At 32.1% G+C, this 72,089-nt stretch overlaps 4 protein-coding genes across 4 annotated transcripts; all 4 read left to right on the forward strand.

The window, feature by feature from the left end:
- The first annotated feature begins 10,496 nt into the window (after positions 1–10,496).
- LOC126665204 (defensin-like protein 19) lies at positions 10,497–10,976 on the forward strand. Its single transcript, XM_050357926.2, has 2 exons — positions 10,497–10,606; positions 10,686–10,976. Exons 1-2 carry the CDS (start codon positions 10,540–10,542, stop codon positions 10,856–10,858), a joined length of 240 nt encoding a protein of 79 aa, XP_050213883.1. The 5' UTR covers positions 10,497–10,539; the 3' UTR covers positions 10,859–10,976.
- Positions 10,977–24,912: 13,936 nt separating this feature from the next.
- LOC126665205 (defensin-like protein 19) lies at positions 24,913–25,392 on the forward strand. The gene is made up of 2 exons (XM_050357927.2): positions 24,913–25,022; positions 25,102–25,392. The coding sequence occupies exons 1-2, from the start codon at positions 24,956–24,958 to the stop codon at positions 25,272–25,274; spliced, it is 240 nt and encodes a 79-aa protein (XP_050213884.1). The 5' UTR covers positions 24,913–24,955; the 3' UTR covers positions 25,275–25,392.
- Positions 25,393–39,307: 13,915 nt separating this feature from the next.
- On the forward strand, positions 39,308–39,865 carry LOC126665206 (defensin-like protein 19). The gene is made up of 2 exons (XM_050357928.2): positions 39,308–39,463; positions 39,543–39,865. The coding sequence occupies exons 1-2, from the start codon at positions 39,397–39,399 to the stop codon at positions 39,713–39,715; spliced, it is 240 nt and encodes a 79-aa protein (XP_050213885.1). The 5' UTR covers positions 39,308–39,396; the 3' UTR covers positions 39,716–39,865.
- Positions 39,866–43,524: 3,659 nt separating this feature from the next.
- On the forward strand, positions 43,525–47,332 carry LOC126671491 (uncharacterized). The gene is made up of 6 exons (XM_050365263.1): positions 43,525–43,768; positions 43,879–44,176; positions 44,260–44,962; positions 45,049–45,828; positions 45,925–46,053; positions 47,189–47,332. Exons 1-6 carry the CDS (start codon positions 43,525–43,527, stop codon positions 47,330–47,332), a joined length of 2,298 nt encoding a protein of 765 aa, XP_050221220.1.
- The last annotated feature ends 24,757 nt before the right edge of the window (positions 47,333–72,089 follow it).

Here is a 72,089-nt window from a genome sequence, read left to right on the forward strand (position 1 = left end):
GAATATTCCACAGCATGCCTTAAATATAATAATAAAGTATTCCAGAGTAAACATGTCAATAATAAATAGTCGATCAAATTCGACAATCCCAAAGTGCAACAATAAGTAATGTATAAACTAGTTCTACTGCGGCCTAAGAGTTCGAAAACAGAAACTAGTTTAATAACATAAAAACCTCCGAGGAATCAAAAGAATTGGAGTGGACCAGCTTTCAAATCATAAACCTGGAAAATTTGGGAAAACAACGGGGTCAGATATACTGAGATGAGTTCGCAATACTATTTACATTTATTAAGTTTAAAACCCTTAAATCATAACAGTTTATACTAATATAGTATGATTATGGAAAACAGTATTGAAATGATCCCAGCGTAAGTATGACATAGTATACCGATAAACCCAGAGTGGACGGGAACAAATCCTCGTCATATATTTATACCAGCATAAGCAAGACTTTAGTCTGCCGTTTCCCAGAGTACTTACCGGTGCACACAGTCTCGATACAAGCCTATTGAGTAGCTCGTTTCAATCCAGATCTATAATCCGTAAAAACAGTTCAAAAACATTTATAATACTAAAATAACTTGCGGTACTTAATAAAGCGGTAAATAGCACTACAAACTCACTGCCTGCTTATCCACGTGATCTTGGCAAACAGCTAACCCTGCGTAGACTCCGAAGCACGAGCAGTCGACAGGACTAAAATAATAAATAGGTTAATATTTGTACGACCACTAACTCTAAGATCACTAGACACCACGTAGGACTAGCACAATTAAATAACCAGATAAATCACAAAGAAACACAATTCTCAAATAAATTGTAATGCCGTAATTAATTCAAGACTATTGAGTTCGCACTTAAATCCAGTCCGAAATATTATTAAAATAATATTTAATTGATAAATAAAATCAATTCCTCATATAGTGGGTTAGCCGAGTTTTTCAAAACTACCAAGGTAAACCCACATGTCGGTGACCCAAGTCCAAACCGACCCAACTGATATTCCAGAATTATAAACCACAGTTTATAATTAATATTAAATAAAATATTAATTAATATCAAAATAGAACTCAATTGCTTGAAACCCAAGTAATTAAATATTACCGGCAATTATCTCAAATAATTAAATAACAAAATAAAGCAAAAATATAAATTTAATTCCAAAGGCATTCTAAGCCAAAAATATCAATTTAACAATTAAATAATAATAAATAATAATAATTAATTTAATTTAATTTTTAAATAACACTAATATTTTTTTTTAGGTCTTAAAATAATATAACTAATTTTAACAACATTAAAAATTAAATGAAATCCCCAAATTCTCATTTAATATAATCAATTATAAAATTATATATAATCCATAATAAATTTAATATTAATTTAAATTTAAAAATATTAAAGCTCAAAGTAATTTCAAATTATAAATAATATTATTATTTAAATCGCTAATTAATAAGTCAAAACCAATTTCGTAAATTAAAATTAAAATCAATACAAAATAGTTGCTAATTTAAGTTCAGGAATCAATATATTTAAACATAAAATTTCAGTTACCAAAGTCACCATTTAGTCAAAACAAATTTAAAATGGCCAAACACCTAATGACACATAGTCATCTTTTCCAATTTAAGCAACACAACAATCCCACATAACATTAACTTGCAGAAACCGAAATTCTTAACTACAACTCTCAAACTTCAACTTCATAATTCCTTAACCATCAACTAACCAAGATCACATACTCAATATCAACACTTCAAATAAGACACATGAATTCAAGCTAATGAAATCGAATGAAACCGAGAACCCATTCTCAAAAGCTTGAAAACCAAGAACAACGAAGAAACCATCTAAATCGAAATCTCAAACACAAAACAGAAATATAACACTTAACGAACCAATAACCCATAGATTAATACCATTAAGATCTCACAACAAAGTCCAAAGATGAAAAGTTGGATTCGGCAGTAGCTATTTTCAAAACAAACTCAGACATGAACAACTAAGTACGGTGAGACGGCGGCGATTAATACTAGTTCGTTTACGTACCGTTTGACAAACGAAAGGTGTAGAAACGTAGATGCGCGAGTCTACTTTCACGGGAAACAAACGGAATTGATTTTGACCTCCAAACGGCTGCCAAACGAACTGAAATCCCAAGAGGTCGATTTAATATCAAAACAGAATTTTCTTGAAAACGGCAAAACGGCGGCGATTGATACGAGAAATATAACGTACCGTTTTACAAAACGAAGATTGGGATTTGTAGATACGTGAGTCTTCTTCGACTGGGACGAATCGGAACTGAAAATAACGCCATAACGATGAGGAACAAATCGAATTACAGAGAGGTTGATTTTTACTCAAAACTGAAATATAAGTTGAAAAGTTTACCAATGAACACCCGATTTTGATTGCTGATTAGAAGAAGAGTTTTCAGCAAAATTGAATGAGGAAAGCGGCTAAGGTTTGTCTGATGTGTGGTGAAGAATTTAGGTTTAGGAAACGTGTTTAAATACTTGAAGAATCAAGAGAAATCCGGGGGCAAAACTGCCCCCCTCACTTAACATATAGCAGGTCTCGAACGAGACCTGCTAAAATGAACAGGTCTCGTACGAGACCTGTGGTTATCGAACGAGACCTGCATCAAAAACGCAGGTCTCGTACGAGACCCGCATTCTCGTACGAGACTAGGTCTCGGTTCAACGAGACTTGGTCCAACCAATTCTGGTTGGACCGAAACACAACCCGAAACTTTTTTTTATATATATTTTCGAAATCCGGACTTTAATTAACCCTTTTCGAAACCCGGACTAGAATTAACCCATTTTAGAATCCAATCACAAAACAAGTTTAAATTACGTAAACTACTAAAATGTTACCGGGACTCGCAACAAAAATTTGAAAATTTTCCGGGGTATTACAGTAGAGATCTTAGGGCTGATTTGATTATGCTTGACGTGTTATCTTTTGATGTCATCTTGGGGATGGATTGGCTTTCACGTCATTTTGCTTCTATCGACTGTCGAGGGAAGTCGGTTGTGTTTGGGATTCCTGGCGATATGCCTTTTTCTTTCCAAGGGGAGAAGGCGGAAGCACCTAAGAATCTAATTTCGGCGATCAAGGCCAAGCGTATGATGGGCAAGGGTTGCCAGGGTTTCTTAGCGGTGGTTCGTGATTTAGAGGCTGACAGTGGTGGTGTGCATAGTGTTTCGATAGTGAATGAGTTCACTGATGTGTTTCCAGAGGAGTTGCCTGGATTACCACCTGATCGTGACATTGAGTTCTGTATCGATGTTGCTCCTGGAACAGCTCCTATTTCGATACCACCGTATCGGATGGCTCCCGCATAGCTGAAAGAGTTGAAGGAACAGTTATAGGAATTGCTGGACAATGGTTTTATTAGACCGAGTACTTCTCCATAGGGTGCTCCTGTGTTGTTTGTCAAGAAGAAGGATGGGTCTTTTCGGCTGTGTATTGACTACAGACAACTGAACAAGGTTACTATCAAGAACATGTATCCTCTTCCTCGTATTGATGATTTGTTTGACCAGTTGGAGGGTGCTAAGTGCTTTTCGAAGATTGACTTGAGATCTGGGTATCATCAACTTCAGATTTGAGACGTCGATGTGCCTAAGACTGCTTTCAGAACACGTTATGGTCATTTTGAGTTTCTGGTCATGTCTTTTGGGTAAATTAACGCACCAGCAACGTTTATGGATATGATGAATCGGGTATTCAAGCCGTTTCTGGATCAGTTCGTTATTGTGTTTATTGATGACATACTGATTTACTCTCGGAGTGAGGAGGAGCATGCTTCCCACTTGAGAACGATACTGCAGACTTTGCGTGAGCATCAGCTGTATGCTAAGATCTCGAAGTGGGAATTCTGGCTGGATCAAGTTACTTTCTTAGGACACGTGGTGTCAAAGGATGGGATCAAGGTTGATCCGACGAAGATTGAGGCGGTTATGGATTGGCAGAGGCCGTGGTCAGTTACCGAGATCAGAAGTTTTCTGGGGTTAGCTGGCTATTATCGTCGGTTCGTGCAGGATTTCTCCAGAATATCAGCACCGTTGACTAAACTGACACAGAAGGGTGTTAAGTTTGAGTGGACTGACAAGTGCGAGGTGAGCTTTGAGAAGCTCAAAGAGATTTTGACTACAGCTCCTGTGTTAGCTAGCTTTGCCATCTGGCATTGAGGGATTCACTGTGTATTGTGATGCTTCTCGTATCGGTTTGGGTTGCGTTCTGATGCCACATGGTAAGGTGATTGCCTATGCTTCTCGTCAGCTGAAGAAGCATGAGGTGAATTATCCTACTTATGATCTGGAGTTAGCAGCTGTGGTTTTTGCTCTCAAGATTTGGAGGCACTATTTGTACGGTGCGACTTGCGAGATTTTCACTGATCATAAGAGTCTGAAGTACATTTTTGATCAGCGTGAGTTGAATCTGAGGCAGCGGAGATGTTTAGAGTTACTGAAAGACTATGATTGTTCTATTCAGTATCACCTGGGTAAGGGTAAAATGACAGCCGATGCGTTGAGTCGCAAGTCTTCGGGCAGTTTCGCCCATATTTCTGAGGTTGGGCGGAGACCCATGGTTCGTGAGTGGCATAGTTTGTTAGTTTCGGGATAAGGATCTCCAGTTTCGTAGAGAGGTTGTTTGTTAGCACAGTTGCAGGTGCAACCGGTTTTGATTGATAGGATCAAAGCTTCACAAGCTGAGGATCCACAATGGAAACAGATTATGGATGAGATCTATTTGGATGGGAATTCTGAGTTTGTTCTGGCGGATGGAGTTCTCAGGTACGGTTCTCGACTGTGTGTTCCGGATTCAGATGGTTTGAGAGACCAGATTGTGGAAGAAGCGCACAAGTCAGCTTACAGTGTTCATCCGGGTTCTACCAAGATGTATCATGATCTCAAGGGTACGTATTGGTGGAGCGGAATGAAAAAGGATGCTGCAGAGTTTGTGTTTAAGTGTTTGACTTGCCAGCAGGTAAAGTTAGAACATCAGAGACCGTTTGGATATCTGCAACTGCTACCTATTCCAGAGTGGAAATGGGAGCGAATAGCTATGGATTTTGTGGTTGGTTTGCCACGTACCCGACAGGGGTATGATTCGATTTGGGTGATAGTTGACCGTTTGACCAAGTCAGCTCACTTCTTACCGATCAAGGTTACTTTTCAGGCTTCGAAGTTGGCCCAATTGTACATCGATCAGATTGTGAGTCTCCATGGTGTACTTGTGTCGATAGTTTCGGACAGAGGTTCAGTCTTCACCTCTCGGTTTTGGAAGGCAATACATGAATCTTTGGGTTCGAGGTTGGATTTCAGTACTACTTTTCATCCTCATACTGACGGTCAATCTGAGAGGACTATTCAGACTTTGGAGAACATGCTCAGGATGTGTATTTTGGATTTTCAGGGTAGCTGGGATACTCATTTGCCTTTGATTGGTTTTCCTACAACAACAGTTACCATGCTAGTTTTGAGATGGCACCTTATGAGGCTTTGTACGGGCGCAAGTGTCGATCTCCTATCTGTTGGAAGGAGGTTGGCGAGCGTAAGCTCTCGGGAGCAGAGATTATTTAGATTACCTCAGAGAAGGTACCATTGATCAAGCAAAGATTGAAGACAACTATTAGTTGGCATAAGAGTTATGCTGATCCGAAGAGGAAATACATGGAATTTCGGGTTGGAGATTTCGTGTTCCTTCGGGTTTCGCCTATGAAAGGTGTTGTGCGTTTTGGAGTTAAGGGGAAGTTAGCACCGAGATATGTTGGTCCGTATGAGATCATAGAGCGTATTGGGACAGTGGCGTACAAGTTGGCGTTGCCACCAGATATGTCGTTGGTTCACCCAGTGTTTCACATTTCCATGTTGCGGAAGTGTATTTCTGATCCTTCTCACGTGATAGTACCGCAGAGTGTTGAAATTGACCATGAGTTATCTTACAAGGAGCAGCCTGTAGAGATTGTTGATACGCAGGTTCGTAAGTTACGGAGCAAGGAGATTTCGATGGTCAAGGTTCTTTGGCAGAACCATTCTTTTAAGTGCACTTGGGAGACCGAGTCGGATATGCGGAGTCGTTATCCTTTTCTATTTCCTTGAGGTACGAAAATTGATTGTTATTTGATTTTTATGAGTTTTACTTATGTTTTGTGTTATTTTTGGTGCTATGTGTTTATTGTGTTAAATTCGAGGATAAATTTTAAATAAGTTGGGGAGAATGTAATATCCCGTAAAAAAAATTTGAAATTTAATTTAGGAGCTTCGAAAATATTTTGAGTCGTTTACGTTTTTTTTTCTTTCATTTGGGTGTTCGGTTCAATATTACAATTTGATTTAGAATCGTGGTTCAACCAAATTTAAGTTGAACCACACGAGACCTTCATTGTTTAATGAAGGTTCTCGTTCGAGACCAGCGGTGAACCTCCCACGGACCCGTTTTCACCCACGATTTAACCTAACTAATCCCTATAAATACGTAACTTTTTAACCCTAAATCTTTTCACCACACTTCATACAAACCTTAGCCGTTTTTCTTTCTCAAAACCGCTGAGAATTATCGAGCTAATCATCAATCAAAGTCTAGTGATCATATATGTAGGTTTTTATTCCTTATTCTTAGGTTTTGCTGAAAATAACCCTTCCGTTACATCGTTATTTTCAGTTCCGATTCGTCCTGGTCGAAGTAGACTCACATATCTACAAATCCCAACTTTTGTTTCGTAAAACGGTACGTTATATTTCTCGCTTTGGCTGCCGCCGTCTTACCGTTTTTATGGAATTTTCTGTTTTGATACTAAAACGGCAGTTTGCTATTTCGATCTATTTCGCAGCCGTTTGGAGATCGAAATCAATTCCGTTTGTTTCCCGTGATAGTAGACTTGTTCCTCTATGTTTCTACGCTTTTCATTTTCCAAACAGTACGTAGATTATTTCGTTTTAATCGCTCCCGTTTCACCGTTTTAGATGGTTATAAATTGTGAATATTAATATGGTTACTGCCGATCCTATTCTTCGTTTTAAGCTATGATTTTTGATATTTGATTTCTTAACGAGTATAGTATCTGGGTTTATGGGTTGTTAATCGTTAAACCTTAACTCGTGATTGACGTCGTCGTTCTTGTTGTTTATATGTATTGTTTTTTATGGCTTTAAGTTATTATCAATCGTTTCTTTTGTTCGGTTTCTAGGTTTTTACGATGGCATTCTAGAGGTGATGATCTTAATGGTTTGATTATGTGTTCTTAGTTGTTAATTGTTCATTGGATTGATTACAGAAGATTTGAATTCATGTTGTTTGGTTTTAAGGTTTATGGGTTTAAGAATGAGTATGGCGGGTTACTGTTTTGAAATGAAGAGGATGGAAAAAGTATTAATGGGTCATAAGATTTGTTTATTTTTGAAAATGGATTCTTGTTGTTGTCTATTTACCAAATTGGTCCTTAAAGATAATTGTTAAGTTATTTAAGTGGTTGTTGTTTTAACTTGGGGTTTCTCAATTTCGAATTGAAAGTTTGACGATTTGCTAATATTATTATAAAAATCTAAAAAATAATATTTGAATTCGTTATAATTTAATTTCTTATTATTATCATTATTTTAAATGGAATTGGATATTTATAAATTATAACTTTATAAATTCTCGGGTGACACTTTTATCTTTGGCTTTATGTGCAATATGATAAAGTTTTAATTTAACTTTTAAATTATTTATGTGATTTTGTTATTAAAGGAAATTTGATATTTTATTTGATAATTATTATTAATTATTATTTAATTAATAATTTGAGATTTTGGCTTAGCAGATTAAAGTTATATTTTTAGCTTTAATTTGTCATTTTATTATTTGAGACAAACGAGATATTTTGCCGATAATTTTAATTAATTGGGTTTCAAGCTATTGAGTTCTATTTTGATATAGATTAATATTTTATAAAATTATAATTATAAACTGTGGTTTATAATTCTGGTATATCAGTTGCGTCAGTTTAGATTTGGGTCACCGACATGTGGGTTTAGCTTGGTAGTTTTAAGAAACTCGGTTAACCTACTATTTCACGAAAGGATTTTATTTATTTATTAATTAATTAATATTTTCGGATGGATTTTTAATATGAACTCAATAGGCTTGATTTATTTTCGGCATTATAATTTATTTGAAATTGTGTTTCTCTGTGATTCTATCTGGCTTATTAATTGTGCTAGTCCTACGTGTTGTCTAGTATTCTTAAAGTTAGGGGTTGGAGCAATTTTAACGTATGATTTATTTTTAGACTCTTCGACTATTCGCGCTCCGGAGTCGAACCAGGGTTAGCTGTTTGCCGAAGTTTCACGTGGATAAGCAAGTAGTGAGTTTGTAGTGCTATTTACCGCTTTATTAAGTACCACATCATATTTTAATATTATAAATGCTTTTGAACTGTATTTAGGATTATGGATCTGGATTGAAACGAGCTGCTCGATAGACTTGTACTGTGTGCACCGGTAAGTACTCTGGGATCGCAGACTAATGTCTTGCTTACGCCGGTATTTGACGAGGATATGTTCCCGTCCACTCTAGGTTTATCAGTATGCTATGTCATACTTACGCTGAGATCATTTCAATATTGTTTTTCATAATCATATTATATTAGTATAAAAGATTTTGATTTAAGGGTCTTGAACTTAATAAATGTAAATAGTATTGCGAACTCATCTCAGTATCTGACCCCATTGTTTTTCTAAATTTTTCGGGTTTATTATTTTGAGCGAGTCTGCTGATCTCCGAATCTTTATTCCTCGGAGGTTTATTTTCTTTTAATAAATTGTCAAATTACCTTTATTCTTAGACCGCAGTAGTAAACTAGAAGTCTATATTATTCTATTCTGTTAGTCAGATTTATCTGACTGGCTTTATTTTATGCTTTGGCATTATTATTGTTTAACCCTGCTTATTTTTATTTAATGGAAGTACTTATATTTAAATTGTTAGTTTAAGTTGGAGTCTCGATTGTCCCCGAGCATTGGATTTTCTGCAGGTTTATATGACTGGTGGTTTTCCGCAAGACTTGCTACGGGTTTTGTTACGACCATACTCATATTCTAGCGCCGATCGCGATCCATGAAATTGGGTCCTGACATATATTGAACGGCCTTTTGTTACATTGAAAAGGCAGCAAACCCACGAGTTTAATAATTTTTGACTACAATTGCTGTGGAATAATTGCAAATATACAATTTTTTATCTTTAAATAATTAAATTTCTTACTCTTGTCAATATATTATATCTTATCTTCTTTTTTATTATCAAAGCATGTACTATAAGTTATCAGTTCAATAAAATATTAATATATTATCATTCCTGCGCATTACTATATTAAAAATAGTCAGCAATTAAGAGATTGAAGCAACCTTTTAATAATGTATATGTTGCTTCAAATAGAGCCTCAGGTTATTTCATTCCTACATTCTCATTTAGTCTTGTCCATTTTTTTTAAAAATTCTTATACTTATATGACATATATATCTCAGAGAAAAGTCGAAAAGCTATTGAAAAATTTATTCATTTTTGAATAATAATAATTTTTCAAGTAATTCTAAAATAAAATTTATGATATTTACATGTTTATATACTTATTAAATATTTGTTTTGTTTGTGTAATGTTTAGTTCATAAAGAATTGAGGTAATTATCTTCAACCCTATGAGATTTAAGTTATTGTACTAGTTAGACCATAACATTCAAAGAAAGTTCTATTACGAATAATATATAAATAAAAAAAGTTAAATTTTAATTATAAAATATGTCAAATTTATATTTGTTATCTTGTTTATAAAAGTACACTAAGATAAATTAATGCATACTTATTACTATTTATATTTATATTAATTTTACAGTAAAAATAAATCAGAACAAGACATACTGATTATAAGAAAAAGGCCAAACCCATCTAGAGGCCCCTGTACTTTACACATTTTTTTCTGTAGGTCCTTATACTTCATTTTTGTATTATCTGATCCCTCTACTTACCTATTTTTATTTTTCAGGTCCTTTTTGAATTTTTTCCAGTCATTTTGTGTGACTGGAGGAAAAAAAGATTGTAAGTATAGGGATTAGAGGAAAAAACAATTGTAAGTAGAGGGACTGGAAAAAACTCAAAAAGGACCTGAAAATCGAAAATAGGTAAGTAGAAGGATCAGATAATACAAAAATGAAGTATAAGGACCAACGGAAAAAAAAGTGTAAAGTACAGGGACCTCTAGATGGGTTAAGCCTAAAAAAAAATTGAAAAATATTATTTCAATTTTTCTTATTTTTTATTTTATCAAATTGAAAGAATTAAACATCTTAAATAATCTAAATGGTGGTAAAGTGTGTAATATTGCAAAAATTTAAGCATAAATTTTAAATGTCGGAGTCTAACTGGTATAATATGTCAAATCTCAGGGGTTGAGTATATTGTATTCTAGAACTAAAAAATTATATATTTTCTTCTATAAATTCGATAGCTTGCGGCACCAAATACAACAAGGGAAAGGAAATGGCTAAGCTACAAAATTCCATCCTATTATACCTCTTTATCTTCTTGTTTCTGATTGTATCCACGGGTATGCATCATGTTGTTCTTGTTCGCATATGTGTTCAAATTTTATGATTTATTCTTATGGTGTGTTTATTAAACTGCAGAGATGCAAGGCACAAAAGCAGAAGTTTGCGAAAGGCGAAGCAAAACATGGACAGGGTTTTGTGGAAGCTCAAATAGCTGTAATCGTCAGTGCAAGAGTAGAGAGGGCGCTTTAAGCGGAGCTTGCCATGCACAATTCCCAGGATTTGCATGCTTCTGTTACTTCAAATGCTAGAGGAGCACTCACCAACCACCTTATGCTTTCAATATCCAAACTCTGTAATATCTACTAAATAAGCCGTCAATGGCATTTAACATGTTGGCATCATAATATCATAAATGTTTCACTTCTATGTTATCCGTGCAAGTATATTGTGCCTTATGCTCGTATATTTAGTATATATATATATATATATATATATATATATATATATATATATATATATATTTAGTGTATCTGAAACTTCTTAGGTCACTCAGTTTATCGTAAACTACAGAAAGAGTATCGAGTTCACTTTTGTTAAAAAAAGATGCAACATGCATGTATCATGAATTACAATAAGGGTATTCAATTATACCTTTTGCAAATAAAAGGATATTGAGTTATACCCCTTTTTGTGATTCTGGCAAGTCATATATGCGAAAACGTTGCGTACTTGGAAATTCTGACGACATATAATGACCCTCTTTGTGATACAATGTATAACTCACTATCCTTTTTTTAATGAACTTAAAATACATATTATTTCTATAATTCGCGATACATCCAGCGACTTAGAGAGTTTAATATTTGTATATGAGCAGATATACGTAGTTTTAACATATATATTACATAAATCACATTTTTATTTATAAAAGTTATTATATTAAAGATGCATCACATATTTTGTGACGATTTAAGTATCAATTTTTCCCGTAAATTTGATTAGTTAGTTTTAAAATTAACTTTATTATAAATGACCCCTACAAATTGTTATGTTTGATCAATTAGCCCCCTAAGCTTACATACAAAGTAACATACCAAGGAGGTTAATTATACAATGTTAATGTTGAATGTCGAAACAAATTAACAATGAGCTCCGAGGTGAAGAAAAAATCGATATTTAACTCGATATAATATCCTATGTCGGTTAACCTTAGTCCATAAACAGAGGCTAAATATACGTATAGGTTCCTCACGTTTGGTTCGGTTTTGAATTTGATCCGTAATGAAGTTTTTTTTTCGTTGGAGGTATTTAACGCGTTAAAAACAATTCACATCGCACCCTCTAAATATAAAATGCCACATGTCTGTTAGTGATTGGCCAATGTGAACCATCAAAACCTAATATGTCATCACTGAGTTGACCAGTCACCGACGAACATGTGACATTTTAGGTTTGGAGAGTCCGATGTGAATTTTTTTATAATGTTATTGAAAAAAAAGTTTATTAAGGTCCAAATTTAAAACCGAATCAAATGAGAGGATCTAATTTTTATATTTGGCCATAAAAAGATCTGCATATAACGATCAAATATATCTATCAAGTACACAAATTTCTATCATGGAAATGTTTCTGAAAATTCAAGTTGAATATAATAAATAGAGGTTAAGAAATCAAGTATGTAACATACATTTATAAGGAATTTGGTTATTGTAATTTTATTTCACATCTCCAACTATGACTTTTCAATCACTTTTAATAATTAATGTCAAACTATTTTTAGCAAATGATTTTGCAGTATCTATCTCCAAAGTCTAGAAATAGCCTATGCTTTATATCTATATCTATATTATATATAAAAGCATGAGTAGTGGTGGTGGTGGTGGTGGTGGTGGTGGTGGGGGAGGGGGGGAGGTGGAGTGGGGTAGACAGGCAAACATACCAAAATATCCTTTTAAATTTATTACTAATTGATAACTTTAATCAAAGGTTTTTTTATCATTACAAATTATAAATTTTTTTTAATTGTTAAATATTGAGTAGCATTAGAATTTGATTTGAATAAGGGATACATGTGTTAATCCGTAATCCGAATTATAATGATGGAAGATTATACAATTGAAATAAATAATGAGTTTGGTTTGAACAAGATATCAGAAAATTTAATCTATTAAACTAATTTTACATATACGACTATAGAGCTATATATAAATACTTATCAACATATTACATATATTTTTTTCCCTGATAATTAGGGAGGAGAAGGGTGAGACTCGAACACAAGACTTCTTACCAAAATATTTGTGGCTATTACCACTGTGCTACAAGAGCACTAGCAACAAATAACATATATGCATAGCCTATCAATTACCTATATAGCGTGTGTAAGTTAGTTTCTTGCGACTACCTTTTTCATGCTTAATGTCTTTTAGTGCTGTAGGACTTTAAAATTATTACTTGATACTAAATTTAATAAATTACTAATATATCTATAGTAATATATAAAATTACGGATGAATATGTTGATAAGTATCGCTAACATAGGGATAATTTCAATTCTAAATTGAATTTTAATTATTCTCTTGTGGTTATAACAAAAGAGAGGTGCATATTTACAAATGAAAATATAGTGTTGTCAAAAATTACGAAACGAATAACAACCACACAAAATAAATCCTAAAATATGACACTGTTTTAAGTAGAATTTTTATTTTTATTTTTCAAATGTCTCTTCCTTTTATTAACAAAATATTCTCTATTTGCCTTAAATTTCTTCTATTTTTTTTGACCACAACGCGTTTTTTCGATGTTTGGCATCCTGCAACTGCTATTCGACTGTTATTTTGCAGCAACTCGGGCTAGTAAAAAATTCATCAATTTTGGCCGAATTTAAAAATCAACAACTACACCTGTATGAAATTTTCTTATGACTTAGCTCCATAATCGGGTTTCAACTCTTTCGTTCCTTTCTAAAAGACGAATTGTGCATTTGGATCCAGGAGTGTGGTATTTAACTCGATATACTATCCTATGTCGGTTAACCTTAGCCCATAAAAAGAGGCTAAATATACATATTGGACCCTCACTTTTGTTTCGGTTTTGAATTTGATCCGTAATGAAGTTTTTTTCTTTGGAGGTATTTAATGCATTAAAAACAATTCACATCAGACCCTCCAAGTATAAAATGCCACATGTCTGTTAGTGATTAGCCAATATGAACCATCAAACCTAATATGTCAACACTGAGTTTACGAGTCACTAATGGACATGTGACAATTTAGGTTCGGAGAGTCCGATTTTAACTTTTTTATAACGTTAAGTAACTCTATCGAAAAAAAGTTCATTAAGGTCCAAATTTAAAACCGAACCAAATGAGATGGTCTAATCTGTATATTTGGCCATAAAAGACCAGCATATAACGATCAAATATGACACCGTTTTAAGTAGACTTTTTATTTTTAATTTTCAAACGTCTCTTCCTTTTATTAACAAAATATTCTCTATTTGCCTTTACATCCTTCTATTTTTTTGACCACAACGCGTTTTTTTATGTTTGGCATCCTAGGACTATTATTCGACTGGTTATTTTGCAACAAATCGGGCTAATATAAAATTCATCAATCTTGGCAGAATTTGGAAATCAACAACTACACCTTGTATGAAATTTTTCTTATGACTTAGCTCCATCATCGGGTATCAACTCTTTTGTTCCTTTCTAAAAGACGAATTGTTCATTTGGATTTGGGAGTGTGGTATCAGTGGTATGGTGGAAACGCAATTACACCTGCTTTTACATTGTGTTTATGCTAGTTTGGTTTGAAATTTAATTCTTTGGATTGTCCCAAATTGCTTTAATAATTTTTTTTCAACATTGGATTTATGTCATTTGAAAGGGTAAATTTTTTGGTTTTCTGCAGTTACTTATGATTGTTATTACTTGGGAGATTTGGAAAGCGCGTGATTAAAGATTTGTTCAGAAGATTTCATTCGGACGACGTTATCTACAAAATTTGCTTTAATGATTTCATTTTGAATGTACCTATGTTTTTAAAATGGTCCTAATAGTAAAAAAATACCTGAACTTTTGATTTTTTTTTCGTTTATAGCCCAAATTTTTAAAATCGACAAATTTTAACTCATTTCTCATTTTTCAGTTTCAATTGTAGCTAATTGCTCAAATTTGAGTTGAAACAAAATTCAATATACGTTTCATATTAATTCATGTTTGTAATTTTTGATGGTAAAATGATAAATTATAATATTATGAAGCAATATGAACGACAAATTTTAAAAAAAATCACTTTTATTTGAGAAATTAGCTGTACTTGAAACTGAAAACAAAAAAAAGGGCTGAAATTGAAGATTTTGAAAGTTTGGGTCATAAACGAATAAAATCGAAAAGATGGGATTTTTTTATTTTAGCTCATTTCTCATTTTTCAGTTTCAATTATAGTCAATTGTTCAAATTTGAGTTGAAACAAAATTCAATATGTGCTTCATATTACTTCATGTTTGGAATTTGTTATGGTAAAATGATAAATTATAATATTATGAAGCAATATGAACGACAAATTAAAAAAAATCACTTTTATTTTGAGATATTAGCTGTACTTGAAACTGAAAATAAAAAATGGGCTGAAATTAAAGATTTTGAAAGTTTGGGTCATAAACGAAAAAAATCAAAAAGATGAGATTTTTTTTAATTAAGCCTTTAAAATATCTTGCTTTATAAAGTTTGAAATTAAACTGATGAAGAATTTTTATTTATTTTTTTCATAAAAATGATCAATAAATTAGCTCACCACAAGCAGTGGAGGCAAACAAAACAAAATAATCAAGTTTGATTACAAATCAAATCCAAATTTCTAACAACATAGGCACAAGAAGAAAGAACAAAATCAATATCCAAAGTTCTTTGAATTTTCTATTGGCAAGAAAAGACCACTGCCAATAAAAATAAACGTAAGAAAACGGAATAACCCGAGGACAATTTCCATAGCTACTAACAACAATCATCAAAGACTAAACACCATAATTTTCTTAACCATGCCGAACACATAAGCTCAATTCGCCATCCAATGTACTCAATCAAAGTTCAATAATTTCAGAAAATTATTTACCCTTCATAAACGCCATTGCCGAAAGAGTTAGCATCCAATTTACCATCACAACATCTCCATTAGAGATCATGAATATCTTATACAAACAAGGAAACAAAACCCCCAAAGTATACTCAAACCCTAGAATTTTCAATCATTAATTATTCAATTTGATCCATGGAAACCTTAAATTTCTTACCTTAGCATTATTACCTTAGGTCTAGGATCAATTTGCATCAAGAATTAAGAGATTTGGAAAAGCAGCATGAGTTTTGCACCAAAAGAGTAAGGTTCGGCCGTGGCTTCTTAAGAATGAAGGAGAAGAAGTCTTTTGGCTATCTTAAGGAAAGGAATGACTTATTTCCTTATAATTCAAGCGGTTGGCAAAAGACTCACTTTAACTCAAAGTGGCTAATTTGCACTTTAACTCAAACTTTTGACTAACCGTCGTGCTAAACTTTTCAAATAATATCGGAATTCCTTTTCCGATTCATTCTTAATTATTTTCAATTATAATAATCTTTTCTTTGGATTATTATTGGCTAAAATTCCAATTTTAGCTCAAATGGCCAAATTGCACTTTAACCCTTATTCATACTTAATCGTCAAATTTACCTTTAAAATGATTTCGTTTATTTACGGAACTTTGGCGATCATTTATTAATAATATTTCACGGACGTTGGTGTGAGTATTATTAGTTTGGGCTTTCCAATTTATTTATTTTATTTCCTTTCTTTTTAATCCCCCTAAAATCCAATTCGTCAAATAATAACTTCTCGCTGAAATTATTATTTTACGATGAGTTCAATAGACCCTCTTTAGTCTAAGTCCGTACTGCCCAATCTTAATTCGATATTCTTGACCTTAGTCCATACGATTTAACCTCGTGGCACTTCTACGTAATACCTAAAATTCAGGTTATTACAATCGAATCTCAATATTTCACATTCAACTTCTTTAAAGACAAAGGCAGTCCCAAGGACGTAATCGGAAAGTCCTCTATTTTACAAGATAAAATCTCAGCAGCTAAACTCATAGAATAATCATCCAAGTTAATACCGATGATAGAAGACTTTTGAAAGTTTATTTGGAAGCCAGAAATCAATTCAAAACAAATCAAAATTCGACGCAAATCCTATGTTTTTCAAAATCATAAGGAATGAACACTAAAGTATCATCACCAAATTGAAATAGAGAAACCGGATTAACCTATCCATAAATATGAATCCCATCCAACAAATCTTTAGAGATAGCCTTATCAAAGATAGCACGCAAGCCTTCTACAATTAACACAAACATCAGAGGCGAAATTGGATCTCCTTAGCGGATGCCTTTTTCTTTAGAAAAGTTTTCACAGGTAAGCTGTTGTTAATCAACACAACTAACTGTGATGATTTAAAAAGTGAAGAAATTCAGTGAATCCAAGAACAATCGAAATTCATTCTTTTAAGCATAAAAATAATAAAGTTCCACGAAACTGAATCAAACGCTTTCTTAAAATACAGTTTAATCATAAGAACCCTCTATCTGCGAGAATGAACCAGGACCGACTGGGAAGTTACTTGAGTTATAAAATTTAGCAAACAAATCCGTAATGTCACCTTTTAATATCTTCCATGCTTTTTTACAGAAGAAAAAATTAGAACCATCTAGGCCAGGAGACCTGTTATCATCGAATTTAGACAAAGCATTGAAGATTTCAGTCTCCGAAAAAGGAACTGTGAGTAAATCAACCTAAACATCCAAACGGCTTTTGATGGGAAAATTTGAAAGAGAGAATGGCGGGAACTGCAGCTTCTCCTTAAAAAGATTCATATAATAAGAGTGAACCTGAGATATAATATCAGTCTGATCCGAGTAAAACATGTTATCCACCGATATCTTAGTAATGATATTAATTCGAGATCGATTACAGGAATCGAATGAAAATATTTGGTTTTCTTCTCGCCAAATTGATTCCAATTCAATCTCGATTTTTAAAGCCATAAAGAATCTAGTTGTTTAGAAACTGTTTCAAAGTCAGCCTGAAGAGAAGAAAGCTGATCAATTTTCGCTTCCTCAAGAGTACGAGAATCAGCTAAACAATCCAACTCGGATATAGACTGTTGAACATAAATCATCTTCAAATTCAGATCACCAAAATGCGATTTATTCCAAATTTTGATGACAGATCTGAGCTCCTTTAGCTTTGTAACTAAATTCCAAGAACCATCTTCAGAGACTATAGCCCAAGAAATATCAATAAGAAATAAGAAGTCTGAATGATTCCACCATGCATTGATAGACTTAAAAGGTTTAGGACCCCAATCCGCAATAACTTCAGAGCAAAATAAGAGTGGAACATGATCCGAGTATGATCTAGGTAACGCCTTAAAAGAATGCTTAGGCCAAAAGGAAAAAGAACTTGGGGAGATAAAGCATCTGTCTATTTTAGACCTCGATAATCTATTATACCAAGTAAAAATACCACCTTCTAAAGGCACTTCTAGCAAAGATGATGAATTAATAAACTCAAAGAAGTCCTTCATCGAATTATAGAAACCTGTACAGTTAAGCCTCTTAGTAGGATCCAAGATTTCATTGAAATCTCCTAGAAAAATACAAAGCTTATCTGTTGCCAATTCACTAAGAATATCTTGCCAAAAAATGGAACGATCCCTCGGGCAATTACACGCATATACCAAAATCAGTCTCATATTAGAAGAGGATCAGGAAAGATCCATACTAATAAACCTTGATTAGTAATCAGTTTAGAAGGAGAGGTCAAAAGTTTCTTCCATATTAAAACTAAACCCCCAAAAGCCCCTTGAGAAGAAGAAAATCCAAAGTCAAAATCTGTATTAGGCCATAACCTCCTGATACCAAATTCATCAATTTTTTTTTATCAAACCAAGAATAGAAATATGATTCTTTTGGACTAAAGAACGAACAAATCTTTGTTTTCTAGAGTAAGAAAGGCCTCCTCAACAGTACCACAAGATGATATTAAAACAACTCAACAAAACAATATTTAAAAAACTGGCAAATATCTGATTCAAACAGACTTCAAAAAGTCCTGCAGAATTCTATGCGACAACAAATCTATGATAGCAGCTTCATTTTCCTCTGAAAATAATCCAAGTCTTAGACCAGCAATCCACGTCTTTTGTGCTTCTGAAGCCTTGTTTGCAGCTGAAAAATTAATTTTGCTCTTATGCTAAATAGTGGCATTCGAAAAGGAAGATCCAGAGCTTTCTGGAAGAGTAAGAGCTGAGCAAAAATTCCCTTTCTTGTCAATACATTTATGTTTATATCTCTACTCAATAGACCCCATAAAACCTGCTAGAGTACACCCTGCTGACAGACATGAAACTTGCAGACCTTCCTCATTAGCCGAATAAGCTGACTGCTTCTCAGATTGATCATTTCCGAATGCATTTTGAACATACGCAAGAGAAGAAACCTTTGTAAGACCCCTAGTTTCCAAAAAATCCATTAATACTTTATCCATCGGTTTATCCTGATTTGAGAATGACCCTTGACTGGATGAATCATCAGAAGACTCAGAATCCAGACCATGCCATTCCTCCAGTACTATAGGCAAGTCTGATTTTGTTACACGAACATTAAATTCCTAATCTGTAAACAGTACTAGAATTGACTCTTGAATACCATCCTTAGTTGTACAAATCATTATCAAACCAGTGTCAAACATTTGAATATCATATAGTTATGCTCATGCATTTCATTCATTTTGACGATTAAGAGTAAGTGTCATTCATAAGCATTTATGTGAGCATTTAAACATATGATTTATATATAATTAAATGGAATAAGGGGGTTTGATTAACGCTATAACTATTCAAAATGAATAATAGGTAGTATAACAATAAACAAATATGTTCAAACTAAATTGGAAGAAAGTACGTCGGTTAACTAGGGTTATTTGGTTATTATGAAACAAAATAAACTAAATTTTCCAAGTTAGACTTTAATTAAATTTCAATGACTATAAGGAGATATTATCTTTGAAAAATGATTCCATGAGAACAATTCTATATTAGTAAGAAAAATCCGTACTAGAAGTTAAATATCACCTCTTAACTATCATTTCTTCATTTTACCAAAACAAAAAGAGAGAAACAAGAGTAAGAAAGTAATGAAACCCTAAACCTAACTTCAGAAACAAGATCAATTACACCTTAATTTAAGTTTGGATCAAGAAAAGAAGATATTTGGTAAGTAATTTAAGTGTTTGGGTTGATTAGGTTAGGATTCATCATCTTTTTGCAAGCAATCTGCTTATATCCTAAATTTGGTCTGTGTTGTTTATATCATAGGTCACGTTATACAGCTCCAAATTGGTTGATTCTTGAGTCTATGGAAACTATATCCAGTCTAATACAATTGGTATTCTTTGTGTATCATCATTTGATGTCGTTATGATAGCCTAATACTCCACGCCATTTTATTGCTCTGTCTGCCTATACAGTCTGATAGGGTGTCACCAAAATATGAATATCTCATTGTTTAGAGATCTAATTGAGTTTTTTCTTTTTGGTATCTTTTATAGACTCATATATATATAACTTCACCGAAGGGTTTTGTCAAATTGTGTTTATATTGATCTGTGGATCACTTTGAAGATAGGGTATATGTTCTGACTACTTGTAGAACTATGGCTGCAACATTAGCTACTTGTGAAATTGATAAAATGAGTTATACATGTCCGAATGATGCCATTTTTAATTCTATGGATTCTTTAGGATGTTAACTAAAACTTTTTAGTTTTTACAAAAGACTAATTCTGTCATTTGGATGGTGAATAATGAAGGAACATTTAATTGTACAATCTGTCTAGACAGTTTAACCTAATGGTATTGTAATATGCATAATCTGATTTATGCTAATCCAATTGATGTGCTTCCAATTGGAAATGAAACTAGACCCAAATGTACAGGACTCATATCAATATTTTATAGAAATGATGTTTGAGTTAGGAGTAGTACCTATTTGAAGTCATTGCACATAATCTGCCTAGAAAAAGGGGTTATGGTTACTAGTTTATTTCTTTATGTAAATTATCAAAATAGTTTTACTTTGTGAATTAATTGAGATCATATATGTGAATAGGTACTTATATACCAGAAGATAATATGACGGACAAGCCTGAAACTTCACGGGTTTGAGACTCGGTGAATTGAGTAAGTGAATAGATGGTGTTATACTTGGTATATACGTTTGTTTGCAATTGCAAGTGTGTATTGATTTGAGACGTATATGCGCTTGCGAATTATGGTTGAATTATTGGTGTGAGTTATGTTTTGGTTTTGAGAATCATGTCATGCTTATGTTTGGATATTCAATGAGAATTGAGAATAGTCGTTGGTTGCCTAAAATGGCGATTCGGGCCAACGATGTGAGATTAAGTTATTGGTTGCCTAAAAGGGCGATTTGCGCCAATAACGTATGTTGGTTGCCTATATGGCGATTTGAGCCAGCATGATAATTATGCGCATGATTGAATATCCTTCTGTAAGCTTGATGTTGATTGGAAATGTGAGAATATATTTGCTTTGAATTGAACATTGGACTACTACATTTGTTATGGTTATTGTTTATGTTGAATGGATCATTGCTCGAGTTATATATTAGTACTTGAAATGCTTATAAATGTGTATATTTAGTATGCATATATCTATTTGCTTATTGAGTTGCAGGCTCACCCCTCTGCGTTATTTTTTTTTCAGGATACAAAGAGTTGCATTGAGTCGACATTTGCATTTGATAGAGGTTTCAGGTGGGCCAATGGAGAGTTCATTGCACGTGCATATTTTGAAGTGTTTATGTGTATAAGATAGATAATAAAATTTTTGTACTAAGAGTTTTTATATAATCTTATGTATAAGTGTTTGATGTGAGATAGTTTGAATGTTACAGTTATGCGATAAGTTAAACCTTTTGTGTCAAAACATAACATATATTAAATGGATTTTGTGATGTTTGTTATAAATGTTTGAGTATATAAAATGTTTTAATTTGAGGGTGTCACATTAAGTGGTACCAGAGCGGGGATTAGATTCCCTAGGGCGTAGAGTTGTGATGCATATTGGCATAACATACATAACATGCATAACATGATATACATCTAATTGATGTAGTAGATATTCTGTAGGATGGATGAGCATGGAGATGATCCCATTGGCCCATAAATGTCTGTAGAGTCTGTGCATGGTCCTGGAAATGCATCTTTTAATGAACAGGAACAGTCTGAGGATAATGCTCCACCGCAAGATGAAAATCATTTGCTGCGACAGTTTATTGAAATGTTGCAAAGAATAGCAGCACCTCCCTACCATCGAGCACAGGAACCAGAAATTGACAAAAACTATGAGAGAGTTAGAAAACAAGGGGCAAAGACATTTGGAGGTACTACAGATCCTGCAGAAGCTGAAGAATGGTTGAGAAATACAGAGAGGGTTTTTGACATAATTAAATTCACTCCTCAGCAGAAGCTGAAATATGCAGTGTCATTGTTTGAGAAGGATGCTTTGGATTGGCGGGAAACAGTTCCAGGAAGCGGAAATAGGCCATTACTTTAACCTGGGAAACAGTTCCAGGAAGCGGAAATTTTTTACGCCATTTTTAAAATGGTTTTATTTTATAAGTCTCATCATCCTAACTTTTGGTATTCGAGATTAGATTTATTTCATTTATTTGAGACTTTTTTCATCCGCTGCTTTTTGGTTGTACTAATTGTCTACACATTTATAAGGAATTTTGTTTCACATCTCCAATTATGACTTTTCAATCAGCTCTAATCAATAATGTCAAGCTATTTTTAGCAAATGATTTTGCAATATCTTTCTCCAAAGTTTAGATATATAAACATAAAGATAATTTCAAATCTAAATCCAAATTTAGTTTTTCCTCACGTGCTTATAGCAAAAGAGAGGCATCATATTTTGAAATGGCTAAATAGTGATGTCAAAAGTAACGAAGCTTCTAATAAACACACCAAAAAAATCGTAAATACGACACCGTTTAAAGTGGTACTTTTATTGTTAATTTTCAAACAAACACTACAAGGAAACAGCTCAATAGCGAGCGGAAAACCGTTCCTTTAAAACAACAATTCGGTCTCTATTAATTTTTAGCGACTGAAATATTCCGGTCGCCAACGGACGCTATAAGCCTCGACCCTAATAGTAATTAGGGACCAGAATTGGTGTTGGTCGCAAAAACATTTTAGGGACAAGAACTTTTCCGGTCGTTAATAAATTTTTTTGCGACCAAAACTATTTATATTTGTGACCGACTTCCCTTCATTATTATTTATATATAACGTTAACTTTTACTAATAGCGAACGTTTTGTTTTAGTATTAGTGACCAAAATCTGGTCTCTATATTTAAAATTAATATCTTATTCAAATTAATTTCAACAGTATATTACACTATTTGTTACCGGAATACGGTCACAAAAAATAATTTAATATTTGAATTTCTAGTTATTGTGACTACAAATATGGTCGTAATAAACATGATAATTATTATGTAATATTTTAATTATACCATAAATTTGGAACCAAATATTATAACAAAAATTTTTTTCTATAATTATACTTACAATTGTAACAAAATGTTCAACAATTTTTAAATCATTCAAAAACGTTATACATCTAAAAACACAACTATTAGGAACTATAAAACACAAAATAGTTTTACCTTCAATAATCCAAAAAAATAGAATGCCTAAATTGGTGAATGGAAAGGAGATAAAAAATAACGGAAGTCCCGAAATAATATTTAGTCCCGAAATAATATCGTCAGCCAATTACTTTCAATATATAAATTTAAAATAGATGACTTTATTTAATTTTAAATTATAATAAAGTTTCAAAAAATGCAATAGCACTTTAGCAAATAAGAGTACATAATGTCATTTTATAACAAATCCGAATTTGAAACAGATGGACAATTCAATGTATTATTAATGTTAAAAAAAGAATTGAGGTAGGGCCCAGGCCCTTCCTGGCCCTACCTTAAATCCGTCCTTGATTATTCATTATGATCTATTAGGCGAGGCCTCGAGAGAATGTTGCTTAACCAAGTTATCGTCAGCCAATTACTTTCAATATTGAGTCCCGAAATAATATTTCTCAAACGAGTTACTAAAGGGATACAAATTTGCAAGAGACTATCAACAGAGTAACCTTGTTTCTTTAATCAAAGTCAAGCAATTAGAGAAGTCATTGTTTAATAGGTATATTGAACGGCCTTTTGTTACATTGAAAAGGCAGCAAATCCACGAATTTAATATTTTTTGACTACAATTGCTGTGGAATAATTGCAAATACACAATTTTTTATCTTTAAATAATTAAATTTCTTACTCTTGTCAATATATTATATCTTATCTTCTTCTTCTTTTATTTTTATCAAAGCATGTACTAAAAGTTATCAGTTGAATAAAATATTAATATATTATCATTCCTACACATTACTATATTAGAAATAGTCAGCAACTAAGAGATTGAAGCAACCTTTTAATAATGTATATGTTGCTTCAAATAAAGCCTCAGGTTACTCCATTCCTACATTCTCATTTAGTCATGTCCATTTTTTTTAAAAAAAGTTCTTATACTTATAAGACATATATATCTTAGAGAAAAGGTCGAAAAGCTATTGAAAAATTTATTCATTTTTGAATAATAATAATTTTTCAAGTAATTCTAAAATAAAATTTATGATATTTACATGTTTATATATTTATTAAATATTTGTTTTGTTAATGTAATGTTTAGTTCATAAAGAATTGAGGTAATTATCTTCAACCCTATGAGATTTGAGTTATTGTTCTAGTTAGACCATGACATTCAAAGAAAGTTCTATTACGAATAATATAAAAATAAAAAAAATTAAATTTTAATTATAAAATATGTCAAATTTATATTTGTTATCTTGTTTATTAAAGTACACTAAGATAAATTAATGAATACTTATTACTATTTATATTTATATTAATTTACAGTAAAAATAGATCAGAACAAGACATACTAATTATAAGAAAAATTTGAAAAATATTATTTCGATTTTTCTTATTTTTTATTTTATCAAATTGAAAGAATTAAACATCTTAAATAATCTAAATGGTGGTAAAGTGTGTAATATTGCAAAAATTTAAGCATAAATTTTAAATGTCGGAGTCTAACTGGTATAATATGTCAAATCTCAGGGGTTGAGTATATTGTATTCTAGAACTAAAAAATTATATATTTTCTTCTATAAATTCGATAGCTTGCGGCACCAAATACAACAAGGGAAAGGAAATGGCTAAGCTACAAAATTCCATCCTATTATACCTCTTTATCTTCTTGTTTCTGATTGTATCCACGGGTATGCATCATGTTGTTCTTGTTCGCATATGTGTTCAAATTTTATGATTTATTCTTATGGTGTGTTTATTAAACTGCAGAGATGCAAGGCACAAAAGCAGAAGTTTGCGAAAGGCGAAGCAAAACATGGACAGGGTTTTGTGGAAGCTCAAATAGCTGTAATCGTCAGTGCAAGAGTAGAGAGGGCGCTTTAAGCGGAGCTTGCCATGCACAATTCCCAGGATTTGCATGCTTCTGTTACTTCAAATGCTAGAGGAGCACTCACCAACCACCTTATGCTTTCAATATCCAAACTCTGTAATATCTACTAAATAAGCCGTCAATGGCATTTAACATGTTGGCATCATAATATCATAAATGTTTCACTTCTATGTTATCCGTGCAAGTATATTGTGCCTTATGCTCGTATATTTAGTATATATATATATATATATATATATATATATATATATATATATATATATATATATATATATATATATATATATATATATATATATATATATATATATATATATATATATATATATATATTTAGTGTATCTGAAACTTCTTAGGTCACTCAGTTTATCGTAAACTACAGAAAGAGTATCGAGTTCACTTTTGTTAAAAAAAGATGCAACATGCATGTATCATGAATTACAATAAGGGTATTCAATTATACCTTTTGCAAATAAAAGGATATTGAGTTATACCCCTTTTTGTGATTCTGGCAAGTCATATATGCGAAAACGTTGCGTACTTGGAAATTCTGACGACATATAATGACCCTCTTTGTGATACAATGTATAACTCACTATCCTTTTTTTAATGAACTTAAAATACATATTATTTCTATAATTCGCGATACATCCAGCGACTTAGAGAGTTTAATATTTGTATATGAGCAGATATACGTAGTTTTAACATATATATTACATAAATCACATTTTTATTTATAAAAGTTATTATATTAAAGATGCATCACATATTTTGTGACGATTTAAGTATCAATTTTTCCCGTAAATTTGATTAGTTAGTTTTAAAATTAACTTTATTATAAATGACCCCTACAAATTGTTATGTTTGATCAATTAGCCCCCTAAGCTTACATACAAAGTAACATACCAAGGAGGTTAATTATACAATGTTAATGTTGAATGTCGAAACAAATTAACAATGAGCTCCGAGGTGAAGAAAAAATCGATATTTAACTCGATATAATATCCTATGTCGGTTAACCTTAGTCCATAAACAGAGGCTAAATATACGTATAGGTTCCTCACGTTTGGTTCGGTTTTGAATTTGATCCGTAATGAAGTTTTTTTTTCGTTGGAGGTATTTAATGCGTTAAAAACAATTCACATCGCACCCTCTAAATATAAAATGCCACATGTCTGTTAGTGATTGGCCAATGTGAACCATCAAAACCTAATATGTCATCACTGAGTTGACCAGTCACCGACGAACATGTGACATTTTAGGTTTGGAGAGTCCGATGTGAATTTTTTTATAATGTTATTGAAAAAAAAGTTTATTAAGGTCCAAATTTAAAACCGAATCAAACGAGAGGATCTAATTTTTATATTTGGCCATAAAAAGATCTGCATATAACGATCAAATATATCTATCAAGTACACAAATTTCTATCATGGAAATGTTTCTGAAAATTCAAGTTGAATATAATAAATAGAGGTTAAGAAATCAAGTATGTAACATACATTTATAAGGAATTTGGTTATTGTAATTTTATTTCACATCTCCAACTATGACTTTTCAATCACTTTTAATAATTAATGTCAAACTATTTTTAGCAAATGATTTTGCAGTATCTATCTCCAAAGTCTAGAAATAGCCTATGCTTTATATCTATATCTATACTATATATAAAAGCATGAGTAGTGGTGGTGGTGGTGGTGGTGGTGGTGGTGGTGGGGGAGGGGGGAGGTGGAGTGGGGTAGACAGGCAAACATACCAAAATATCCTTTTAAATTTATTACTAATTGATAACTTTAATCAAAGGTTTTTTTATCATTACAAATTATAAATTTTTTTTAATTGTTAAATATTGAGTAGCATTAGAATTTGATTTGAATAAGGGATACATGTGTTAATCCGTAATCCGAATTATAATGATGGAAGATTATACAATTGAAATAAATAATGAGTTTGGTTTGAACAAGATATCAGAAAATTTAATCTATTAAACTAATTTTACATATACGACTATAGAGCTATATATAAATACTTATCAACATATTACATATATTTTTTTCCCTGATAATTAGGGAGGAGAAGGGTGAGACTCGAACACAAGACTTCTTACCAAAATATTTGTGGCTATTACCACTGTGCTACAAGAGCACTAGCAACAAATAACATATATGCATAGCCTATCAATTACCTATATAGCGTGTGTAAGTTAGTTTCTTGCGACTACCTTTTTCATGCTTAATGTCTTTTAGTGCTGTAGGACTTTAAAATTATTACTTGATACTAAATTTAATAAATTACTAATATATCTATAGTAATATATAAAATTACGGATGAATATGTTGATAAGTATCGCTAACATAGGGATAATTTCAATTCTAAATTGAATTTTAATTATTCTCTTGTGGTTATAACAAAAGAGAGGTGCATATTTACAAATGAAAATATAGTGTTGTCAAAAATTACGAAACGAATAACAACCACACAAAATAAATCCTAAAATATGACACTGTTTTAAGTAGAATTTTTATTTTTATTTTTCAAATGTCTCTTCCTTTTATTAACAAAATATTCTCTATTTGCCTTAAATTTCTTCTATTTTTTTTGACCACAACGCGTTTTTTCGATGTTTGGCATCCTGCAACTGCTATTCGACTGTTATTTTGCAGCAACTCGGGCTAGTAAAAAATTCATCAATTTTGGCCGAATTTAAAAATCAACAACTACACCTGTATGAAATTTTCTTATGACTTAGCTCCATAATCGGGTTTCAACTCTTTCGTTCCTTTCTAAAAGACGAATTGTGCATTTGGATCCAGGAGTGTGGTATTTAACTCGATATACTATCCTATGTCGGTTAACCTTAGCCCATAAAAAGAGGCTAAATATACATATTGGACCCTCACTTTTGTTTCGGTTTTGAATTTGATCCGTAATGAAGTTTTTTTCTTTGGAGGTATTTAATGCATTAAAAACAATTCACATCAGACCCTCCAAGTATAAAATGCCACATGTCTGTTAGTGATTAGCCAATATGAACCATCAAACCTAATATGTCAACACTGAGTTTACGAGTCACTAATGGACATGTGACAATTTAGGTTCGGAGAGTCCGATTTTAACTTTTTTATAACGTTAAGTAACTCTATCGAAAAAAAGTTCATTAAGGTCCAAATTTAAAACCGAACCAAATGAGATGGTCTAATCTGTATATTTGGCCATAAAAGACCAGCATATAACGATCAAATATGACACCGTTTTAAGTAGACTTTTTATTTTTAATTTTCAAACGTCTCTTCCTTTTATTAACAAAATATTCTCTATTTGCCTTTACATCCTTCTATTTTTTTGACCACAACGCGTTTTTTTATGTTTGGCATCCTAGGACTATTATTCGACTGGTTATTTTGCAACAAATCGGGCTAATATAAAATTCATCAATCTTGGCAGAATTTGGAAATCAACAACTACACCTTGTATGAAATTTTTCTTATGACTTAGCTCCATCATCGGGTATCAACTCTTTTGTTCCTTTCTAAAAGACGAATTGTTCATTTGGATTTGGGAGTGTGGTATCAGTGGTATGGTGGAAACGCAATTACACCTGCTTTTACATTGTGTTTATGCTAGTTTGGTTTGAAATTTAATTCTTTGGATTGTCCCAAATTGCTTTAATAATTTTTTTTCAACATTGGATTTATGTCATTTGAAAGGGTAAATTTTTTGGTTTTCTGCAGTTACTTATGATTGTTATTACTTGGGAGATTTGGAAAGCGCGTGATTAAAGATTTGTTCAGAAGATTTCATTCGGACGACGTTATCTACAAAATTTGCTTTAATGATTTCATTTTGAATGTACCTATGTTTTTAAAATGGTCCTAATAGTAAAAAAATACCTGAACTTTTGATTTTTTTTTCGTTTATAGCCCAAATTTTTAAAATCGACAAATTTTAACTCATTTCTCATTTTTCAGTTTCAATTGTAGCTAATTGCTCAAATTTGAGTTGAAACAAAATTCAATATACGTTTCATATTAATTCATGTTTGTAATTTTTGATGGTAAAATGATAAATTATAATATTATGAAGCAATATGAACGACAAATTTTTAAAAAAATCACTTTTATTTGAGAAATTAGCTGTACTTGAAACTGAAAACAAAAAAAAGGGCTGAAATTGAAGATTTTGAAAGTTTGGGTCATAAACGAATAAAATCGAAAAGATGGGATTTTTTTATTTTAGCTCATTTCTCATTTTTCAGTTTCAATTATAGTCAATTGTTCAAATTTGAGTTGAAACAAAATTCAATATGTGCTTCATATTACTTCATGTTTGGAATTTGTTATGGTAAAATGATAAATTATAATATTATGAAGCAATATGAACGACAAATTAAAAAAAATCACTTTTATTTTGAGATATTAGCTGTACTTGAAACTGAAATAAAAAATGGGCTGAAATTAAAGATTTTGAAAGTTTGGGTCATAAACGAAAAAAATCAAAAAGATGAGATTTTTTTTAATTAAGCCTTTAAAATATCTTGCTTTATAAAGTTTGAAATTAAACTGATGAAGAATTTTTATTTATTTTTTTCATAAAAATGATCAATAAATTAGCTCACCACAAGCAGTGGAGGCAAACAAAACAAAATAATCAAGTTTGATTACAAATCAAATCCAAATTTCTAACAACATAGGCACAAGAAGAAAGAACAAAATCAATATCCAAAGTTCTTTGAATTTTCTATTGGCAAGAAAAGACCACTGCCAATAAAAATAAACGTAAGAAAACGGAATAACCCGAGGACAATTTCCATAGCTACTAACAACAATCATCAAAGACTAAACACCATAATTTTCTTAACCATGCCGAACACATAAGCTCAATTCACCATCCAATGTACTCAATCAAAGTTCAATAATTTCAGAAAATTATTTACCCTTCATAAACGCCATTGCCGAAAGAGTTAGCATCCAATTTACCATCACAACATCTCCATTAGAGATCATGAATATCTTATACAAACAAGGAAACAAAACCCCCAAAGTATACTCAAACCCTAGAATTTTCAATCATTAATTATTCAATTTGATCCATGGAAACCTTAAATTTCTTACCTTAGCATTATTACCTTAGGTCTAGGATCAATTTGCATCAAGAATTAAGAGATTTGGAAAAGCAGCATGAGTTTTGCACCAAAAGAGTAAGGTTCGGCCGTGGCTTCTTAAGAATGAAGGAGAAGAAGTCTTTTGGCTATCTTAAGGAAAGGAATGACTTATTTCCTTATAATTCAAGCGGTTGGCAAAAGACTCACTTTAACTCAAAGTGGCTAATTTGCACTTTAACTCAAACTTTTGACTAACCGTCGTGCTAAACTTTTCAAATAATATCGGAATTCCTTTTCCGATTCATTCTTAATTATTTTCAATTATAATAATCTTTTCTTTGGATTATTATTGGCTAAAATTCCAATTTTAGCTCAAATGGCCAAATTGCACTTTAACCCTTATTCATACTTAATCGTCAAACTTACCTTTAAAATGATTTCGTTTATTTACGGAACTTTGGCGATCATTTATTAATAATATTTCACGGACGTTGGTGTGAATATTATTAGTTTGGGCTTTCCAATTTATTTATTTTATTTCCTTTCTTTTTAATCCCCCTAAAATCCAATTCGTCAAATAATAACTTCTCGCTGAAATTATTATTTTACGATGAGTTCAATAGACCCTCTTTAGTCTAAGTCCGTACTGCCCAATCTTAATTCGATATTCTTGACCTTAGTCCATACGATTTAACCTCGTGGCACTTCTACGTAATACCTAAAATTCAGGTTATTACAATCGAATCTCAATATTTCACATTCAACTTCTTTAAAGACAAAGGCAGTCCCAAGTACGTAATCGGAAAGTCCTCTATTTTACAAGATAAAATCTCAGCAGCTAAACTCATAGAATAATCATCCAAGTTAATACCGATGATAGAAGACTTTTGAAAGTTTATTTGGAAGCCAGAAATCAATTCAAAACAAATCAAAATTCGACGCAAATCCTATGTTTTTCAAAATCATAAGGAATGAACACTAAAGTATCATCACCAAATTGAAATAGAGAAACCGGATTAACCTATCCATAAATATGAATCCCATCCAACAAATCTTTAGAGATAGCCTTATCAAAGATAGCACGCAAGCCTTCTACAATTAACACAAACATCAGAGGCGAAATTGGATCTCCTTAGCGGATGCCTTTTTCTTTAGAAAAGTTTTCACAGGTAAGCTGTTGTTAATCAACACAACTAACTGTGATGATTTAAAAAGTGAAGAAATTCAGTGAATCCAAGAACAATCGAAATTCATTCTTTTAAGCATAAAAATAATAAAGTTCCACGAAACTGAATCAAACGCTTTCTTAAAATACAGTTTAATCATAAGAACCCTCTATCTGCGAGAATGAACCAGGACCGACTGGGAAGTTACTTGAGTTATAAAATTTAGCAAACAAATCCGTAATGTCACCTTTTAATATCTTCCATGCTTTTTTACAGAAGAAAAAATTAGAACCATCTAGGCCAGGAGACCTGTTATCATCGAATTTAGACAAAGCATTGAAGATTTCAGTCTCCGAAAAAGGAACTGTGAGTAAATCAACCTAAACATCCAAACGGCTTTTGATGGGAAAATTTGAAAGAGAGAATGGCGGGAACTGCAGCTTCTCCTTAAAAAGATTCATATAATAAGAGTGAACCTGAGATATAATATCAGTCTGATCCGAGTAAAACATGTTATCCACCGATATCTTAGTAATGATATTAATTCGAGATCGATTACAGGAATCGAATGAAAATATTTGGTTTTCTTCTCGCCAAATTGATTCCAATTCAATCTCGATTTTTAAAGCCATAAAGAATCTAGTTGTTTAGAAACTGTTTCAAAGTCAGCCTGAAGAGAAGAAAGCTGATCAATTTTCGCTTCCTCAAGAGTACGAGAATCAGCTAAACAATCCAACTCGGATATAGACTGTTGAACATAAATCATCTTCAAAATCAGATCACCAAAATGCGATTTATTCCAAATTTTGATGACAGATCTGAGCTCCTTTAGCTTTGTAACTAAATTCCAAGAACCATCTTCAGAGACTATAGCCCAAGAAATATCAATAAGAAATAAGAAGTCTGAATGATTCCACCATGCATTGATAGACTTAAAAGGTTTAGGACCCCAATCCGCAATAACTTCAGAGCAAAATAAGAGTGGAACATGATCCGAGTATGATCTAGGTAACGCCTTAAAAGAATGCTTAGGCCAAAAGGAAAAAGAACTTGGGGAGATAAAGCATCTGTCTATTTTAGACCTCGATAATCTATTATACCAAGTAAAAATACCACCTTCTAAAGGCACTTCTAGCAAAGATGATGAATTAATAAACTCAAAGAAGTCCTTCATCGAATTATAGAAACCTGTACAGTTAAGCCTCTTAGTAGGATCCAAGATTTCATTGAAATCTCCTAGAAAAATACAAAGCTTATCTGTTGCCAATTCACTAAGAATATCTTGCCAAAAAATGGAACGATCCCTCGGGCAATTACACGCATATACCAAAATCAGTCTCATATTAGAAGAGGATCAGGAAAGATCCATACTAATAAACCTTGATTAGTAATCAGTTTAGAAGGAGAGGTCAAAAGTTTCTTCCATATTAAAACTAAACCCCCAAAAGCCCCTTGAGAAGAAGAAAATCCAAAGTCAAAATCTGTATTAGGCCATAACCTCCTGATACCAAATTCATCAATTTTTTTTTATCAAACCAAGAATAGAAATATGATTCTTTTGGACTAAAGAACGAACAAATCTTTGTTTTCTAGAGTAAGAAAGGCCTCCTCAACAGTACCACAAGATGATATTAAAACAACTCAACAAAACAATATTTAAAAAACTGGCAAATATCTGATTCAAACAGACTTCAAAAAGTCCTGCAGAATTCTATGCGACAACAAATCTATGATAGCAGCTTCATTTTCCTCTGAAAATAATCCAAGTCTTAGACCAGCAATCCACGTCTTTTGTGCTTCTGAAGCCTTGTTTGCAGCTGAAAAATTAATTTTGCTCTTATGCTAAATAGTGGCATTCGAAAAGGAAGATCCAAAGCTTTCTGGAAGAGTAAGAGCTGAGCAAAAATTCCCTTTCTTGTCAATACATTTATGTTTATATCTCTACTCAATAGACCCCATAAAACCTGCTAGAGTACACCCTGCTGACAGACATGAAACATGCAGACCTTCCTCATTAGCCGAATAAGCTGACTGCTTCTCAGATTGATCATTTCCGAATGCATTTTGAACATACGCAAGAGAAGAAACCTTTGTAAGACCCCTAGTTTCCAAAAAATCCATTAATACTTTATCCATCGGTTTATCCTGATTTGAGAATGACCCTTGACTGGATGAATCATCAGAAGACTCAGAATCCAGACCATGCCATTCCTCCAGTACTATAGGCAAGTCTGATTTTGTTACACGAACATTAAATTCCTAATCTGTAAACAGTACTAGAATTGACTCTTGAATACCATCCTTAGTTGTACAAATCATTATCAAACCAGTGTCAAACATTTGAATATCATATAGTTATGCTCATGCATTTCATTCATTTTGACGATTAAGAGTAAGTGTCATTCATAAGCATTTATGTGAGCATTTAAACATATGATTTATATATAATTAAATGGAATAAGGGGGTTTGATTAACGCTATAACTATTCAAAATGAATAATAGGTAGTATAACAATAAACAAATATGTTCAAACTAAATTGGAAGAAAGTACGTCGGTTAACTAGGGTTATTTGGTTATTATGAAACAAAATAAACTAAATTTTCCAAGTTAGACTTTAATTAAATTTCAATGACTATAAGGAGATATTATCTTTGAAAAATGATTCCATGAGAACAATTCTATATTAGTAAGAAAAATCCGTACTAGAAGTTAAATATCACCTCTTAACTATCATTTCTTCATTTTACCAAAACAAAAAGAGAGAAACAAGAGTAAGAAAGTAATGAAACCCTAAACCTAACTTCAGAAACAAGATCAATTACACCTTAATTTAAGTTTGGATCAAGAAAAGAAGATATTTGGTAAGTAATTTAAGTGTTTGGGTTGATTAGGTTAGGATTCATCATCTTTTTGCAAGCAATCTGCTTATATCCTAAATTTGGTCTGTGTTGTTTATATCATAGGTCACGTTATACAGCTCCAAATTGGTTGATTCTTGAGTCTATGGAAACTATATCCAGTCTAATACAATTGGTATTCTTTGTGTATCATCATTTGATGTCGTTATGATAGCCTAATACTCCACGCCATTTTATTGCTCTGTCTGCCTATACAGTCTGATAGGGTGTCACCAAAATATGAATATCTCATTGTTTAGAGATCTAATTGAGTTTTTTCTTTTTGGTATCTTTTATAGACTCATATATATATAACTTCACCGAAGGGTTTTGTCAAATTGTGTTTATATTGATCTGTGGATCACTTTGAAGATAGGGTATATGTTCTGACTACTTGTAGAACTATGGCTGCAACATTAGCTACTTGTGAAATTGATAAAATGAGTTATACATGTCCGAATGATGCCATTTTTAATTCTATGGATTCTTTAGGATGTTAACTAAAACTTTTTAGTTTTGACAAAAGACTAATTCTGTCATTTGGATGGTGAATAATGAAGGAACATTTAATTGTACAATCTGTCTAGACAGTTTAACCTAATGGTATTGTAATATGCATAATCTGATTTATGCTAATCCAATTGATGTGCTTCCAATTGGAAATGAAACTAGACCCAAATGTACAGGACTCATATCAATATTTTATAGAAATGATGTTTGAGTTAGGAGTAGTACCTATTTGAAGTCATTGCACATAATCTGCCTAGAAAAAGGGGTTATGGTTACTAGTTTATTTCTTTATGTAAATTATCAAAATAGTTTTACTTTGTGAATTAATTGAGATCATATATGTGAATAGGTACTTATATACCAGAAGATAATATGACGGACAAGCCTGAAACTTCACGGGTTTGAGACTCGGTGAATTGAGTAAGTGAATAGATGGTGTTATACTTGGTATATACGTTTGTTTGCAATTGCAAGTGTGTATTGATTTGAGACGTATATGCGCTTGCGAATTATGGTTGAATTATTGGTGTGAGTTATGTTTTGGTTTTGAGAATCATGTCATGCTTATGTTTGTATATTCAATGAGAATTGAGAATAGTCGTTGGTTGCCTAAAATGGCGATTCGGGCCAACGATGTGAGATTAAGTTATTGGTTGCCTAAAAGGGCGATTTGCGCCAATAACGTATGTTGGTTGCCTATATGGCGATTTGAGCCAGCATGATAATTATGCGCATGATTGAATATCCTTCTGTAAGCTTGATGTTGATTGGAAATGTGAGAATATATTTGCTTTGAATTGAACATTGGACTACTACATTTGTTATGGTTATTGTTTATGTTGAATGGATCATTGCTCGAGTTATATATTAGTACTTGAAATGCTTATAAATGTGTATATTTAGTATGCATATATCTATTTGCTTATTGAGTTGCAGGCTCACCCCTCTGCGTTATTTTTTTTTCAGGATACAAAGAGTTGCATTGAGTCGACATTTGCATCTGATAGAGGTTTCAGGTGGGCCAATGGAGAGTTCATTGCACGTGCATATTTTGAAGTGTTTATGTGTATAAGATAGATAATAAAATTTTTGTACTAAGAGTTTTTATATAATCTTATGTATAAGTGTTTGATGTGAGATAGTTTGAATGTTACAGTTATGCGATAAGTTAAACCTTTTGTGTCAAAACATAACATATATTAAATGGATTTTGTGATGTTTGTTATAAATGTTTGAGTATATAAAATGTTTTAATTTGAGGGTGTCACATTAAGTGGTACCAGAGCGGGGATTAGATTCCCTAGGGCGTAGAGTTGTGATGCATATTGGCATAACATACATAACATGCATAACATGATATACATCTAATTGATGTAGTAGATATTCTGTAGGATGGATGAGCATGGAGATGATCCCATTGGCCCATAAATGTCTGTAGAGTCTGTGCATGGTCCTGGAAATGCATCTTTTAATGAACAGGAACAGTCTGAGGATAATGCTCCACCGCAAGATGAAAATCATTTGCTGCGACAGTTTATTGAAATGTTGCAAAGAATAGCAGCACCTCCCTACCATCGAGCACAGGAACCAGAAATTGACAAAAACTATGAGAGAGTTAGAAAACAAGGGGCAAAGACATTTGGAGGTACTACAGATCCTGCAGAAGCTGAAGAATGGTTGAGAAATACAGAGAGGGTTTTTGACATAATTAAATTCACTCCTCAGCAGAAGCTGAAATATGCAGTGTCATTGTTTGAGAAGGATGCTTTGGATTGGCGGGAAACAGTTCCAGGAAGCGGAAATTTTTTACGCCATTTTTAAAATGGTTTTATTTTATAAGTCTCATCATCCTAACTTTTGGTATTCGAGATTAGATTTATTTCATTTATTTGAGACTTTTTTCATCCGCTGCTTTTTGGTTGTACTAATTGTCTACACATTTATAAGGAATTTTGTTTCACATCTCCAATTATGACTTTTCAATCAGCTCTAATCAATAATGTCAAGCTATTTTTAGCAAATGATTTTGCAATATCTTTCTCCAAAGTTTAGATATATAAACATAAAGATAATTTCAAATCTAAATCCAAATTTAGTTTTTCCTCACGTGCTTATAGCAAAAGAGAGGCATCATATTTTGAAATGGCTAAATAGTGATGTCAAAAGTAACGAAGCTTCTAATAAACACACCAAAAAAATCGTAAATACGACACCGTTTAAAGTGGTACTTTTATTGTTAATTTTCAAACAAACACTACAAGGAAACAGCTCAATAGCGAGCGGAAAACCGTTCCTTTAAAACAACAATTCGGTCTCTATTAATTTTTAGCGACTGAAATATTCCGGTCGCCAACGGACGCTATAAGCCTCGACCCTAATAGTAATTAGGGACCAGAATTGGTGTTGGTCGCAAAAACATTTTAGGGACAAGAACTTTTCCGGTCGTTAATAAATTTTTTTGCGACCAAAACTATTTATATTTGTGACCGACTTCCCTTCATTATTATTTATATATAACGTTAACCTTTACTAATAGCGAACGTTTTGTTTTAGTATTAGTGACCAAAATCTGGTCTCTATATTTAAAATTAATATCTTATTCAAATTAATTTCAACAGTATATTACACTATTTGTTACCGGAATACGGTCACAAAAAATAATTTAATATTTGAATTTCTAGTTATTGTGACTACAAATATGGTCGTAATAAACATGATAATTATTATGTAATATTTTAATTATACCATAAATTTGGAACCAAATATTATAACAAAAATTTTTTTCTATAATTATACTTACAATTGTAACAAAATGTTCAACAATTTTTAAATCATTCAAAAACGTTATACATCTAAAAACACAACTATTAGGAACTATAAAACACAAAATAGTTTTACCTTCAATAATCCAAAAAAATAGAATGCCTAAATTGGTGAATGGAAAGGAGATAAAAAATAACGGAAGTCCCGAAATAATATTTAGTCCCGAAATAATATCGTCAGCCAATTACTTTCAATATATAAATTTAAAATAGATGACTTTATTTAATTTTAAATTATAATAAAGTTTCAAAAAATGCAATAGCACTTTAGCAAATAAGAGTACATAATGTCATTTTATAACAAATCCGAATTTGAAACAGATGGACAATTCAATGTATTATTAATGTTAAAAAAAGAATTGAGGTAGGGCCCAGGCCCTTCCTGGCCCTACCTTAAATCCGTCCTTGATTATTCATTATGATCTATTAGGCGAGGCCTCGAGAGAATGTTGCTTAACCAAGTTATCGTCAGCCAATTACTTTCAATATTGAGTCCCGAAATAATATTTCTCAAACGAGTTACTAAAGGGATACAAATTTGCAAGAGACTATCAACAGAGTAACCTTGTTTCTTTAATCAAAGTCAAGCAATTAGAGAAGTCATTGTTTAATAGGTATATTGAACGGCCTTTTGTTACATTGAAAAGGCAGCAAATCCACGAATTTAATATTTTTTGACTACAATTGCTGTGGAATAATTGCAAATACACAATTTTTTATCTTTAAATAATTAAATTTCTTACTCTTGTCAATATATTATATCTTATCTTCTTCTTCTTTTATTTTTATCAAAGCATGTACTAAAAGTTATCAGTTGAATAAAATATTAATATATTATCATTCCTACACATTACTATATTAGAAATAGTCAGCAACTAAGAGATTGAAGCAACCTTTTAATAATGTATATGTTGCTTCAAATAAAGCCTCAGGTTACTCCATTCCTACATTCTCATTTAGTCATGTCCATTTTTTTTAAAAAAAGTTCTTATACTTATAAGACATATATATCTTAGAGAAAAGGTCGAAAAGCTATTGAAAAATTTATTCATTTTTGAATAATAATAATTTTTCAAGTAATTCTAAAATAAAATTTATGATATTTACATGTTTATATATTTATTAAATATTTGTTTTGTTAATGTAATGTTTAGTTCATAAAGAATTGAGGTAATTATCTTCAACCCTATGAGATTTGAGTTATTGTTCTAGTTAGACCATGACATTCAAAGAAAGTTCTATTACGAATAATATAAAAATAAAAAAAATTAAATTTTAATTATAAAATATGTCAAATTTATATTTGTTATCTTGTTTATTAAAGTACACTAAGATAAATTAATGAATACTTATTACTATTTATATTTATATTAATTTACAGTAAAAATAGATCAGAACAAGACATACTAATTATAAGAAAAATTTGAAAAATATTATTTCGATTTTTCTTATTTTTTATTTTATCAAATTGAAAGAATTAAACATCTTAAATAATCTAAATGGTGGTAAAGTGTGTAATATTGCAAAAATTTAAGCATAAATTTTAAATGTCGGAGTCTAACTGGTATAATATGTCAAATCTCAGGGGTTGAGTATATTGTATTCTAGAACTAAAAAATTATATATTTTCTTCTATAAATTCGATAGCTTGCGGCACCAAATACAACAAGGGAAAGGAAATGGCTAAGCTACAAAATTCCATCCTATTATACCTCTTTATCTTCTTGTTTCTGATTGTATCCACGGGTATGCATCATGTTGTTCTTGTTCGCATATGTGTTCAAATTTTATGATTTATTCTTATGGTGTGTTTATTAAACTGCAGAGATGCAAGGCACAAATGCAGAAGTTTGCGAAAGGCGAAGCAAAACATGGACAGGGTTTTGTGGAAGCTCAAGTAGCTGTAATCGTCAGTGCAAGAGTAGGGAGGGCGCTTTAAGCGGAGCTTGCCATGCACAATTCCCAGGATTTGCATGCTTCTGTTACTTCAAATGCTAGAGGAGCACTCACCAACCACCTTATGCTTTCAATATCCAAACTCTGTAATATCTACTAAATAAGCCATCAATGGCATTTAACATGTTGGCATCATAATATCATAAATGTTTCACTTCTATGTTATCCGTGCAAATATATTACTATTCAAAATATTGTGCCTTATGCTCGTATATTTAGTATATATATATATATTTAGTGTATCTGAAACTTCCTAGGTCACTCAGTTTATCGTAAACTACAGAAAGAGTATCGAGTTCACTTTCGTTAAAAGAAGATGCAACGTGCATGTATCATGAATTACAATAAGGCTATTCAATTATACCTTTTGCGAATAAAAGGACATTGAGTTATACCCCTTTTTGTGATTCTGGCAAGTCATATATGCGAAAACGTTGCGTATTTGGAAATTCTGACGACATATAGTGATCCCCTTTGTGATACAATGTATAACTCACTATCCTTTTTTTAATGAACTTAAACTACATATTATTTCTATAATTCGCGATACATTCAGTGACTTAGAGAGTTTAATATTCGTATATGAGCATATATACGTAGTTTTAACATATATATTACATAAATCACATTTTTATTTATAAGAGTTATTATATTAAAGATGTGACGATTTAAGTATCAATTTGTCCCGTAAATTTGATTAGTTAGTTTTCAAATTAACTTTATTATAAATGACCCCTACAAATTGTTATGTTTGATCAATTAGCCCCCTAAGCTTACATTCAAAGTAACATACCAAGGAGGTTAATTATACAATGTTAATGTTGAATGTCGAAACAAATTAACAATGAGCTCCGAGGTGAAGAAAAAATCGATACTTAACTCGATATAATATCCTATGTCGGTTAACCTTAGTCCATAAACAGAGGCTAAATATACGTATAGGACCCTCACTTTTGGTTCGGTTTTGAATTTGATCCGTAATGATGTTTTTTTTCGTTAGAGGTATTTAACGCGTTAAAAACAATTCACATTGCACCCTCCAAATATAAAATGCCACATGTCTGTTAGTGATTGGCCAATGTGAACCATCAAACTTAATACGTCACCACTGAGTTGACCAGTCACTGACGAACATGTGACATTTTAGGTTTGGAGAGTCCGATTTGAATTTTTTATAACGTTAAATACCTCTATTGAAAAAACAAATTATAAGAGTCTAAATTTAAAACCGAATTAAATGAGAGGATCTAATTTTTATATTTGGCCATAAAAAGATCCGCATATAACGATCAAATATATCTATCGAGTAAAAAAAATTCTATCATACAAATGCTTCTGAAAATTTAAGTTGAATATAATAAATAGAGGTTAAATAAGGAATCAAGTATGCATACATTTATAAAGATTTTGGTTATTGTAATTTTATTTCACATCTCCAACTATGACTTTTCAATCACTTTTAATAAATAATGTCAAACTATCTTTAGCGAATGATTTTGCAGTATCTATGCCCAAAGTCTAGAAATCACCTACGCTTTATATCTACATTGACTTAAGTAGCAATTTGCCCCTTCAACTTGTAAACAATGGTTATTTAACGAATAAAGGATCAATTCACCCCCTCAATTTGGCACGAAATATCAAATGAGTCATTTTGGACGTTTTTGGGTCAAACAGACCCGCAACTTGCGTTTTTCGCTCAAATCAGCCCCTCTGACACAAAAACACCCTAAAAAGAGAGTGAGATTGCTAATTAAGCTAATTAATTCTAATTAATCACAATTATAACCTTAATTAAACACAATTAAATTCCTAATTAAACCTAATTAGTCTAATTATTTTATTTAACCACCTAAATCTAAACCACCGGAAAAAGCCGCCGGAAACCACCCGACCCACTCCGTCACAGCCCGTCCCCCTCCGTCGCAAACCAACCTCTTCCATCAAAAACCGCTCCTCAGGCGAGGAGCCGCTGCTCCTCGCCTGAGAAGCAGCAGATCTGCTGCTCTAAAACGAGGAGCAGCAGCTCCTCGTTGGAGGATGCTGCTCCTCGTTTTTGAGGAGCAGCGAGGAGCAGAGCTCCTCGCCTGAGACGAACGCTCATCTCAGGCGAGGAGCTCTACTCCTCGCATAAACGCAGATCTGCTCGTAAGAGCAGATCTGCTGCTCCTCAGGCGAGGAGCAGCAGCTCCTCGCCTGAGGAGATGGTCGGGACTGAGTTGGTGGGGGACGGAAGTAGTGGGGCACGGAGGCGACGGCGGCGGATGGTGGTGGTCGGAATAAAGAGAAAGAAGAAGAAGGAAAGAAGAAGAAGAAAGGGGAGAGAAGAAGAAGAAGAAGGGAAAAAATACAAAAAGATTCTTTATTTTTGATTAAAAAATAAATTAGTTGTTGAACTTTTAAATATTAAAAGTTGTAATTGAAAATTAAAATTATTAAGTATTAATTTAAGAGATAAATAAAATATTGAGGATTTTTTTAAACTTTTTCCATTTTTTTCGGAGAGTGTAACACACTTGCTTAGCTGAGAGTGGGGGAGGGGTTTTTTGACCGAAAAACGCAAGTTGCGGGTTTGTTTGATCCAAAAACGTCCAAAATGACTTTTTTGATATTTCGTGCCAAATTGAGGGGGTGAATTGATCCTTTATTCGTTATTTAACACATAAATTAACTTTGTTGGCAAAACAGTATACGAACTTAATGATTATTAACAATTAGCCCATTTTAGCAAATTAACTTACACGTTAAGGGGGCAAATTGTCTATATAAGAGTCAATTAACTTATAAGTTGAAGGGGCAAATTGCAAAAATGGGGTAAATTGCCCATAATTACCAAGTTCGTGTACTGATTTGCCCATAAAGTTAATTTATGTGTTAATTGCCCATTGCTGACAAGTTGAGGGGGCATATTGACACTTATGTCTATCTACATCTATATCAATACTATATATAAAAGCACCGATGGAGGGGGGATAGGTAAACTTACCAAAATATCCTTTTAAATTTATTACTAATTGATAATTTTAATTAAAGGTTTTTTTGTCATTACCAATTATAAATTTTTTATGTGGGATTCAAACAAGACCAGAGCTATTTTTGTTTATGCTCCTACTTGTCCTGCCGATAGAGTTATTTTATGGGTTGATTTGTTGACGGTTATTAGCTCAGATTTTCTTTGTTTCCTTTTAGGTGACTTTAATGAAATTCTTCAGCCTATTGAGCGCACTAACTGCACTGGTTTTTCAAATTCAATGATTGAATTTTCGGATTTTATCCACAACTCAGGTCTCTATGATATTCCTTTGCATGATAGATATTATACTTGGCATAATTCGATTACAAGATCAAAGATTGATCGATGCTTTATTTCCCCGAGTGCTACAATCCTTTGGCCTAGTCTTATTTTGAAAGGGCTTCCTCGTTGGTTTTCAGACCATGTACCTATTCTCTTTTGTTCGCAGGAGAAATTAAACTGGGGTCCGAAGCCTTTTAAATCGTTAAATGTTTGGTGGGAAGTGGATTCATTTAAGGATTTTGCTGCAAAAGCTTGGCAGTCCTCTCATACAGATTTTATAGTGGAAAAGCTTCATATTTTCAGAACAAAAATCAAGATATGGAACAACTCTTCATTTGGAAATTTGAACTCCAATTTGGCTTCGACGCGACAGGATATTGCAGCTCTGGAATTCCTAAATCACCAGCGAACTCTTGATATTTCTGAGAAGGATCAGTTGTCTTCTCTTTACGGGAAAGCTTTAACTATTTCCAAACAACTTGAATAAGTTTGGTGGCAAAAAACAAGAGTTAAGTGGCATCTTTTGGGTGACAATAACTCAAAATGTTTTCACACAATGGCCTCTATTCATCATAGGCACAACTATATCTCGGGGGTCTATGTTGAGGGCTGTTCTTACAACTCAGTTGATGATATTAGAGAGCATGTATATCTGTTCTACAAGAAGCTTTTCAGTCGTCAATTTCACTTGCAATTTATTTTATCTGATCTCCCTTTGCAAGTCCTTGCCAGTGCCCAATCAGATAGTCTCATTAAGGGATTTACGGAAGAGGAAGTTTTTGAGGGGCTTTGTAGTTGCGGTGAGAATAAAGCCCCGGGTCCGGATGGTTTTAACCATTTCTTCTACAGACGCGCTTGTCAGTTTATGAAGGAGGATATTCTCAATATTTTCAAAAATCTTTAAACACAGGTTTGGTTCCTTTTGGCTTGAATACGGCTTTCTTAGTTCTTGTGCCTAAATTTAAAGGTGCGTGTGATGTTAAAGACTTTCGGCCAATAAGTTTGATTCATGGGCTCTTTAAATTGGTTTCGAAAGTTCTAGCTGTTAGACTTGCCGCTGTTTTGCCGAACATCATTTCGAAAAATCAATTTGCTTTCATGAAGGGTCGTAATATTGGTGATTGTTTTATGATTGCATCTCAAATTCTTCATCTAGCTAAGAAGCGAAAGGAAGAGATCATTCTACTGAAACTAGACTTTCAAAAGGCGTTCGATAGTATTTCTTGGGATTATATTCTCAAAATTCTCCATAAATTAAATTTTCCCTCAAAATGGATTAACTGGATTTCAGGCTTCTTCAATTCAGCTCAGCTCTCGGTTTTAATAAACGGCAGCCCTTCAAAGAATTTTGGATGGAAAGAGGTGTTAGGCAAGGGGATCCGTTGTCTCCGATGTTGTTTGTGATTGCGGTGGAAGGTTTAAAGGCGCTTTTTGAATCGGCAAAGTCGAAAGGTCTCCTGGAGGGTGTCAAGTTAGAAGGTTATAGTGAATCCATATCGCTACTTCAATTTGCGGATGATACGCTATTATTCATTCCAAACAACGAAGTCATGCTTCGTAATACTTTACGTATCCTTCGTTGTTTTGAGTTAATCTCAGGACTGAAAATAAACTTCCACAAGAGTTCTATGGTGGGTGTAAACGTTTCGAACTCTTCCCTTCAGAATGCTTCTATGCTATTTAACTACAAGTTAGAATCTCTTCCTATGACTTACTTGGGGTTACCTCTTTCTATCAAGCCTATTAAAGCTGCTCACTGGAATGAGAATGTTAATGCTTTTAAATACAAATTTTCTCTCTGGAAAGGTCATCTCTTATCTCCAGCGGGTCGTTTGGTTTTAGTTAAATCGGTTCTTTCGAGCTTGCCGGTCTATTTTTTGAGTTCTTTGGTAATGCCTGCGGCAATTGTTGTTCTGTTAGAGGGTTATATGCGCAGCTTCTTATGGCATGGTTCTTTTCAAAAAACAGGTATGTGCAAGATAGCTTGGAGTAAGGTATGTGTTCCGTTCAGTTCCGGAGGTCTTAATGTTACTCCGCTCACCCTCAAGAGTCGTAGTCTCTTATTAAATGGATTTGGAAGATTATTACGGACAACCCTTCATCTTTATGGCGCACGGTCATTGCGAATGGTTCAAATATTTCATCTTGGGCTGATTTGAATTCAGTAAATAGGAATGTAAATTCTGTTTCGCATATTTGGAGGGGAATCTTAAAGACCTGCATTCTTGATTTGAGTATTTGGGAGTTTTATAAATCTCAAACTTCTATTTCTATTGGAGATGGGTTTTCAGTCAGGTTTTGGTATGATGCTTGGACTGGTTCTGAGCCTTTCACCACCTCATTTCCCGATTTATTCAGGTTATCTATGAATCAAAATGAAAAAGTAGGTGATGTCTTCGATTTGGAGTTGCTGTCCTGGTCTCGTTTCAACTGGCGAAGACACCTAAGACTTGGGGAACAAGAACATCTTCTGCAACTGCAGAATTCTGCTGCTGCTGTAATTTGTTCAAGACGGCAGGACAGATTTATCTGGCAAGGAAATAATGCAGGTTACACTCCAAAAACTTTTATCTCTGCTTATGTGAGGTTTAAACAGCATAATACGTGGAATTTCTCTTTTATTCGGAGTGTTTGTGTTCCCCCTCGAGTTAGATTTTTTGCGTGGTTGTTAATGCATAATAGAGTATCTTCGACTACTTTTTTATTTCGGCGTGGCATTATTAATATCGAGAGTTTGAATTGTTCGTTTTGTTCGAGAATAGAGGATACAAATCACATCTTTATCCATTGTGAATTTGCTTGGAATTATTGGAATACCATTTTTAATGGTTGTGGTTTGTTATGGGTGTCTCCGAGTTCGGTTAATGATTTCTTACTTTTATGGAAAGGTGTTGGTAGAGGTCGATATAAGGATCTTTGGTTCTGTATTTCGCTTTATTCTTGTTGGGAAATATAGAAGGCTCGAAATAGAAGAATTTTTAAGAAGGAGAGTACAGACATTCCATGGTTGGTAAATTCAAGCATTTCTAAGGCGGTGAATTTCTACAAGAGTGTTCATAGACAATTTCCTTATTCGTGTCATGATGTAATCAATAATCTAGATTTCTAGTTTAACCACTAGTTTTTAGTGGTTCTAGATTGTATTTGGTTTTTTTTTCTTTTGGCCACTTCTCGTGGCATTTATAAAATCTCGATTCATCAAAAAAAAATTATAAATTTTTGCAATTTTTAAATATTTAGTACAATTAGAATTTGATTTGAATAAGGGATTCATGTGTTAATTCGTAATCCAAATTCTAATTATGGAAGATTATACAATTGAAATAAGGGAAGGTTTGAATAAGATATCTATTAAACTAATTTTACATATACGACTATACAGCGATATATAAATACTTACCAACATATTACATATCTGCATAGCCTATCAATTACCTATATAGCGTGTGTAAGTTAGTTACTTGTGACTGCCTTTTTCATGCTTAATGTCTTTTAGTGCTGTAGGACTTTAAAATTATTACTTGGTGCTAATTTTAATAAATTACTAATATATCTATATTAATATATAAAATTACGGATGAAAAAAATATACACATTTATAATAATATTTATAATAATAAATTAATAATTATTTTAGTGTTTTTTATTATTTTATGGTATATGGTTAAAATAGTATATGCGTTATATTTCCTATTGCAATATATAAAAAGTGTTACTAATTTAATTTAACATTGATAATAATTTTATATATTTCAGTTTAATTATAACGAATTCTTTTATATAACATTACACTTACTACTATTTAAATTATTAGTATAGTTAATAGTCTTAATCAAACTCATAAAAATACTTTACAATTGAACAAACTTAATATTAATAATATATGAAATACATTAAAAATAGTAATAAATTAAATAAAAATTTAATTATAAATAAATGTTATTTTAAAAATCAATAAATTGAAGTATTATATTTATCTACAATAAAAATTATAACTGCTTTGATATAAATTTTAAATAAAATCTATTAGTATAATTATGATGAAGTTATTTAATATTTAAATTGACAAGTCATATTACGAGCCACGTGCGTAAAACGTAATGCGAAACTAGTATCTCTAGTTATTTTGCAAAAACTCGGGCTAATATAAAATTCATCAATTTTGGCAGAATTTGGAAATCAACAACTACACCTTGTATGAAATTTTTCTTATGCCTTAGCTCCATAATCGGGTTTCAACTCTTTTGTTCCTTTCTAAAAGACGAATTGTTCATTTGGATCCAGGAGTGGTATTTGTGGTATGGGGGAAACTCAATTACACCTGTTTTTGCAATGTGTTTATTCTAATTTGGTTTGAAATTTAGTTATTTGGATTGTCCCAAATTGCTTTAATGATTTTTTTTTCAACATTGGATTTATGTCATTCGGAAGGGTAAATTTTTTGGTTTTCTGCAATTACTTATAATTTTTATAACTTGGGAGATTTGGAAGGCGCGCAACTAAAAATTTGTTCAGAATAAGATTTTATTTGGAGGGCGTAATCTACAAAATTTGCTGTAATGACGTACCTATATTTTTAAAATAGTCCTAATAGTCAAAAAATACCCGAACTTTTTGATTTTTTTCGTTTATTGCCCAAACTTTTAAAATCTACTAATTTTAGCTCATTTCTCATTTTTCAGTTTCAATTATAGCCAATTTCTCAAATTTGAGTGGAAACAAAATTCAATATACGCTTCATATTACTTCATATGTGAAATTTTTTATGGTAAAATGATAAATTATAATATTATGAAGCGATATGAACGACAAATTTAAAAAAAAAATCACTTTAATTTGAGAAATTGGTTGTAATTGAAATTGAAAATAAAAAATGGGCTGAAATTGAAGATTTTGAAAGTTTGGGTCATAAACGAAAATCGAAAAGATAGGATTTTATTTTTATGATTAAGCCTTTAAAATATCTTGCTTCATAAAGTTTGAAATTAAACTGATGAAGAGTTATTATTTTTTTTATATAAAAAGAATCAATAGATTAGCTCACCACAAGCAGTGGAGGCAAACAAAACAAAATAATCAAGTTTGATTACAAATCAAATCCAAATTTCTAACAACATCAGCACAAGGAGAAGGAAATCATGAATGTCAAGATCTATAAAAAGAACCGATTTGCTGATAATCATTAACGATAGCTTCTCCGGAGAAATTAATTCATTGTTGAAGTTTCTATGATTTCTAGCCTTCCATGATTCCTAAATCACAAAAAACGAAATCAACATCGAAAGTTTTTTGAATTTTCTATTGGCAAGAAAAGACCACTGCCAATAAAAAATAACGAAAGAAAACGGAATAACCCAAGGACAATTACTCCTAGCTAAGATGTTTGTCCAAGTATTGCAAGCATATAAGCAATGACAAACTATATGAATAGATGACTCCGCCTCTAAACAAAAAGAGCATAGTCTATCATCATACAGAATCAATCCTCTCATTACAAGAGACATCTGCGAAAAGATCATATCCCTTGCTAATAACCAAGCAAAAAATTGAAGAGGAGGAGGTAACTTCTATTTCCAAGTAATTCGAAAGAAACTAATATCTGCAAAACAAACCTGATCAGTGCGTAGATTATTCCAATACAGACCAGCCATAAACTTCGACGTATATCCATCCTTCTTTATCCAAATGAACTGATCCTGCTGCGAATAATTCAAAGAGAGATAATCAGCCATTAACTGAAGATGATTCAGAGCTTCATCTTCTCCCGAACGAAGCCACCTACACCATTTTAGAGAAGACCGAGAGAGCTGCCCAGTTACCATTACCTGCTACACCATGATATTAGACTATTTAGAGATTTTAAAAAGACTAGCAAATGAAGAAGAAAGCTCAGTTTCCCCAAGCCAGTCTTGCCAAAATCAAAATTTGTTGCCATTCCCCACAAAAATCGTAACATTTGCATCGAAGATATCCCAAGACTCCTTGTGAGACATAAAACAAGAGATAATTTCTTTCCATAAATTGGATAGTTTATGAGTAACTCCCGGATCGAGATCAAACCAATACGTAATATCACAACTATTGGAAACAACTGAGTACCACAAAGAATCATAACTGACATTCATCAATTTCCATAACCACTTGAATAACAAACATTTATTCTTTAATCGAAGAGGAACAATATTCAGACCGTCGTCAAGAAAAGGAGAAAAGACATCTTTCCATGCCACCTTACTAAAGTATTTTCCCTCGACAGCTCCATTCTATATGAAGTTACACATATACTTCGCAAGACAATTAATCACAGAAGTAGGAGCATAAAAAGAGCACATGAAGTAGACCTGTAAGTTGCTTAGAACCGACTTAATAAGAGTTAATCGAACTGCAGGAGACAAAAGACTACCACGCCAAGTGAAAAGTTGTGAAGAACAATTTTGTATATGAGCAGTTATACATAGTTTTAACATATATATTACATAAATCACATTTTTATTTATAAAAGTTATTATATTAAAGATGCATCACATATTTTGTGACGATTTAAGTATCAATTTGTCCCGTAAATTTGATTAGTTAGTTTTAAATTAACTTTATTATAAATGACCCTTAAAAATCATTATGTTTGATCAATTAGCCCCCTAAGCTTACATACAAAGTAACATACCAAGGAGGTTAATTATACAATGTTAATGTTGAATGTCGAAACAAATTAACAATGACACCGAGGTGAAGAAAAAATTGATACTTAACTCGATATACTATCCTATGACGGTTAACCTTAGTCCATAAACAGAGGCTAAATATACGTATAGGACCCTCATTTTTCGTTCGGTTTTGAATTTGATCCGTAATGAAGTTTTTTTTCGTTGGAGGTATTTAACGCGTTAAAAACAATTCACATCGCACCCTCCAAATATAAAATTCCACATGTCTGTTAGTGATTGGCTAATGTGAACCATCAAACCTAATACGTCACCACTAAGTTGACCATTCACTGACGAACATGTGACATTTTAAGTTTGGAGAGTCCGATGTGAAATTTTTTTATAACGTTAAGTACCTCTATTGAAAAACAAAAGTTTATTAGGGTTCAAATTTAAAGCCGAATTAAACGAGAGGATCTAATTTTTATATTTGGCCCTAAAAAGATCTGCATATAACGATCAAATATTATCTATCAAGTACAAAAATTTCTATCATGGAAATGCTTCTGAAAATTCAAGTTGAATATAATAAATAGAGGTTGAATAAGGAATCAAATATGTAACATACATTTATAAGGAATTTGGTTATTGTAATTTTATTTCACATCTCCAACCATGACTTTTCAATCACTTTTAATAAATAATGTCAAACTATTTTTAGCAAATGATTTTGCAGTATCTATCTCCAAAGTTTAGAAATCGCCTATGCTTTATATCTATATCTATACTATATATAAAAGTACGGGTGGTGGTGGTGGAGGGGAAGGGGAAGGGGGGAGGGGGAGTGGGGCAGACAGGCAAACATACCAAAATATCCTTTTAAATTTATTATTAATTGATAACTTTTAACTAAAGGTTTTTTTGTCATTACAAATTATATATTTTTTGTAATTGTTAAATATTGAATAGAATTAGAATTTGATTTGAATAAGGGATTCATGTGTTAATTCTCAATCCGAATTCTAATTATGGAAGATTATACAATTGAAATATAAAAATAATGAGTTTAGTTTAAACAAGATATCATAAATCTAACAAGATTACCATTGTACTACAAGAGCACTGGCAACATATTACATATATGCATAGGCTATCAATTACCTATATAGCGTGTGTAAGTTTCTTGCGACTACCGTTTTCATGCTTAATGTCTTTTAGTGCTGTAGGAATTTAAAATTATTATTTGATACTAAATTTAATAAATTACTAATATATCTATACTAATATATAAAATTACGAATGAAACAATATACACATATAATAATAAATTGATAATCATTTTAGTGTTTTTTATTATTTTATGGTCTATGGTTAAAATAGTAAATGCTTTCATAAGATATTTCCTATTGCAACAAAAACTCTTAATAATTTAATTTAACATTGATAATAATTTTTATATATTTCAGTTTAATTATAACAAATTCAATTATATAACATTACATTTACTACTATTTAAATTATTAGTATATATTAAAAATTTATAATAAATTAAATAAAAATTTAATTATAAATAGATATTATTTACATCAATTAATTTTAAAAAACAATAAATTGAAGTATTATATTTATCTACAATAAAAATTCTAACTGATTTAATATTAATTTTAAATAAAATATATTGGTATAATTATGATGAAGTTATTTAATATTTAAATTGACAAGTCATATTACGAGCCACGTGCGTAGCACGTAATGCAAAACTAGTATCTCTAAACGTAGGGATAATTTCAATTTCAATTTTAAATTGAAATTAAATTATTCTCTTGTGCTTATAACAAAAGAGAGACGCATAATTACAAATGGAGAAATAGTGTTGTCAAAAGTCACGAAACGAATAATCAACACACAAAATAAATCCTAAAATATGACATCGTTTTAAGTAGACTTTTTATTTTTAATTTTCAAATAAAATATTCTCTATTTGCCTTTACATCCTTCTATTTTTAACCATAACGCGTTTTTTTTATGTTTAGCATCCTGTGACTGCTATTCTACTGGTTATTTTGCGACAACTCAGAATTTGGAAATCAACAACTACACCTTGTATGAAATTTTTCTTATGACTTAGCTCCATAATCGGGTTTCAACTCTTTCGTTCCTTTCTAAAAGACGAATTGTTCATTTGGATCCGGGAGTGTGGTATTTGTGATATGGTGGAAACTCAATTACACTTGTTTTTGCATTATGTTGATGCTAGTTTGGTTTGAAATTTAATTCTTTGGATTGTCCCAAATTGCATTAATGACTTATTTTTTTCAACATTGGATTTATGCCATTCGAAGGGTAAATTTTTTGTTTTTATGCAATTACTTATGATTGTTATTACTCGGGAGATTTGGAAGGCGCGCAATTAAAGATTTGTTTAGAATAAGATTTCATTCGGAAGGCGTAATCTATAAAATTTTCTTTAATGATTTACCTATGTTTTTAAAATAGTCCTAATAGTCAAAAAAAGACCCGAACTTTTTGATTTTTTTTGTTTATTCCCCAAACTTTTAAAATCAACAAATTTTAGGTCATTTTTTATTTTTCAGTTTCAATTATAGCCAATTTCTCAAATTTGAGTTGAAACAAAATTCAATATACGCTTCATATAACCTCATGTTTGGAATTTTTTATGTTAAAATGATAAATTATAATATTATGAAGCAATATGGACGACAAATTTATAAAAAAAATCACTTTAATTTTAGAAATTGGCTGTAATTGAAATTGAAAATAAAAAATGGACTGAAATTGAAGATTTTGAAAGTTTGGGTCATAAACGAAAAAAAATCGAGAAGATGGGATTTTTTTTATGATTAAGCCTTTAAAATAGCTTACTTCATAAAGTTTGAAATTAAACTGATGAAGATTTTTTTTTTAATAAAAATGATCAATAGATTAGCTCACCACAAGCAGTGGAGGCAAACAAAACAAAATAATCAAGTTTGATTACAAATCAAATCCAAATTTCCAACAACATCGGCACAAGAAAAAGGAAAACATGGATGTCAAGATCTATAAAAAAGAACTGATTTGCTAATGATCATAAACGATAGCTTCTACGGAGAAATAAATTCATTGTTGAAGTTTCTCTGATTTCTAGCCTTCCATGATTCCCAAGTCGCAAAGAACGAATCAACATCCAAAGTTCTTTGAATTTTCTATTGGCAAGAAAAGACCACTGCCAATAAAAATTAACGAAAGAAAACAGAATAACCCAAGGACAATTACTCCTAGTTAAGATGTTTGTCTAAATATTGCAAGCATATAAGCAATGACAAACTATATGAATAGATGACTCCTCCTCTAAACAAAAAGAGCATAGTATGTCATCATACGAAATCAATCCTCTAATTACAAGAGACATATGCGAAGAGATCCTATCTCTTGCCAATAACCAAGAAAGGAATTGAAGAGGAGGAGGTAACTTCTATTTCTAAATAATTCGAAATAAACTAATATCTGTAATACCAACCTTATCAGTGCGCAGATTATTCCAATACAGACCAGCCATAGACTTCGACGTATATCCATCCTTCTTTATCTAAATGAACCGATCCTGCTGCAAATAATTCAAAGAGACATTATCAGCAATTAATTGAAGACGACTCAGAGCTTCATTTTCTCTCAAACGAAGCAACCTACACCATTTTAGAGCAGACCGAGAGAGTTGCCCACTTCCCATTACCAGTTGCACCATGATATTAGAAGATTTAAAGATTTTTAAAAGACTAGCAAATAAAGATGAAGGCTCAGTTTTCCCAAGCCAAATGTCTTGCCAAAAACGAAGTTTGTAGCCATTCCTCACAAAAATCGTAACATTTGAATTGAAGATATCCCAAGACTCCTTGTGAGACATACAACAAGAGATAATTCCTTTCCATAAATGGGATAGTTTATGAGAAATTCCCGGATGGAGATCAAACCAATACGTAATATCACCACTATTGGAAACAACGGAATACCACAAAGATTCATCAATTTCCATAACCACTTGAATAACAAACATTTATTCTTTAATCGAAGAGGAACAATATTCAGACTGTCGTCAAGAAAAGGAGAGAAGACATCTTTCCATGCCACCTTATTGAAGTATTTTCCCTCGACAGCTCCATTCCATAAGAAGTTACGCATATACTTTGCAAGACAATTTATCACAGAAGTAGGAGCATAAAAAGAGCACATGAAGTAGACCGAAAAGCTACTTAGAACCGACTTATTAATAGTTAACCGACCTGCAGGAGACAAAAGACTACCACGCCGAATGGAAAGTTGCGAAGAACAATTTTGGACAACCGGTGTCACGGCCCAAAATCTTGAGCCACGGCCGGCGCTAGGGAATGGGAGTAGTAGCTCCAAAACCCGTAGGAAGCCTTGAAACTTGTACAAATATTTCACGAAACCAAATGTTTTCTATATCATACACAATATAAAAATACATACGACCCCTGTTTGAAACATACATCAGAGTTAAAGCAGTTTACAAAATAGAGTCAGACTATTCTAAACTACTGCGGACTTGCTAGAATGAGAATCTTGTCTTATGAGTAGTACTACTTCCGAGAATTAAAACTTTGGAAGTTTCGTTCTCCAAATCGTACCTTACTCAACTTGTAAAAATTGAAGGGACAACGGGGTCAATATAAAACTAAGTGAGTGCACCAAATCACAAGCAATATTACATAAAGGGGAAAAGGTTTGAAACCCGCTTTATGAAGAAAATACCTTTAAAAACATATTTCGTGTACTTATGCTTACTTTAATATGTCATGTACGTCTCATAAACTAAGCGTTTATGTTATAGACTCACTTGATCACACCTTTTCCTCCTTTATATGTTACGTACGTTTCATAAACTATACGTTTATGTTACTTACGTACTTAACATCTTTTAGGTTTTGTTTTAGTTTGATGTCTTTCTTTTCTTGTTTCGAGTTCCTTTCAAATCCTACAAAACAGCTGTCAATCATATTCCAAGTTTAGTTATTGGTCCCAAATCTTGAGTTTAACCGAGTTACATGGGGAGATACAGGTTCCGAGATAATTCTACTGAGTTACTCTTGTATCTCGATTAATGCAGTCCCGAGATAGTTCACCGAGCCCCTTGCTCGAGATAGTTCACCGAGGTACTTGCATTAATCATATCTGGTGAATCCCGAAATAATTCAACCGATATCACTTCCACCAGTCTTTATCTTATGGCTTGTATATTATGTTTGTCGAGTTTGTTATTTCCGTGTTTCGTATATGTTTTGTTTTCTTGATCCTTTATGGACCATGACATGCACAATACAATCTAACTATACATACACAACACATGAGCAAATAGGGTATTTCTTATGATCAATAGTACATATGGGGATGTACTATGCTTCCTTATTCAAATCTTGTCGAAAATCGTATGTTATTCGACATTTGATTTCATATCACAATGCTTTACCCTTCTCCGGTTCTTTAAACATTTGAATCTTTCATATTTAATTATGTTATTATCAAAATAATATAATATTCTAAAAAATCATTTTTCAAAACATATATTCGTATACTTTTCAAATCATACATATCATATACATTTCAAACATATATATATATTCATATAGTCGTCCGTATATAAAATACGCGACTTTATGAATATTAGCGAGTAATTAAAGTGTACTCACCACTTGCTATCCATATACTTCACTTAAGCACATTGATATCCCTATCCATAAATCTCCAAGCCTCGTCGGTAGTTGTCTCGTCGGGTGTACGTAAATTTGATAACAATAAGAATTAATAATAATTCTAATTGTTATTTTCCATATGAAAGCTGTTTTTGCAGCTTGTTACGACTATCAAAATGTCTATCTAAACTAGTCTGACCCATAAGACAATTGACATTCCTATTGTTTGAAACGTCTCCTCCGAATTCCGTTTAGGTCTCAGACTAAAACTAGCACCCGAAAGTATCGGAATCTTGCCCGGAAGTTAAGACCTTGGACTGTCATAAAACTGCAGCAGTTTACACAATATAATGTTCTGCCTCATATGAACATGTTAGAAGTAGATTCATGGAAAACTCAAAGCAATACATATATAGAGGACACATTCAGGTTTATGTACCAACAAACAGAACCTAATTTGAGTTATACAAATCCAGATATTGCCCTTGGAATATCACTGTTCTGTAGAACAGTTTTCTGGAAATTATCAAACAATGTTCATCAATCAAACTTAATCAGTACACATCTCTAACAACTTAATTTCCAGCCTACTATCATCAATTAAGATTCATATCCTTATCGTAGGTTCATGGCCGAAACCTTTGCCATTTTCTATTCAGAATTTCATTCAATTATCAATACAATTTCCATAGCTACGAACAACAATCATCAAACACTAAACACCACAATTTTCTTAACCATGTCGAACACGTAAGCTCAATTTATCATCCAATTGACTCAATCAAGGTTCAATGATTTCAGAAAATTCCTTACCCTTCATAAACTCCATTGCCGAAAGAGTTAGCATCCAATTCACCATCACAACATCTCCATTAGAGCTCATGAACATCCTATACAAACAAAGAAACAAAACCCCCAAATTATACCTCAAACCCTAGAATTTCCAATCATTAATTCTTCAATTTGATCCATGAAAACCATAAATTTCTTACCTTAGCATGATTACCTTAGGTCAAGGATCAGTTTGCACCAAGAATTAAGAGCTTTGGAGAAGCATCATGAGTTTTGCACCAAAAGAGTAAGGTTCGGCCATGGCTTCTTAAGAATGAAGGAGAAGAAGTCTTTTGGATATCATAAGGAAATGAATGACTTATTTCCTTATAAGTCATTTGGTTGGCAAAATTCCCACTTTGACTTAAAGTAGCTAATTTGCACTTTAACTCAAACTTTTGACTAACCGCCGTGCTAAACTTTTTAAATGGTATCAGAATTCCTTTTCCGATTCATTTTTAATTATTTTCAATTATAATAATCTTTTCTTTATATTATATTTGGCTAAAATTCCATTTTTAGCTTAAAGGGCCAAATTGCACTTTAACCTTTATTCCTACTTAATCGTCAAACTTACCTTTAAAATGATTTCGTATATTTACGAAACTTTGATGATCATTTATTAATAATATTTCACGGACCTTGGTGAGAATATTTATTAGCTCGGGATTTCCGATTTATTTATTTTATTTCCTTTCTTTTTAATCCCGCTCAAATCCAATTCATCGAATATTATTTTACGATGATTTCAATTGACCGTCTTTGGTCTAAGTCCTTATTGTTCAATCTTAATCCGATATTCTTGACCTTAATGTTGGGATTAAATCGCAATAAAAGTAAAACGTCTGGATTTGTTTTTCAATACCCCTTAAAAGTATATAAAATGGATGTGAAAACAACCTTTTTTAATGGATATTTATAGGAATAAATCTACATATAACAACTTAAGGGTTTTTTCTCCTAGATCGGTGAAGTGTAATATCCTAAAATTTTAAGAAATTACGTATAATGCCACAAAGTAAAGTCATGAAGATTAAAATTGAAAATGTCGAATCAAACTTAAATATTAAGGATTTAGACCGAAGTGGGTTCTATCAGCATTATCGTAAAATAATAATTTAAATGAGAAATTATTATTCGATAAATTGAAATTGATCGGGATTAAAAAGAAAGGAAAATAAAATAAATTAAATTGGTAAACCCCGAGTTAATAATTTTCACACCAAGACCCGTGAAATATTATTAATAAATTACCGTTAAAGTTTCATAAATTCACGAAATCGTTTTAAAATCAAGCACGACGGTTTATTAAAAAGTCGGGTTAAAATGCAGTTTAGTCCTTAATTTGAACCTAAATGGACCTTTAGCCAATTAATGACCTCATTAACTTCCTTGAGAAGGAGCTGATATTTTCTCCATCACTTGATCAAGATGACAAAAAATGCTCCAAACCCTTCCTTTCCCTTCTCTATGGCAGAAATACCCTCCCATCATGCTAGACTCGCCATTTTTTTATGGAACTTGATGATTTTTGAGGAAACCGCGTCGTCGTGATAAAATGTCTCACGTGCAATTTGAAATCAACCAAATCTTAAGTAAAAAATAAAAAAAATAGTGAAAGTATATAAATACGAATTAAATTTCGTAGTTCAATAAATAAAGATACGATAAATGGAGAGATTAAATTAAAGAGATTAATAATATGAAGTTTGATTTAGTGCAGAGAATTTAGGACAATAATATTGATTACAAATTAAATTCGATTAAAAAAATAAAAATTTAAAAATCTATAAAATTAGTATCTCATTGCTACTCGGAATCTAAATAAATAGTTGGCGAGCAAAACTAATACAAAATATGAATAAAGAGAGTTTTAGAGTAAACGAGTTATGATTGTATTGTTAGATAAATAATTAAGGCTAATCCCCTGAAAAAACCCTCCACCTTTTAGCCCCTTTTCGTTTGCACCCTGACGTTGTAAAATCTCCAATTTTACCCAAATTCACACCTTTCGTTTTCAATTCCACCCTTAAGCATTAAATTAACCCTTTTTCACTAAAAAAAGGTACAAATCAATACTTATATTTAAGCATGGAATAGGGTTTAATATTATATTTAAACAAAAAAAATTATTTTCACAAATTAAAAAAGCTTAATAATTAATTTTTATTGAATACAATAGATATTATTATTTTGTACAAATTCAAATCCAATTTGTATTCGCCTTTATTCGACATCTCCATGTTGACTCCGCAAAATTAGTTCCATAATTTTAAATATATATTATTATTTTATAATTAATTGTAATTATAAATAATTTTAAATTTTATTAAAAAATTTAAACAATCCAAATCGCGGAATCCAGTGCCTCCATTCCAGCCGCCTCCCACAACTCCGGCAGTGGCCGGAGTGTCCAAGTTTGTCTGAGGACGAACCTCATCTGGGTTCGTCTTCAGACGAACTCAGATCTGAGGACGAACCATCTATGTTCGTCCTCAGATGAAAGGACGAACCCAGACGAACCCATAAGGGGTTCGTCTTCTCAAACGAACTGAGGACGAACCCAGATGGGGTTCGTCTTCAGACAAATTGAGGACGAACCCAGATGGGTTCGTCTTCAGATCTGGGTTCGTCTGAGGACGAACCCAGATGAGGTTCGTTTGAGAAGACGAACCCAGATAGGTTCGTCTTCTCAGACGAACTGGTGAAGAGGGGCTGCGATGATTCCGTTAAATTTTTTAGTAAAATTTTAAATTAATTATGTATATATATACATACATTAATCAAAAATTTATATATAATTAAGATTTGTTAAAAAATATTAATAATTGTAAATCTAAAATTTTGAAATTGATTTTTTTTTTGTACAAATATAAATTTTTGAGATAAATATTAATTAAATTTATTTTTTTATTAATAAATATAACGGATTTTTTGAAATTTTAAAGAAGATGAGTTTTTTTTTTGATTTATAACATTGGGGACTGATTATAATATTTATTAAAATATGAAGTATTGATTAAGAGGTCAATTTGATGTTTGAGGGTGCGATTGAAACCAAAAGATGTGAATTTTGATATTTGAGGATGGAATTGAAAACGAAAGGTGTGAATTTGGGTAAAATTGGCGATTTTACAACGTGAGGGTGCAAACGAAAAGGGGCTAAAAGGTGGAGGTTTTTTCAAGGGATTAGCCAATAATTAACCGGCAAAAGTTTAGATTTAAATAAAGTTTAAACACAAACAGAACTTAAAATTTCTGCTCTAGGAGAAAAATTAAATATTAACGGGAATTGAACCATATAATAGGAAAGGTATTAAGTATATAGTTAAATATATAGATATGGGTAAATCATTTGATAAATTGAGGAGCCTATTTAGACAATTAGCCATTTTAATTTAAATATATATATATAAATGTATATCAAAAAGGAAATAAGCTGGTTATGTAAATAGAGGACTCGACAATTTCAAAAAAAAAAACCTAGAAACCCAATTAATTAAGAGAAGAAGAAGAAGGAGATATTGACGCTAAAACGATGAACGGCAAGTACAAGGGCTGATTCGTCTCAATAAGCTCAGTGTTGACTATGGAGTTAAGATTATTTCTAAGAGACCACAGGTGCCTAGATATTGGAATAAGTCAAGTGTGCAGTTAAATACATGGATGGTGGTATCTTTTTTGGTTTGATGTGAAAATTATAATTTAGAAAAGTTAAAAGGGATTAATAAATGATAAATTCTTAGAAACTTTTCATTATACATATTAGTTTTAAGGGCTTTTTTCATAAACAACCAACATTTGCTAAATTATTACTTTTATATAGAAAAGAGTTTTCAATATGAAAACTACTGTACGCGCTGAAAAATATTACTTTTATACGGATCTATATATAAAATATTTCAAGTCAAACCCTCATAAATGAATAATTTTCTTTCTCATCACAATTAATTTTTCTCTCCTCTCTCTCTCAACTAATCTCTCTCAGCTCGTGTTTGCTCCATCGTTTTCCGCCGCGACGTCCTCTGTTCCTCCACTCCTCTATCATCATTTTCATCATCGTCTCCGTCATCGTCTCCGCCAACCCCATCATCTTCTATGGTCGTCGTCATCATCAATTTTTATTTCAGATCTACAATTTATTCATTGTTCTTCTTCTTCTTTTTCTTTTTTATTTTCAGATCTACAAGTTTTATACTGTTTTTTCACCATTGAACATGTATGAGGATTATATTTAGAGAATATAATTTTAATTACATGTTATGTAAAATAAATTTGTGGTTTAATGAAATAATTTTTTGTTATTTCTGCATTTTTTTGTGTTTGTTTGTATTTCTGTGTTTTTTATTCTGCAACATAATTTGTTGATGATGGTTGATTACTGAATAATTATAATGTTACAGTGTTGTTGATTTTATGTTGATTTTGTGTTGATAATCAGTTGGTATTTGTTTGATTTTAACATTGAAAAATTTTATTCTAAAAAAATATTGGTAAATTAGATAATTTTGACCGTGAAATAAATTAAAAAAAATAAAATTTAACTGAGATTAGATAATGATATGTTAGCATTATCATGTTGACATGTTGATTTCTTGTTGATATTTTATTAATCGTCACCGATTTTTAAAAATATATATTTTATTTTATTTTTTATGTTGATTCGTTGTTGATTTATTGTTGACATTATGTTGATAAGTATTTCAACTCTTTTTCATACTAAATTTTATGTTGACTTGTTGTTGATTCGTTGTTGATTTATTATTAACATTATGTTGATAAGTATTTCAACTCTTTTTCATATTCAATTTTATGTTGACATGTTGTTGACATAATGTGGATAACGTGTTGATTTTTCAATCATTGAAAGAAAAATAAAATTAGTCTTAATTTGCTGTGTTGATGAGCTGTTGAAATGATTTTGATAATATGTTGATTGTTTATGACTTAAATCAATCAATATTCTCATTTTACAAACATCTTGACTAAATTAGCATTAATTGTTGATATCATGTTGACAATATGTTGATAACTTGTTAATATGATAGTAGTAATTCTACTAAAAAACAATAAAAATATAAAAAATCAAAATAAATGAATCAGATAAAGAAATTATCAAACTAAGTACTCAAAACAATATGAAAAAACAAGAATAATAAGTCAAATAAAAAATTAAAATCATCCTTATATAAAAATAAAAAAAAATATTAAACATACAACAACACAATAGTTCACCAATTAAAAAATCTATTTAAAAATATTTTTCTCTCAATTTTACTCGCAGCTGCACAGTTCCTTCAACATCACTTGTATAATTGTTTTCCGTCTTTCACCTCGCATACTTAACCAAATTTTGACAAAGCCGGTCATGATACAATTCTATTTCATCCAGCGAATATGACGAATGAATAGGCTTGCAATCAATCAAATGCTTGACGAATAAACGTCATGTCAACAACAAAACCTTTTCAGATTCATAGATTGCAGTGGAAGATTTCTTATTTGAAGAACCAGAAGATGACCTATTCTTAAGTGACTGCTACAATCAAAAACAAATCAACATTATATCAACATATGTCAACATGTATATTAATTTTTATTTATTTCAATTTCTAACTTAAAGAAGTGAAGTTAAATTATCATTTCACAAAATCACAAAGATTGAATACCTTAATTAAAGCATCATCCAAAACCTTTTTAGGTTCACTGGAAGGTTTCTTTTTCATAACTGATAAATCATGATATCAATCAACAAAATTACGGTCAATGGAATTAAAAAGAATAATTTAAAAAGAAATTAAGTAAAAATTCAAATAGATTACACAAAAATCAAAAGAACGGTTATATTAAATTACGTAATAATTTAAAAATCAATCAAATTGATAAAAAGGAATTAAAGAACAATCATTGATATTTAAAAAATAAAAGTAAAACATAAGTCATGATTTCAATCAATAAACAACAATAAATGAGATTAAACAAACTAATTTCAAAATATATTAATCAAAAAATTAAACAGATTATACAAAAATTAACAACAAAACCCTATAAATTAGACTGATCTAATTCAAAAAAACAAGAACAACAGATCAACTAAAAACACAATACAAACAATATAAACAATATAAACCAAATGCAAGTACTGAAAACTCAACAAAACCTAAAAATTAAAAAAAACAAAGAACAAAAACTTACAGGATTTATATGCACCAAAATGAGAGAGGAATCGTGGAGGAGAGGTTCGTGGATAAAATGAGTTCAAAATGGAGATGCGATACCGAAGATTATGGTGACAGAGTCGAACTGGAGAAGAAGAATGAAAAACCCCCTAATTGAGAGAGAAAATAGAAAAAGCGTATAAAAGATATAATTTTATAAAAGAAATCAATTTTGTAATATTAGAAGGTGATGAAAGTAAAGTTTGAACTTGGGCTGTATAAAAGTAAATGGGTTGCAAAAATCCGTATTTCATATAAAAAGCCCTAGTTTTAAAGCCACCGTGGGCCTAATTTGAATGGTTAAGACATCTCTAATTTCATCAAGAGGTTGTTGGTTCGAACCGCACCTCCATAACTAACAAACTAACAATTGAGATTCTAAAATAGTCGATTACCATCTTTAACAAAAAAAAAATTAGTTTTAAAAATCGTTATAAAAGTTAAAATTTTAATATTTTAAAAATTTTACAATGTTTTATTAAACGAATACTAAGTCGAAAAGTGTAGTACCTCGACTAGCGAATTTTAAAAATAAAAAAAATGGAAAATATTATATGTTTTAAAAAGTGAAAAATTCAAGACGGACCTAGAATCTACGATTTAGATCGATGAGATTATAAAATGAATTAATAAAATGTTATTAAACAATATTTTTACAAATTGATTATATAAATGCTATTATGTGTTGTGTTTGTCGTTTTTGTCTAGAATCAATTCCAGAGTTAGGAATTCAGTATTTAAATTGTACTTTGACGTTGTAATTTTAAATTAGACCTGACGAGTTCCAGAGCCGCTAGATTAGAGCATCAGAGCGTCTGGCGGGCTTAGCAGAACTATATATTTTGGGATAACAGTTTCAGTGAGTTTGCAATTTAGTTTTGGATAGTAATGCAACATTGTTTAAATTTCTGAATATTTATTTTAAATCACATTGCACATATTAGTAAAAACCGATATAGATCTGATGCAACGTGCTTTCCTATTGCGATAGTCCTATGTGCACGGCTCAGACCCCGATACAGATCTAAAGCGACGGTCCCATGTGCACGGCCCATATACTGTAAAATAAGTGAAAGTTTGTGGCGATGGTGCCATGTGCACGGTCTAGACTTCTTGGATAATATATTGTGGATTATTGCATGTTCTGGTATATGATTCGAGGTTTAGGATTTCATTCGAATCAAGTATCTGGCTGCATTATATAAATTTCTTTACATGCGATTTTATTTTATTTAATATTCATTAGTAACAATATAAACTCACTCAGTTTTCACAGACCCGTTATTTTTCCCACATTTCAGTTATATAGTATTTTGCGTGATCGAACTTCCACTTCTTGTTTCGGAATTCGATGTATTTGAAATGTTAATGAAAATAATTATTTTAATATTAGAGTCGTAGTAGAGGTAGTAGTATATTTTAGTATTAAAATGTAGACTTGGTTTACAAGTCTTATACTGGGATTATGAAATTGTATTACAACTATTATGGATTTTGAAACACTGCGTGTTGGTTTGAAGAAGAATATTGTATTTTGAACAAGGTGGTTGATGTTTTTAACAGGTTGCATTTGTACTATATTCAAACATTATATTGCTGATTTTTCAAAAACAGTTGTTAAGTTTTATAAAGTTTTGAAATGCGAAAAATTTATATTGAATTTTCAAACTTGCTACGGGTTTTGGAGCTACCACTCCCATTCTCTAGCGCCGGGCTCGGCTCGAAATTTTGAGTCGTGATACAAAATGACCATGGGATTAAGGGTAAGCAAGGTAAGTAATTAATTTGTGTTTTCCATGGTTAGTTTTGGTGGAATTTTGATGAGAAAGAGTTAGGTTTTTGAGCTATGATCATGACTTGGTATATTTGATGTTTTGTAAGGTGTAACTATAATTTTGGAGCCATAATTTTGGAGAATTGATCATGATTCTTGGAGGAATTGAGTTCGGCTAAGATGCAAGGATATCAAGCTAAGGTAGACAAACATAATTATGAACTTTGGTGATGAATCGGATGGATTTTGTTAAGGTTTAAGTTGAGTTTGTAAACTGTTCTTGATGTGGTGAGGAGTGATATTTGAAAGATGATTTGAATGTATTAGGATCCGTTTTCATGGCAGAAAATAGGTCGGATTGGTAGTTTGTATGTCGGACTACACCAAGGAGGTGGTGGTTCTGCTCCGGTGAGCAGAACATGGGTGCTCACATGAGCATAACATGGGTGCTCACATGAGCATAAACTGCTCTGTTGGGCAAAGCATTCTGCCCAGCAACAGAGTAGCCCCATAGAGGTTGTTTCTGCAGCTCCCAGCCGGCCGTAGGTACATAGGAATTTGTTCGATCCTTGACAAAAGTTATAGTCGGGATATTTGAATATAAGAATGCGTAATTTGTTTGGCATTGGAAGTTTTTAAGTATGTCGTTTATTAGCTCAGTGTTGACTAGCTAGTCACTTTGAAAAGTATTAAATTTTAAGGAAAAAGGGCCAATAAAATAAATTGGATATTCGGAAGTGTAAAGTATTAATTATCGAAGTTAAAAAAGATATAAACTTCGTAAAAGACGGATTAAAAATGGATTTGATGTATTTTAAGTTAATAAAATATTTTTTTAAAAGTTGTGTTCGAGCTAAGTTTGTGGGCGGTTTCGGAAGTCGTCGAGGGCATTTTCCATGTCAGGAATTGTGCATATAGCGTAAGTGCGTGTTGGATTAAACCTCGACCAACTCGGTTCTGCATCACGAGGAAGAATATGCCCTAGACAACAAGCCAAAATTGGCTTCCTTGTTTGTATTAGGGGCTGTCAGTAGTCCCCATAACTGCTCTGGATTAGCAGTTCGAGTACGTTTTCCGATCCCCTACGCGTATCAGATTGAGTTTGAACCTCAACGAAAATTGTAGACGGCATTGCATAGATTAAATATGGCCAATTTAATCATAGCTTAGATGCTTCAAGATAAGTGATTTTGAAGTTTAAAAATGGTTGAAAAACATGAATTAAAAGAGATAAAGTTAGAAGCTAATTTTGAGAACAGTTTTGGAGTCTATAGATATGTCGAACAGAGTTTGAGTCTAAATGAAAGTTATAGACAATGTTATGAACTTTGAAACTGCCAAATTCGTTTAGCAAGCGGACTATTTTAATTGAGCGGTTTCGATAACTGAAGTTGGCTAGAAACCCAGTTTTTGAATAAGTTAATGATAGCTAGAATTTTGAACAAAGGATCAATTCACCCCCTCAACTTGGCACGAAATATAAAAAAAGTCATTTTCAAAGCTTTTGATCAAACAGACCCGCAACTATGCACTTTAGCATCAAAAAGACCCTCCCCCACTCTCACCAACCTGTGTGTTTTACATTCTCCATTATAAAATGGAAAAAGTTTAAAAAAAATTCATTTTTATTTCATTTTTCAAACAGACACTTAACAATTTTAAAAGATCAATTTAGTCATTAGATTTTTATAATTTAAAAAACCATATCAATTTTTTAATAAAAGAACAGGGACCATTTTTAACTTAATCATTAAAATCTCAAAACAATTAAAACCCTAAAACCATTAACAAATCCATCGACAATTCTTCATCCACCACATTAAGAGAGATTCTTAGGCAGACTCAGTCCACCACGTCATCCGTGGACTAAGTCTATCATATAATGACACGTCATTAAAATGATGGCAATCTTGTAAATTCGTTTATTACTTATTTATACTTTTGAATAGTAATATTACAAGATTGCCATCATTTTAATGACGTGTCATTACGTGATAGGCTTAGTCTACGGATGACGTGGTAGACTGAGTCTACCTAAGATTTAATCCCACATTTAATCTTCATCCACCGCATCAACCCATCTACGCTTCCATCACATCACCATTGCAGGTCTTCCATTTCAATTCAACTTCGTCGTTTTGTTCTGTGCTCTTTCCATCTTCCATCGCCGCTGATTCATTCTATCGCCACGAACAGTTGAACTGTCGTCTTCGAAGAACTGCATTGGAGCAAGTAGCCTTTAGCAATCAGATCTAGAAGACCATAATGGCAAGATTGTTCCCCCGGAAAAACACCTCGTTTCCTCTACCAACACTCCTTGTTTTTCTTTAGAAACGACGGCGGTGATGGTGGTTAACAGTAGGGAACGATGGCTGGTTCGGCTTTTTTGTTTTGTACTTTTAAATTTGTTAATTTTGTTGCTGCTAGTTTGTTGTTCTCAATTTTTTTTGCTTTTGATTTTTGCTGTTGCTGGGCTTCATGGTGAGGGAGGTGCGGTGGTTGCTGCTAAAATTGACGGTGCACGAAGGAGTTACTGGTTGGTAGAATTGAAAAATAGGGATTCGTGGTGGTGACGAGATGGAAACGGTGGTTGGTGTTGGTGTGATGGCGGCGGTAAACTGATGGAGAAGAAGAAGAAATTAAACTGATTTTATTAGGTTTATTTATATTCAATTAAGATAATTTAAGGTTAATTGAAATTTTAATTAAAAATTTAAATAGGCTTATAATTAGGGTTAATTAGAGTTAATTAGGCTTAGTTGGTATCAACTAGGTTTAAAATTTATAATTAGGCAAACTCACTGTCTTTTCTGTGTGTGTTTTATGTCAGAGGGGCTGATTTGAACTAAAAACGCAAGTTGCGGGTTTGTTTGACCCAAAAACGTTCAAAATGACTCATTTGATATTTCATGCCAAGTTGAGGGGTCAATTGATCCTTTGTTCCTAGAATTTTATTAGTTCTTGCTATTATCGAATTTGGGTAGACCCCGCGAGGTGAATACCAACGGGGCTCGGAACTTACGGAACGAGATATCTCTTTGCTTGTTTTAAAGTATTTAGATAGCAAGTGCTGAGTACACTTTAATTACTCGTCGATATTCATAAAGCCGCATATTTTGATATACGAAAGGCTATATGAATATATTATATATTGAAATGTATGTGTGAAAAGTAGTGTGTATTGTATGTTTTGAAAATGATGGTTTATTGTATTATGTTATTTTGATAATAACATGATTTTACGAAAGAGACTCAAATACTCAAAATTATCGGGGAAGGGTAAAGCAAGTATATTATGTAATACCCCGTATTTTATAAGCTACGTGTAAAGCTTTCATTAGCCGAGAATATGTAAATTAAATTTAAGCGTAAATTTAATTTATAAGTATTCCTAAAAATATATTGTAATAATAGAAGTTTAAAATTTAAATCGGAGATTTAAATTTTAATAAAGGGATATGAACGAGACTAATAGAACCAGAAATAAGACTGGAGTCGTAAGATAAAAATATATTGATAATTAATATATCAATATACCACTCTAATTGGAGAGTTTAATATTTCGGACAAAACCCTGAAATTAAAATGTCGAAACTCGGAAGTCTCAACGTGTAATTAACGAATATAAGTTAAGATATATAAATATATATTAATAATAAAAAAAATAAGAATATGAGACGGGCGGTGGAATGCGTGGTGAGCAAGAAGGAAAAATATTTCCTTTAGTCCTTGGATTCTTTAACTTAATTAGTTTTAGTTATAAATTAATTAAATATTATTCGTTTGTCCAAATTTAAATAAAATAATATATAAGTCCCGAGCGAATAATTTTGGTGTCATTATTCGCGAAATAATTTGACGAAGCTATCGTCAAAGTTTCATAGAATTTGGACGTAGAAAGTTTAATCAAATGTGACTGATTTGGACTTAATAAATCTTCAGAGATTTATTAATAATAAAATATAAGTTGGATGAGAATAAAAATTACATTCTTAATCTTGTTATATTTTATTTGATTTTTGGTAAAATTTTCACGAAATTCGAAAGTCTTTTCCGTTTGGGCTACGGACGACTAGTTTAGAAGTTGGTTTAAAGTGCATGATTGAACTAGTACTAAATTGTACTTTGACCAAATCTATATATACATATAATGGGTTCAAATTTAACACAGAATCATCATTTGCTTCATTTTGAAAGCAAATGGAGAGCTACTTGCTCTCAACAGTGGCGTGAAATTAGGGCTTCGATTCTGGTCGTCCGTTTCTCGATTCTAACTCCGTTTTTTTTTACGATTATTCAAGTAATCGAGGTATTAATCCCGTATTAAACGTTTATTTTAATATATTTTGATATATATCGAATATATATACGTTTATAAACGGTTACTGTATCGAATCGAACGTATACCTATTATTTTTACGTTCCGAAAGTGAATATGGATAGATTGAATTGTGTATTTCTGTTAGGAGCGGAAAAACAAGGTTGAAACACGTCGGAATGCCCCAGAAATCGAGTTTCCCCGGGGCTGTGCACGTTGGTGCACGGACGTGCACATATGGTGCACGAACGTGCACCAATCTGGAGGTGCACGAACGTGCACCATCCAGGGTGCACGACCGTGCACAATGGTGCACGATCGTGCACTAGCAAGGGGTGCACGAACGTGCACCAGGCCGACGCCGAAGGGGCAGATTCTTTTGGGGCTTTTTGCTCTATTCGTTTGACGTGATTTCGTCGAACTAAAAGTGTTTAAAAACGATATTTGTTTTTAAATTAAAATGAAAAGAGATTTAAAGTTAAATCTAAATACTTTTAAAATGATATTTTAAAAGTAAAGTTAAACATTTAAAAAGGACTTTAAAAGAGTTAAAGTCGATGTTTAACCGGTTTAAAAGAGTTAGCAAACAATGTTGCTAAATAATTAGTATACGACTGTGAATTGTTTTGACAATCAAGTCGATACTATTAAATGATTTAATTGGGTATTGTTATACCTAAAAGGACTTCTAGAGTGAAGTCTAAATGTTTTCTTGAGATGAAAACAATTTAAATAATTTTTAAAAGAACGAGAAAATAAGTGTTAAGTGTTATATGTTTGTATGATTTTTCTGGACCTAGGTTTCAGGACCTAGATGTTTATACCAGAAATAGATATTGATGTGCTGTCTTGTGTATTTTGTATGTTTGATCCGACTAGCTGTCCAGCAGTCAGACCAGGACTCCAGGGAGTCTATCACACATACGGCGGTGCTAAGTAGTAACTTAGCAGTACTGTGAGTTTACGTGTTTACTTTTGAATATCATTATTCAACTGTTTTAAATCCATAAATCACAGTAGTATAAACTAGCCAAGAAAGGTCCATTGGAACAAGCTACCTATTGGGCGGCAATAGGGTTGCGTGTCACCAACACCGATTTTTAGATGTACTTCTGTCGAGGTATAGAGGTATGTCTGTCGTGTAAGTCATTGGGAAAGTAGATGCCCTGACTTCACGGGTAAACCCTGAGACGACAGTAATACAGTAACGGTCGCGGGTAAAACCGCGATGGCAGTTTCATGATTACGGTCCAGGTACCAGAGATACAGAAGTGGACGACAGTGACTCGGGTCACGGTCTTTATTCTGTTGTCTATAAGCTCGCGAGATGAGTGTGTCTGTTAGGACAATTGTGGACTAGGATTTCAGATGGATCGATAAATTGGTAATATTTTATATATATAACTGTTTTATATATATGATGCGATTTTGGTATCTACCTGTAAATTGTTTACTCACTCAGAAATATTTATATTTCTGACCCCGTTGTTGTTATCCCATTTTCAGGAAATGAACTTTGAGGTCAGTCGAGCTTCCACATCCCTTCTTCAGGAAAGCTCTTCTTTGGTAATGTACATAGGATTTTATACTCTTAGTATGCTGCAATAGTATAAGTGTGATGTGCCAGCAGCCGTGCCACTAGTCTTTTGTTTAGATACTCTGATAGGATCTAGTGCATGTGTGTACCTATTGGGTGGCTGCTTAGTGGCATATTGTATCTAGTTACCGAGTCGGCCTCGTGTGTTTTTGTGAGTGTCAAAAACAGTATGTTTTATATTCGCCGGCTATGTGTAACCGGTCCGCTGTGTATTTTAATATGTTTAATACCACCGTTGCGAGACGCAAAGGTGTCCGCATTATTTTATTAAACATATTAATGGTGGTGTGTGGTCTGGAACAGGGATGCCTATGTGTTAAGGCAAGCGAAAGATAAGTCCCTGGTTTCCAGTAATCACCACGCCAGGTTTTCAGAAGGAAGCGAGGGTTGAGATAACGAGGTTATCCAACCAGTACTTCTAAAACCAGATTTCGCCTATATGTGTGTTTTCAGAAATGTGTTTGGTTAAAAGAGAAAAGTTTTAACGATATTTTCTGAAAACGGATCGTACGCGAGGTGCGATCTTTTAATAATATTTGCGAAAAAATTCTAGAGGTTCTAGGCTTGCTACGGGTTTCGGAACAACCATTCCCATTCCCTAGCGCCGGTCGTGACTTGGATTAGGGTGGAATTCGGGTCGTGACATAATATGAAATCGAATATTGAACAGTATACAAGTAAAGAAACATAGTACATTCTGATATGTACTATTAATCATAATCAATACCCCCTTTGTGCGTGTGTTATAAATGTATGTTCTTAGATTTTAATGTGCATGTCGTGGTCCAAAAAGGATCAAGAAAACCAAACGTAAATCGAAATGATTAACATACGTGATAAGAAAACTGTACTGTAGTACATTTAATAATAAGATTTGAGACCTATATCTCACTCATTCTCGATTGAAGTCCTCGGGACTCATATGATAAGAAAAAAATCAAACGTAATACATCGAGAATCAATAGGAGACAAGAATTGTAATGACGATATGAAACAAGCTTTTCTAATAAACGACAATAGAAATTATGCGATCACCAGTTAACAGAAATGATGCAGTATCAGAATTTGATGACAAACACAAGGTTGAACTCGGTGTAATTATTTCGGGACCTGTGTCTAAGGAGTTAACTCCGTGGAACTATCTCGGGACTCACCTCGATTAGTTTGGACGTAAGAAATGGTACGAGTTTAACTCGGTGGAACTATCTCGGGACTGTAACATATGTTTGTGGCTAACTCGGTGGAACTATCTCGGGACCAAACCATCAGGAACAAGTTATAAGAGACTTGTCATAAATTCAGCTCGACTTGGAATCACAATGATATAAACTAAGGTTTAGGAATTAATCGAAAATTAAAGAAACAAAACGAGAAAAGAAAAATGTCAAACCATAACAAGAAATGAAAGATGTCAAATACGATTATAACATAAACATATGGTTATAAAATATATATAAGAACGTTTGAATGTATATGAAATATGAGTTTGAGCAAAGAATATTTGAAGTATGATTTGAGAAAAGTATATTTTACATGAAGCAGGTTTTAAACATTTTCACCTTTTATGTAATATTTATTTGTAATATTGTGAACTCACTCAGTTTTATACTGACCCCATTGTCCCTCCCATTTTTCAGCAATAGTAAGCTATGATTTGAAGAATCAAGCTTCCGAATTTTTAGTTTCTTGGAAGTCGTGAAAGAAAATTTTATTCCAGCAGTTCGCAGTAGACTAGAGGTCGTTGACCATGTATTGATATTTAGCATTTTAACTCTGATGTTTATTCAAATTAGGGTCACATGTATTTTGATATTGTTTCATACATGAAACATGTTTTATAAAACGAAAAATTTACAATGTTTTTAGGCTTGTGTAATACCCCGTAATTTTAACATTGCTAAAATGGGCAATGTGTCATATTTTAAATAGTTAAAGCGGCCAGAAAAAGAGATTTTCTTAAAAATTAAATAAGAAAAGACCCGAATAGATCGATTTGAAAGATTCTAATAAGGAAATATTGATATTTAATTG

The sequence above is a fragment of the Mercurialis annua genome, linkage group LG1-X, assembly GCF_937616625.2.
Source record: "Mercurialis annua linkage group LG1-X, ddMerAnnu1.2, whole genome shotgun sequence".
Classification (NCBI taxonomy): Eukaryota; Viridiplantae; Streptophyta; class Magnoliopsida; order Malpighiales; family Euphorbiaceae; genus Mercurialis; species Mercurialis annua.

What these genes read in the sequence shown, in the direction of transcription:
- LOC126665205 (XM_050357927.2), top strand. Translation starts at nt 24,956, where the DNA reads ATGGCTAAGCTACAAAATTCCATCCTATTATACCTCTTTATCTTCTTG. An exon ending in GTTTCTGATTGTATCCACGG is followed by an intron (nt 25,023 to 25,101) that starts GTATGCATCATG and finishes ATTAAACTGCAG; the next exon opens with AGATGCAAGGCACAAAAGCA.
- LOC126665204 (XM_050357926.2), top strand. Translation starts at nt 10,540, where the DNA reads ATGGCTAAGCTACAAAATTCCATCCTATTATACCTCTTTATCTTCTTG. An exon ending in GTTTCTGATTGTATCCACGG is followed by an intron (nt 10,607 to 10,685) that starts GTATGCATCATG and finishes ATTAAACTGCAG; the next exon opens with AGATGCAAGGCACAAAAGCA.
- LOC126665206 (XM_050357928.2), top strand. Translation starts at nt 39,397, where the DNA reads ATGGCTAAGCTACAAAATTCCATCCTATTATACCTCTTTATCTTCTTG. An exon ending in GTTTCTGATTGTATCCACGG is followed by an intron (nt 39,464 to 39,542) that starts GTATGCATCATG and finishes ATTAAACTGCAG; the next exon opens with AGATGCAAGGCACAAATGCA.
- LOC126671491 (XM_050365263.1), top strand. Translation starts at nt 43,525, where the DNA reads ATGGCCTCTATTCATCATAGGCACAACTATATCTCGGGGGTCTATGTT. An exon ending in AAACTAGACTTTCAAAAGGC is followed by an intron (nt 44,177 to 44,259) that starts GTTCGATAGTAT and finishes ACTGGATTTCAG; the next exon opens with GCTTCTTCAATTCAGCTCAG. An exon ending in GCAAGATAGCTTGGAGTAAG is followed by an intron (nt 44,963 to 45,048) that starts GTATGTGTTCCG and finishes TGGATTTGGAAG; the next exon opens with ATTATTACGGACAACCCTTC.